General features: G+C 54.4%; 1 protein-coding gene across 2 annotated transcripts; it reads right to left on the bottom strand.

Moving 5' to 3' along the window:
* Positions 1-12972: 12972 nt before the first annotated feature.
* ASS1 (argininosuccinate synthase 1) lies at positions 12973-64346 on the bottom strand. Of its 2 annotated transcripts, XM_082400799.1 has the most exons (15): positions 64154-64346; positions 56998-57107; positions 54999-55067; positions 53131-53319; positions 47026-47082; positions 44934-45008; positions 41566-41636; positions 40960-40990; positions 35761-35851; positions 32799-32883; positions 32203-32267; positions 23583-23714; positions 18552-18708; positions 14486-14551; positions 12973-13258 (listed from the first exon to the last, which is right to left on the bottom strand). In XM_082400799.1, exons 2-15 carry the CDS (start codon positions 57100-57102, stop codon positions 13213-13215), a joined length of 1239 nt encoding a protein of 412 aa, XP_082256925.1. In that variant the 5' UTR covers positions 57103-57107; positions 64154-64346; the 3' UTR covers positions 12973-13212. The 2 variants fall into 2 exon arrangements, with proteins under 2 accessions (XP_082256925.1, XP_082256926.1); XM_082400800.1 differs by lacking the exon at positions 56998-57107 and having other exon boundaries at positions 64154-64268.
* Positions 64347-70071: the final 5725 nt, after the last annotated feature.

Genomic DNA, 70071 nt, shown 5'->3' with positions numbered 1-70071 from the left:
GCCCGTGTTTATCCCAAAGCTTTTCTAGGGCCTCACAATCTCCCACCCACAGCTGTAGGGTGTCGCCCTTGGGCCACTCCCACCCCAGGAAAGGGGAGAGGTGCCTGTACCCCTACCTCTGTCTCATCACCCACCCCGTCCTCTGAGTGGTGCTGAAGGGCTGGGGGCTGCCTCTCCACAGCCATGGCCGGGACATCTGTCTTCATGATTGGGGCCTGGCAGGGGCAGGGCGAGGCCCAGGGGAAGACCAGCAAAGACAAATGGGAGGTGGGAACCGGGCCCGTGCCTGTGTAACACGGACGTAAATAAATGATCACACCAGGCATAAACAGCCGGGCTGGGGGGTTTGGAGTCCACACGGTGATTTCTCAAACCTCAGGCAGGAGTCGGGTCAGCCAGGGTCCCAGATGGGAAGGCATCCTGTATCACAGCCGCTTCATTACCGTCTTAACTGAGTGGCCGGCTGGGTCCCTAGGAGCCCCAGTGGAGGTGACTAACGTTGTGATTAGTCACAGTTGGTGCCTGCGCCCACCCTCAGGGTCAGGGTGTGGGGGAGGGGGAAGGGGGGGCAGAAGCAAGTGTGTGGGGTACTGGTGGACTTGTGATCATTAATAATAATAGAACAACAGTTCTCGTTTCTTGGACAGTTACCAGGGGGCCTGGCCTGGTTTAAGCTCTTTAAGTGCGTTATTTATTCCTCAGGCCAGCCTCAAAAGGTCAGTACTATTATTGGACCCATTTTACAGATGAGGAAACTGAGACTCAGAGAGATGAAGTGATTGGCTCCAAATCCAGGTCCACCTGAGTTCTAACTGGAGTTTGCAGCCACTGTGCTCTCCATTGTTACCGTGGCTCTGCAGGGAGCCCTCAGAGGCCCTGGCAGCTCTGGCCCTCTTCGCCAGGGAGGCTGGTGAACATGGCCAGTGCCGGCTGAGTCTGCACAGTCCTGGTTAAACACACAGGTATTTGGCCCCACCTAGATCCTATGGAGGTGAGATGGGTAAAGAGGAACCATCACAGAACACATTTATCAGGCCTCCCCTTCGGTGGATGCAATCAGCCACCATCTCTCCAGGCCTATGGTTTTCAAGTTTCAGTGAGCATCAGAATCACACAGGTAGCTTGTTAAACAGACAAGAAGGGCCCAACTCAGGAATCTGCCTGTTTATCAAGAAACATCGCACCACCAGTGGCAAAACACAGCTCCACCATTTCAGAAGTCACAAAGGAAATGAGCCCAGAGTGCTGTCTCATTGGCCTCCCTGAGCTTGTCCAGAACGCAGACAAGTGGGCTGGAACCACATTTAAAATTCTGACTTGTCCTCACTGAGCTCTCCAGGCTGTCACCAGCTGGGACTGTGGAGATTCACGGGGAGGATGCTGGAGTGGCTTTCACAGCCTCACAAGCTGTAAAAAGAACATTTGAAAAGAAAGGGAACCTAGAGGTCGTGAAATCTAAGCCCTTTGTTTTACATTTGGGGAAACTAAGGTCCCTAAAGTTAAGGGACCTACCTAAGGCCACACAGCACGTTAGTGGTAGAGTCATTTCAACAATTTTCCACGATGTCAAGCTGCCTGGGGCAACAGGTGTCTGGGGTTCCATCCCTGGAGGGCTAGTACTTACTGCCATGTTCTCTCAGGTGCACATGAAGCCATTAAAATAAAGGGCTTTGTGTTAGCTGGGCTGATGTGTTCCAGCCTGGCAAGGGGCCTGGAATATAGAAATTGCTCAGTTAATATTTTAGAAATATGCACTGAACATCATCCACAGCAGTGGGCAAAACAGACGCAGCCCTTGCTGTTACGGGGCTCACAGCCGGTCAGGCCTCCGTGGCCTGTGAGCCAGGGTAAGGAAGATTAGGCAGTGGCTCCTCTTTTCCAGGGGAGGAGGCTGATTCTCTTCCTTCTCCTCACCCCTCTATGCCAAGACCTCAGTTTCACTGATCCCAGGTCAGACAGGGAACTTAATGTATGAAGCAGGTGGAGTGTGAGACATTAGGGAGAGGTAGGGACTGCGGCCAACAGTGATGGCCTTTGAATCCTAGTGTTTTTCAAGAAGCATCGAGCCAGACAACGGAAAACACTGACATACCTAAAGGCCAAGTACGGCCCATGGCCATGGGTTTGCCATGGCCAGCATGCTGTGTAGTACTGGATCAGGAGTCTGAAGACCAGAATTTATTTCTGGTCCTTGGCTGACTGAGTGACATTGGGTGAATCACCGGCTTCAGTCTCCTCAACCATGCCCAGAAGGACTGGGTCATGGTCACCTCTGAGGCTCTGTGCCAGGAAGCTGCCGGGAAACCAGGACGGACACCAGCATGCAGCGAGGCTGCTGTGGCTTTAAAAGTGCCTGGACAGCCCCAGTGGCAGCAGCTAGCGGTGCGGGCCACCTGCGGAGCCCGCCACAGCTGGGAAGATTAGTCTCTTCCACTAGACAACACCCATTACCATGTTCCAATAGCCATCACTTCCGCTAGGAGAGCTGCAGATGAGATATCGATTGCACTGACCCCAGGTGAGCCCTTTCCCCAGCCTGAGAGGCGTGCAGATCAGCTCTGCACCCGGCCGGAGGCTGCCGGGGCCCTGCCGACTCCTATCCGCAGCCCCCCGCCCCCTATCCTCAGCTCCCCGCCCCCGTGTGCTCAGGATCCAGGGGAAGCTGACAGCAGCCCCGCCAGGTGCGCTGATCTGGGTTGGCCAAGGCCTGGGCTCTGCAGGTTCTTTGCTTTCAAGAGGGAGATGGGGAGGGGGCAGTTCACATGATCAAAGGTGAGAAGGTGGGAAAGGACAGTCAGTGGAGAACCTCGAGAGTGAGGTCTGTCTGGGCCCCTGGGAGAGGGAGAAGCAGGAGGCCAGGCTGCAGGCGGGGGAGGACGGCCTGATGCCACCATTTGGGCGGGCAGTGCAAACTTTGGGACAGGAGGTGACACGACCTCAACTCCACCTTTGCCCCTTGAGAATCCAGCCTCCTCTCCAGGCAGCCTGGCCTGCTGGCAGCTCCTAAGGTCTGTTCCTTCTCCCTCGGTTCAGGCACTGGAGCACGGGAAATGGAAAGGGGATGCCCACGGGCCTGGGTCCTGGAGGTAGGCTCCCTGAGGGCAGAGGCTGTGTCTGCCCCGCCCTGCCCACCCCGCCACACCGCCCCCACCATGGCACGGGGCTGGGCGCATTGGCCACGTGAGAGGTGGAATGTCTTAGTAGAAATCAGCTGAGCGTCAGAGGCGGGTGCAGCCTCCTTCACCCATTCACTCATCTGTGGACTCCTGCAGGGCAGGAACCAATCAGAGCTCAGAGCTCTTCTCCCACAAGCAAGATGCTGTCGCTGGCCCGGGCCATCCATGGGCACTGTGACGGCGGCAGCCCAGATGGCTTGAAGCTTTCTTATTTGCCCAGCACACCCCCGTACATTTTTTAAAAGAAGAAAGGCATTCTCCTTTTCTTTTTTTAACCCTGTGATTTCCACCAGTCTCACCATGGCACCAAGGAGCCTTCTGGGCACTGGAAAGTTTCCGTAGCTTCACCTGGGTGGTGGTTACACAGGTGGATACACAGGGAAAATGTATCAAGCTGTCCACCTCAGACGTATGCACTTTTCTGTGTGTGTACGTGTCTATGCAAGTGTATGCACGTGTACGTGTACACGTGTATGTGTATATGTGTACATGTTTATATGCACGTGTCTGTGTATGTATATTTTACCTCAACAAAAACCAACTCTATCTTCCGCCTTTGAACAGGAATGTTTTTTTATTTTATTTTATTTATTTATTTTTAAATTATTATTATTTTTAAATTTTATTTATTTATTTATGGCTGTGTTTGGTCTTCGTTTCTGTGCGAGGGCTTTCTCTAGTTGCGGCAAGTGGGCCCCGCGGTGCGCGGGCCTCTCACTATCGTGGCCTCTCTTGTTGCGGAGCACAGGCTCCAGATGCGCAGGCTCAGTAGTTGTGGCTCACGGGCCTAATTGCTCCGCGGCATGTGGGATCTTCCCAGACCAGGGCTCGAACCCGTGTCCCCTGCATTGGCAGGCGGATTCTCAACCACTGCGCCACCAGGGAAGCCCTGAACAGGAATGTTTTGCTTCTTCCAGGGAAGCAGGAGGGGCCTGGAAGGTGGGTTTGGCTGGCCGGTGGCCTGGACCCCTCCTCAGCTCCCCAGCCACAGAAGGTGAGGGGGCCTGGGGTCCTTGCTTGACCCACCCTGCTGAAGCCCAGCCTCCCGGCACCTGACTTCTCAGGATTCCCCCAGACATGAGAAACCCCCCATTGCCCAGCCAGGAGCTACAGGCAGGAGTGGGGGGATTTACAAACAGTAAAGAAAATAATAAAATGATAACCAAGAGGGGATGGGAGAATCCCATCATTCATTCAATACAATTTCACTGAGAGCCTCTTACCTGCTAAGCCCTGTGCTGAGTGCCAGGTGATACAGCGGTGGGCACAGCAGACGTGGTCACTGCTCCCAGGGTTGCCTGCAGCCTGCAAGGAAATGGAATCCATCCCAGGAATGTCCGGGGCTGGGCATTGAAGGAAAGCTGGAAGATGTGGTTTTTAACCTCAAAGGCCAAGAAGGTCGCCCTTGTCGGCGCCCAGGCTCACCAGCTCAGAGGCAGCAGCCACCAATAAACAAAGTGCACCCAACTGCCATGTTGTGACTTTATAACAAAAAATTGAGTGGTCACACAGGCCAAGCTCGCACTGACGGCTCCTGCTCCCTGTAAGCGTGCTGCACGGGCTGGCACACCGTGGTTCGGAGCCAGGAGCCCTGAGACCCACAGCTGCTGAATAAAAAAGTGCTCCTGCAGGGTGGGCACTATTGTTATCCTGTTTTTATAGCCAAGGACACTGAGGGCCCTCAGAAATACTGAAGGAGTCACCCCAGGTCCCCAGTTAGCAAGTGGCAGAGGCAAGATTTGAACTCAGGTCTGTGCGGCCTCGCCTGTAAAGTGGGGATTCCTCTCCCCGCTTCCCTCACCATGATGGTTTTCCATGGCATAAAGGAGAAAAAGAAAGGATCTTCTCACGGGCTTCCCTGGTGGCGCAGTGGTTAAGAATCCGCCTGCCAATGCAGGGAACACGGGTTCGAGCCCTGGTCCAGGAAGATCCCACATGCCACGGAGCAACTAAGCCCGTGTGCCACAACTACTGAGCCTGCGCTCTTGAGCCAGTGAGCCACAACTACTGAAGCCCGCGCGCCTAGAGCCTGTGCTCCACAACAAGAGAAGCCACTGCAATGAAAAGCCCTCGCACCACAACGAAGAGTAACCCCCGCTCTCTGCAACTAGAGAACACCAGCGCACAGCAACGGAAGACCCAACGCAGCCAATAAAATAAATAAATAAATAAATAAATAAATAAATAAATAAATAAAATCTTAAAAAAAAAAAAGAAAGAAAGGATCTTCTGAACTGTCCACCCAGGGCACACATGAAGGGCAGCTTTTATTTGTCTTGACCAGATTTTGTAATGCTTCCGTGCCTGTATGTGGAGTGGTGACTGAGACCAGGCTCTGTCTCTGATGTCCCGCTGGGTGCCTCAGTGGGGCCTCCAATATCCCAGGAGGAAGGACCCCTTAAGGTCCCATCCTACAAACGGAGAAACTGAGGCTCAGGGGGAGTGAAGTTCTTGCCCAAGTTCTCACAATGGAGGGGAGTAGCCAGGATTTAGCATGAGTCTAGCCTAAGTCTGGTCCCTGAGCTGGGGATCCATCCCCCCCACTGCCCTGCCACCCTACCTGCTTGCCCACAGTTGCCTTTCGAGGATCCGGTGCTCCACTCTGGCCGAACACCTTCTCTGTACTTCTCAGAGGTTTGCTCCAGCCCAGCGCTTTCCTGGCCCATCCTCTTTTCTATTCCTTTCTTTAACACTGGCCATCTTCCCCCTACCCCTTATCTTTAAAAATTTATTTATTTTTAACAGCTTTATTGAGATGCAATTTATATCTCATACAAGATTCACCCATTTTAAGTATACAATTTAAGCTTGTTAAGAAGCCTATTAACAATGTGGAAAATTAATTGCACTATTATGGTAAAAACGGAGAAAATGAAGCAAATGTGCAGGTACACAATGTAAACAAATTACGTTACCTGCATGAAAACATTTTGCACGTGCAAAATGACTAGCAGGAAGCTCATAAAAATATTAACCAAAACGTTTTGGTTATCATGTTGGATTCAGAAATGAAATTTTTTCCTAATGATTTTCCTTAGTTTCTGTAATTTTCGATATTATTCTACTAGGACACTCTGGCTGAGACCCGGTAAAAAATGGTGTGAGATTCCAACACCCCCATCTATACCCCAATATCTATTTGCATTTCCTGATTGAGTCGAGCTAAGAACATGCCTAGAAAAAGATCTCCAGCGTTGGAAGTGACCTGATTCAGACATACTCAGCCTTCTGTAATGGTCTGGGGGGCAACTCCATAAAAGCCTTATAGCCAGGGGTGGGGAGATCTAGGGTCTCCCAAGGGCAGAATCTACCCTGAGAAGGCAGAATCAGTCCAGACCAGCTAACCCCTGCGATAGGATCTGCTAGCTGGGGGATGAGGTGGTTCTAGTGGCAGCTGGGGGGTATTGACTAAAACTACTGCCAATCCAAACCATTTGGCGACACCTGCATGCTCAGGTGGAGAGCGGCTGTGTACACGAAAAAGTAAGAGTTCTAACATCTCGGTGTCCAAACAACCCTACTCCAGATCCCCTAAAGTGGTGGTTTCCTACCCACTTCTCAGTGGAGCTGGGGTTAATGGTCTTGAGAGCTGGGGCAGCAGCGAGTGGCATGGGGAGGGGCTGAAGTGGAGTGACAGGAGGGGCAGGTCCTGGGCTGTGGCATGAGGACTGGATTGGAATGGTTCCTGAGCACCTACGCACCACTCCTTGGGCTTCTAGAACAGAGAAAGCCCTGAAGTGGGGGGAGGGAGTGTGTGTTCCTCAAGTTCTTTGGATGTGGCTTCTGAGCTAGTAAAGGTTGGATTGATAGTCATTCATTCAAGAAATATTTATTGAGTAAATGTTATGGACCAGACATGGTTTTGGCACTTAAGACACAGCTGTGAACCAGACAGAGCCAGTCTCTTCCCACATGGAGTTTCCTGTCTAGTGGGAGAGATATTCAACAATGCCCAGCACCCAATAAAAAATTATTAGACACACAAAGCAAATCAGTGCATAATGTCAGGTGCTGATATGTGCTATGGAGAAGAGAAAGGCAGGGTAAAGGGTATAGCAAATGCCAGGTTTAGGCTCTATAACAAGTGAGCCTCGTGGCTATCTGGGGGAGGGAGAAGGAGGTTCCAGGCAGAGCTTGGCCTGTTTGAGGAACAGCAAGTAACACAGTGGGCTGGAGCAGAGTGAGAGGGAGAGTGAAGGGAGGTGAGGAAGAGAGGGGGTAGCGAGCCAGATCATGAAGGAATTTGAAGGTCATAGTAAGTGTATCAATTATCTGTTGCAGCAAAATAAATAATGCAAACTTAGTGCAATAGAGCAGAACTTTATTTATTCATTCTCATGTACCTATAGGTTGTCAGTCTGGTGGTTCTTCTGCTGGTCTCATGTGGGATCATTTAAGCAGCTACTGTCATCTTATGGCTTGCCTGTGCCTGGAGGTTCCCATTCACTTCCATGTCAGGGAGTTGGTGCTGGCTACAGTAAGGACTTTGGGTTTTATGCTGAGTGAGACAGAAGCCATGGTGGGTGGGTGTTGGTTCAACAAGGATGAGAAATTATGTGACTTACGTTAATGAAATAGTAAATGTGACCCCAGGCCAGGGTGGCCTATGGGTATTTGGATTGTATTATTGTTAAACTGAAAAAAAAAATCAACTTCCACTTCTGTCCACGAAGCAGTAAGGTGGTCTAGAATTATACTCCCATTGTAAACAATAGAAACTGGACAAAACACAAGGAACAACTATTTTCAGACATTCAACAACAGGCAGCACAGGACTGTGAAAAAAGAAAAACAAGATGAGTCCTACTATTGTCTACCTTCCTGCCTGGAGATGGTTCCCAAAATGCAGAATGGAAAAGGCAAGACAAAAAAGTCCAGTGATCTTACTGAGCTAAGAAGACAGATGGGATTTGGGGAGACCAAGGCAGCTGGAATTGATGGGACTGATGACCAGAGAGGAGGGAGTTACTAAGAGAAAGAACTCCAGTCATCTGCATAGTGTCCAGTTGAGACTTTGGCAGGTGCCACTCTCTTCAAGCAAAATTCCATGAGCATACACAAGAACAATTTTCAAGGAAAGAAAAATTACTAGGAATCTCATACAGGACTGGGAATTGTTTAAGAGTCCTCCAGCTAGAGGAGAGAGACCTCATTGACTACAAGTCATCAAGTAAGAACACCAGAAAGGCTACACCTTAGAAGTAGAGCTAAATTATCCCTAGAATAAAAACTAGAGCTGCTCTAAAAGAGCTTAAAAACAAATCTTTAAAGGATCAAACTAATCTATAAGTAACTAAACTACCTTCTCTAAAGAAGTCCAATACTCTTTAAGGAAATACAAGAAAACCCAACCATGTATTGTTACAATGCCCAGGGTCAAAGTTTTTAAATTATGAGCTATACAAAGAAGTAGGAAAAAATCCCATAGTTAAGAGAAAAATCAGTCAATAGGAGCAGACCAAGCAGTAATGGGGACGATAGAATTAACAGAAAAGGACATTAAAGCAGCCATTATGAATATGTTCCATATGCTCAAGGATGTAAAGGAAAACATAACCATGTAACTGGATATATAAAAATGACTCATATAGTGATGAAAAAAATACCTGAAATGAAAAATACACTTGATGAGATTAATAGCAGATTTGATAGTGTCGAAGGTCAATGAAGTTGAACACATAGCAACAGATACTGTACAAAATGAAGCTCAGGAACTTCTCTGGTGGTCTAGTGGTTAAGAATCTGCCTTCTAATGCAGGGGACTAGGGTTCAATCCCTGGCTGGGGAACTAAGATCCCACATGCCTCCGGGCAACTAAGTCCGAGCACCGCAATTGAGACCCGACACAGCCAAAAATAAATAAATAAATATTAAAAAAAGATACCAGAAAACTATTTAAAAAATGAAGCTCAGAGAGAAAATAGACTAAACAAAGAAGAATGAACTGAGTCTCAGCGACTTATGGAACGATTCAAATGGTCTATGATATGTATAATTAGAGTGCCAGAAAGGAGAGGAGGGTAGACAAACAAATTTGAGGAAAAAACTCCCGCAAATGTTCAAATTTGATAAAAATCCACAGGTTCAAGCTCAATGAATGTCAAGTAGAATAAACATAAGAAAACCATAACAAGGCACATCATAATCAGATTGCTGAAGATCAGCAATAAAGAGAAAGTCTGAAAAGCAGGCAGAAAAAAGACACATTACATATAGAGGAACAACAACAAAAGCTTTTAGTTACTTTGATCAAGAATAAGGGAGATTGATACAGCCACTATGAAGAACAGTATGGAGGTTCCTTAAAAAACTAAAAATAGAACTACCATACAACCCAGCAATCCCACTACTGGGCATATACCCTGAGAAAACCATAATTCAAAAAGAGTCATGTACCACAATGTTCATTGCAGCTCTATTTACAATAGCCAGGACACGGAAGCAACCTAAGTGTCCATCGACAGATGAATGGATAAAGAAGATGTGGCACATATATACAATGGAATATTACTCAGCCATAAAAAGAAACGAAATTGAGTTATTTGTAGCGAGGTGGATGGACCTAGAGTCTGTCATACAGAGTGAGATAAGTCAGAAAGAGAAAAACAAATACCGTATGCTTACACGTATATATGGAATCTAAAAAAAAAAAAAATGGTCATGAAGAACCTAGGGGCAGGACGGGCGGGAATAAAGACGCAGACCTACTAGAGAATGGACTTGAGGACACGGGGAGGGGGAAGGGTAAGCTGGGACAAAGTGAGAGAGTGGCATGGACATATATACACTACCAAATGTAAAACCGATAGCTAGTGGGAAGCAGCTGCATAGCACAGGGAGATCAGCTTGGTGCTTTGTGACCACCTAGAGGGGTGGGACAGGGAGGGTGGGAGGGAGGGAGATGCAAGAGGGAAGAGATATGGGGACATTTGTAGATGTATAGCTGATTCACTTTGTTATAAAGCAGAAACTAACACACCATTGTAAAGCAATTATACTCCAATAAAGATGTTAAAAAAAAAAAAAAAGAATAAGGGAGGACAACCTACTATGTACTAGATGCTATGCTAGATCCCTGAGCTCTACTAATACCTATTAACAGCCTGCTCTTCTATCTGTGACTCTGTTCTACAAGTAAAAATAAGTAGTAACATATGTGATAAATATAAATTCTCAGAATTCCCTGGCAGTCCAGTGGTTAGGACTCTGTGCTCTCACTGCCTAGGGCCTGGGTTCGATCCCTGGTTGGGGAACTAAGATCCCACAAACCACGTGGCATGGCCAAAAAAAAAAATCTCTGCATGTCTCAGCAATCCCTGGGGGGGGAAAAAAGAGAATATGGGAGGACACAAATCACCAAGGTAAGTAATGAAACAGGGACATTGCTATCAATCCTGCAAACAGTTAAGGATAATAAGAAAATATGAAAAGCTTTATGCCAATAAAATTGACAATCTAAATGGAATGGGCAGATTCCTCAAAAGACACAAATTACCCAAAGTTGACCCAAGAGGAAATGAACAACATGAATAACCCAATATAAATAAAAGAAACTGAATTTATACCTTAAAAGCATCCGCCAAGAAAATTCTAGGCCCAGATGGTTTCACTAGTGAATTCTATCAGATACTTACGAAAGAAACATTACCAATCCTACACAGGATAAATATAAAACACATACCTTTCTTATTTTTAATCTTTTAAAAACGATATTTGACTACCTAAAGAAAAAATAGCAACATACTGTGGGTTTTTGTAGAAGCAATATATATGACAACAAAAGCACAAACTGAAATGTTCTAAGATTGTATGGTTGTAAGATTCTTATATTACACATGAGACGGTACAACATTAATGAACGTAGCCCGTTGTAAACTAAAGATATATGGATACTGTAGACCCTAGAGAAACCACTGAAAAGACAAAAAGCATAGCTAATAAACCAACTACTCAGAATACTCAATTAAATCCAACAAAAGGCAGGAAAATAGTTTAAAGTGAAAAACTAAATCTATAAATGGGGAAAGGTTAACAGCCATCAATATAATAGAATATTACATAGTTGTTGAAAGTGTTTAAGAGTTTTTGATGAAGAAAACTGTTTATGATGTAATGTTAATTTAAAAGCAGGGCAAAACACTTGTTTTTAAAATACTTTAGGGACTTCCCTGGCCATCCCGTGGTTAAGGCTCCCCACTTCCACTGCAGGGGGCATGGGTTCGATCCCTGGTGGGGGAATTAAGATCCTGCATGCTACGTGGCACGGCCAAAAAGAAAAAAGAATACTTCATCCTAAATAACTCTGTAAAAATATTTATAAGCATAGAAAAATTTGACTGAGAAGAAATTCACTAAGTATAAGCAGTGTTTATAATTGGGTGGTGAGATGATGGGTGATAGTTATTTCTATAAGATTGTGTTTTGTTTTGTTTTGTTTTTTAATAAGATGCAGCCCAATGATGGTTAAGGACATAAACACACAAGATTTGGGGGGTCAGCCAGGCCAGAGTCTGGTTCTTGGCTCTGTCACTTGCTAGCTGACTGAAAGCTGGCAAAGCAATTCCTCTGCATCTCAGTGGCCTCCTCCACCAAACGGAAATAAAAGCATCTACCTCAGTGTCATTTTGAAGATTCAAAGAGATAATGTGAATAAAGTGTGTAGCAAAGTGTCTGGCACAAAGTTAAGATTCACTGAATAATTTACTTGTAACCTTCACAATAAGAGGAAAACAAGTTTTAAAAACAAAATTTCTTTTGAAAGAAACCCTCATTAACGAAGGCAATGGAGTGGAGGTCAGAACCAGGGAAGGGTCCAGAGCAACCAGCCTCAAGTCTTCCGGGTAACAGTGCTTCTGTCTGCAAATACCACAAACTCTCTCACCAGCTTAATTAAGCTCTAAATGGTAATTGGTTATGAGAACACCAGTGTCTCAGAGAATCCAAGTTAAGAAATGCCGCGAGCTTCCATGAGGCCTACCAGGATGGGAACTGGGATTCTAAACCGGACACACACTCTTCCCATCACTCCCTTTTCCGTCTCTGCTTTTCCAGCCACAGGGCATCCCACCACGCCTAAATTCCCTTGTCCTCGCTTCTGCCCGGTTCCCTGCGCCCCATTGCTGGGACTGAGATTCTGATTGGCCCAGCTCTAGTCAGGTGCCCAGCCGTGGTCCAATCAGATATGACCAAAGGGGCGGAGTCAAGTACAAACATGGCGGCTTTGGGCCGTGGTTTGTGGAGGAAGGATGGAGGGACCCTTGTAAGCCAGGTAGACACTCCCCACCACCACCGCCACCACCACCACCAAATTATGTCTGTGCTTCTGTCCTCTGTGCTCAGGCTGCTCTTCTTACTTGGGTTCTTTCTCCTCCTTGATGGAGGACACTTAAGGCCACCCAGCCACGGTGGGGAAGCCTGGTGTGGTCAGTCGTGGCCACCGTTCCCGGGAGTTCACTGCAGGCTGTGGGCACGACTGCTCCCAAGTTTGTCACCTAAACTCTCCTCGGTTTCCCTGGCACGTGCCACAGGGGCACAGCTGGTAACAAAATGCCAGGCTGCTGGGCTAGGGTCTGACGCGGGGGGGTGCTTCTGGATTCCACGCTTTTTGCTGGAGAGAGGGGTCGATTCTTCCAGATAAACAGGTTCTCTGGCAAAAGGTGGCCTTCGGCAGTGCATAAGTCAGAAAACACAAAGGTTGGTCTAAGAAAAGCATGATTCACCACACCCACACACCCACACACCCACACACCCACACTCTCTTACTCCTCTCTCTGCAGAAATAAACAAAAGACCAATGTATCATTTTTTTTTTAATCATCATTTTACAGCTCCTGACTGCAGCCGGCCCCCCGCCCCTTCCGTTTGCTGACCACTTCTGCAGGCTCCAGGGGACCAGGGAACAAAGCCGGGGCCTGGCACCCGCACTGCACTGCCAGCCCCGGAGGACAAGTCACAACTACAAATTATCACAACAATTAGCGGCCGTACTTGGGAGATGGGCAAAGCGAGGAGGCCCAGCTCCCCATTGTCAGCCGGTTTATTTGGCGGTGACCTTGCTCTGGAGGCGATGATATTCCTTCAGCCTGTAAACCAGATTCAAAACAAAGAAAAATGTAAATTAACAATAACAACATGCACTCAGTTCAATTAATTCAGGCAGAGCTGCGCTGGCGGGGCAGCTGTTTGTTAAGATGTGTGTGGAGTTGTCTTTTTTTCTCCCTCTCTCCCTCTCCTGCCCTGGCCCCTCCTGCCCTCCAATCAGGATAATGTAATTAATTTATCTTAGGGGGAAAACACTGCTTGCCATTGTTTAAGACAAAGCGTTAAACTGGCAATGGGAGAAATGAAGAGGCCATTATGAAAACCCGGTGTGTTCGGAGCCATTTAAAAGGGTTTATAGAGTCATAAAACACAAACAGGGTGAAGGAGGCGGGGAGGTGGAGGTGACTGTCGGGCTGGAATCCATGTCTCTCCCAGTCTTCGGTTCCAGGGACAGGAGGCTGGCTCTCAGAGAAAATGGTTTTGTGCTGGGGGCATGTTATCAGCGAGAGGAGAGAAACTCATGCCTTCTTCCTGACCCCAAGCCCCAGGAGAAGGAAGCTGGGGATTAAGAACCCAGAGCTGGACAGACAGGCCTTCTGGACTCAGCCCCACTGAGCACTTGTTGCTAGGCACTGTGCCCTTCCTGGGTGCCAGGGTCTGGGCAGAGTGCTTGATTTCCACGGACTCAGATCAAACTTTCCCTGCACCTGTGAGGCAGGTATGGTCAACATCCTCTGATTTCCAGAAGTTCAGAAGGGTTCTGAGACCAAACTGCAGAGGCAGGATTCGAACCCAGGTCTGAGTGGCTTCAGATGGTGTGTATCACCCCACTGGGCCATGGAGATCCACGGTTCCAGTTAGACCTGAAGCTCATGTATGTGGATGTGAAGGCAGGAGCAAGCCAGGTGACCTTCTGTGGCTTCTTTCTACCCCTCGGCCATTTCCCTTGCTAACCTGCCCAGGAAAGGGGCTCCTGGTGGCTGGAGAGGGTGGGAGTGAGTGTCAGAGGCAGACAGCAGAACCCAGAAACCCGGAACTCAGGTGCCCAGGACCCTCTGTTGCTCTTGGCTGTCACAAGTGGGCCTTCTGGCCCCGCAGAGGATGGGAGCAGGCTGGGTCCAAAGCAGGCGCTGAGGATGTGGTGGGTGGAGGACAGGAGGGTGGGGCTTGTCTAGGGCAGAGCAGTGGTCAGAGCATTGAGGTCCCAGCAGAGCCTGCTCCCCACACCTGGAGGGTCTGAGGACCCATCAGGGCCCAGAGCTTCTCACCTGAGGGAGTTGATGTTGATGAAACCAGTGGCATCAACTGGCTCGTAATCTCCCTGCACATTCATGCTGCAAAAGAGTAGGAGCTCGTCAGCATCCCCCGGGCCTTGGCCTTGGCATCCAAGGGACCTCAGCCTCACAGACACTCAGGCATTTCCTCAGTGTTGATCCAATACTCCCTGCACTTTGGCTTTTCATGCCATTCCTTCCAATTCAGGGAGCCCTACCCTGGGCTGGGGATCACGCCGGGGCTGGAGAGCAGGGAGCCACATCCCTGCTACGCAAATGGGCAGGTTGGGTCCTGGTGCAGCCAGCGCCAGCCCAGTGAACTCCTCGCACGAACCAGAGCACTGCATCTGTAACCTCAGGACATGCACTGGAGCCGGCTCTGCCCTCGGGCTGTGGAGGGCTTCGACGAGTGCCCAGGAACAGCTGGTGATGTCCAGTGGCCTGAAGGCCTGGGAGGCCAGGAGTTACACACACCAAACAGCCTCAGATATGCGTGACGGCATCCCTCAAGCTGCAGAGAGGCCCCAGCAGTTAAGATCTGTCCGCGAAGTCTTTTTCACCTTGTTTGCCCATTGAGTGAGACCGAGTCTAATCCATCCTCAAACATGGGCACCCACCCCATGCCAGCTGGCTCTGAAAAGTGCCCAGTCAACCCCTGCTATACTCAGTGGAACAGATTTTTTTTTCCCCCATCTGCAGTTTCCATCTTCCAGGTTCGACAGCCTTCATCTTTTGGGTGTTCTCACTTAGCTGCGCTTTGGAACCCTTCCCAACCAGTCAGTCAGGTCCAGCCGCCTGGGTGAACATCCTGTCTCCACCCCTGCCATAGACCTTAGGGCAAATATTCTTGCTCTTTGAGCTTCAGTCTTTCACTTGTGAGATGGGGCTCTCAGCCTTATCACTGGCTCCACGTGAAATGATGTAGCTGCCACCTGGCACCAGGTAAGCACTCAGTTTTACTAACATCATTCAGTCACTCATTCATTTACTCAGGTGTTTATTAAGCACCTACTACCTGCCAGGCACTGTGCCAGGTGCTGAGGAAACAAGAACAAAACAAGAACAGCACCCACGTGGGGGGCAGGTGGTGGTGGGGCGGCGAGTGCAGACATCAGCAATCAATCATCCATCTGCCTTCGACAATTACGACTGTGATATGCTCTTTGAGGACAAGTTCAGGGCGCTGTGGTCTCAGATCTGACTCCACGAGGCCACCCTCTGAGCCCCCTGGGGGAAGGGGGTCCCTCCCGTTTCTCACGGGCCCCTTGTTGCGTCCTGCCCTGAATCAGCCCCTTGTCTTCATGTCTGCAGAACTCCAGCCTCAGGACAAAGCAGTCTCAAGGTTCGATGACAAGGAGGTGGCCTGTCCCCTCAGGAGCCTTCTCCAGAGAGGTGAGATCGGGGAGGAGGAGGGCAGAGGGGTTCTGCCATTTTTCTGAGACCCTGAGGCTGTGCCTCTGACTGGCTCTTTGTGGGCTGTGGGCTTTGTACAGCAAATGGGGTCTCTGCGCCCGCCTGCCCTGCAGCTTGTCGGGACTTGGGCTCTGTGCCTCCCCCTGCCACGCCCTCACCCTGACCTTCAGGGGACCTTGAGGCGGGAACTCCCACGCTCTCAGTGCTCCCTCCTTTCACCTCCACTGGCCCCTCCAGGGCTCAGGTGGCTGAAGCCACCAGGAATCGACTAGCAAGCTCCCGGTGAAGGGAGAAGATGTCAGACATCCGAGGGGCTGAGCTCGGCACCCCTCACCAGGCAGGGGAAAGGCTGGACCCACCTAAAGCATCAGCCTCCTCGAATAGCTTCTACAGACCTTGCTGGGGTGATAAACGAAGCTTCACGTGACCCCGCCCTGAGCCTCCACACCCCCATCCCAAACCATCGCACGGGCTTCGGACACCTGGCCTCGCTCCCGCTGTCTGAGGCGCTCGTCCCCTTTGGAAGGGCCCCTGCGCTCAGCCCAGGGAGAAAGCAGGGCTTGGATCCCCTTCCTGCCCCCCGTGTGCATCCGTCCTTTCACCTCCGTCTCTCACGAGTCGAAACAAACTCTGCCACCCCCTTGCCCCCAAACAGGCCCTTCAGACCACCCCAGCAGCCCCTGCAAAGAGAGGCCCACATCCAGGGACAAACTTGTCCCACGGGACTGCTGAAGTATTCCCAGAGGTGTTTCTCGGGAACCAAAAAACCTCTTTTAAAATCTGTGGTTTTGGGGGGTAGGGGGTACCGGTGGAAAAAGAGTTTACAATGATTTTTTTTTTTTTTTTACCTCCCCTGACAGTCTACAGAAAACCTCTGTGCTTTTATTTTTGTTCATTCGAGTGGCTCTGACCTGCTCTATAATTACGGTACTTTCTACCTACTGTGCCGCGGCATTTCCAGTTCTGCTACCTCTCGCGGTTTCCTCGCTGGTCCCTGTGACGCTGTCACTCAAGGGCTTTCAAGTCAGCGATGTAGAAATCAGAAAGAAAAGGGAAATGGTCGGAGACACAGTGAGAATAAATGCTCCTGCTTTTCTCTCTTTTTTTCCCCTTTCCCTTTTTACTTTATTCATTTAATCTCCCTGAGTGAGACTGTAAGGCTTAATGAAGGGTTGGACAGATTATTAGAGGCTGTTGATTTGGAGGGGGAGGGAAGAAAGAGCCAGAGAGAGAAAGAGAGAAGATAATTTGACATTTACCCCGACTGATCTAAACTGATTCGGTTATATTTATGGCTTCTAAAGTGTTTAGGAAGATTGAAGGGGGGAGAGAAACGCAACACGGCAAAGAGAAGGGAGAGAGGAAAATAATATTGACCGCTAAACAAAACTCGTACTGTAATTCCTGACCGTCTTCCGGGAGGGGTGAGCTGGCCTCAGCCTGAGCCAAGCTGGACCTGGGACTTGTATCAGGTGGGGCTGCCTGTTCCCACCTCTTGTTTGGCCAGGTGGACTCCAGAGGGAACACCTTGCTCCGCGGTCAAGGCCAGTCTATCATTCAGGATGCAAACACAGGTGCAGCTAATAGGCAACTGCTACCTTGGACCTAGCCCGCCAGGTCTCCCCAGCCTCTCCCGCGTCCTTTCAGCGCCCTCAGCCTGGCCCATCGGGAGGCAGCTCCTCAAGGTTCCCTCCTGGCTCCCTCTCATCCAACTCTGCCGCTCCCCTGGGCTGTCTCCTCTTGGCCCCATCAACCAGTGTCCTCAGACCATGTTTCTCCTCAACTCTAGCCCTGTGTGTCCAGTGGCCGACTATAGTTCTCCTGCCTATCTCAGAGAAAACTCATCCTGCAGATGTCCAAATCCAAATGCATGATTTCCCCGCCCCCCATTCCCTCAACTCAGTCATTGCCACCAAAGTGTACCCAGCGGCTCGTGCCAGAAAACCCAGGGTGGTTCTGAACTTTTCCATCTCCCTCCCCATCCAAGCCCTTTCAATCCCACCTCCTAAATATGTGCCAAAGCCATCTGCTGCTCTCTATTCCCAGAACCAGCAGCCTGGTCCAAGCCACCAGCGTGTCCCACAGGGAGCCCTTGTGTCCACCCTTGCCAGGTCCCACCTCCCTCAAATCCAGAGCAGCAAGAGGGGCCTCAAAAACCCACAGGTCTGATGTGTCCTTCCCTTTAAGATCTGGCTCCAGGACCCTCACACGCTGGAGTTCTTGTAGTGCCTGGGATGTTCTGGGTTCTTCCAAGGCTCAGAACCTTCACACAGGACAGTCTCTCTGGAAACTCTCCTGCCCCCTCTCCACCTGGTTCACTCCTTTCTTTTGGAGACCAGCTCAGAAATGACTTCTATGGGGAAACTTCCCCACACCCCCGTTATTATACCCAGGCCAAGTATCCTGTATCTCCCCACAGCCCGGCACCTCCTTCCCTAATCCTGCACTCGGGTGATCCTTTGATTGGGGCCTTTCTCCCCATCTAGCCTGTACATTCCATGAGGGCAGAGGTGGTGCGGATAATCTTCAGGACTGTCTCCCCCATACCCTACACGTGCTTGGGCATATCTTTGCTGAGAAAGCCAGTCGGAGGAGATACTGGACATGAGGGTCTGTGCCCAGCTGGGGGCAGGGGTGGGGCGCCTACCTCACCAGCTCCTCGTTGTAGAGGGACAGTGGGGACTCCCGGCCGAGGATGTACACCTGGCCCTTGAAGACGGACACCCGCACTTTCCCTTCCACGTGCTCCTGGGACTTGGCGATGCAGTGGCGGACAAATTCACACTCGGGGCTGTGCCAGAAACCTGCAGGGAGGAAGAAGCGAGGGTGCTGGGGAGGCCCACCATGTGCCTGCCTCGGGCCAGGACGTGGGGAGGACTGGGGTCCAGGAAAGGCACCCTGCGCCTCACCCCGTCATGGCAGACGTGAGCCTGGGAGGGCAGTCCCGCATCTGCCTTGTTCATTGTGGAGTTCCGGCACGACATGCACTTGTAAATGGCAACAGTGAGGACCAAGCCCGCCTGCCCCTGTCCTGTGACCTTGTAGGGCTCCTGGGGGTAAGGAGGCATCCTCTACTCCCTGCAATGCAGTCACCCCCTAAGGGTCAGGAGGAGGGGATCTAACCTGCTGCTTCACACCACAGACATTCAGTGGTGAAGGGACCCCATCCTTTGCCCACAGGGGGCTCAGCCTTATCAGGGCAGCAGACAGTTGGGCAGGAGACCTCAAGCAAGACTCAGACATATGTTACCGGGGCCGAGCGATGGGGGTGCCCAGCTGGGTGGTGGGTTTGGGGTCAGAAAGACCAGGTGTGTGGGGCCTTCACCTCTCTGTGCCTCTGTTTCCCCATCTGTTGAGTGGGGATGACACAGCCTCGCCCTCCCAGGACTAGCAGGCTTATTGTGCGTGGAGGCCCCGGGCTCAGGGGCTGCTGCGAACGGTGCTGGGAAGAGCCCCACCCCTCAGGATGGGCAGACCCCTTGGAAACAAGTGACCTGTCTTTAAAATACTGCTAATATTTTCACATGCAAAGATTTCTGCAGATGAAGCACAGGCACCATGCTAATTCTTTACCTGGACCAGCTCTTTGAATCCTCCCAGTCGCAGGAGAAAAACCTCTCTTAGCCTCTTTCTTTTCTGCGTGAGGAAGTCAGGCTCAGGGAATTTGAGAGACTCTTCCACGATCACACAGGCTGTAGTGGGGGGCCTGGACCTGACCTCAGTCGGCCCGAGTTCTAACAACTGTGCTTCATATGATCATTTTGAAGCTTTCCCGTCTACAGCTGCGACATCCCCGAGCTGCCTGAGAAATGCGCTGCCCCCATCCCCCGTTACCCATATCTGTCCCCCAGATCCCTCGGGCCAAAGAGGGCCGCGTGCTCAGTCCCCCGTCTGCCCAGGGTCTGGACAGTGGCTCCTCTCAGTTTCTGCCGAGGGCAGGGGGGCCGTGGCCAGGGTTGGGGGAGGGACAGCGAGAGGGGTAGGGTTTCTCTGAAACGGAGCCGGGAAGGTGAGCCCACCTGGGCAGCTGTGAGGCCAGATGGTGCGCGATCTCCTGCCCTGATAAAGGGCTGGGTCAGCCCCGGCTCTGTGGCTATTGTTGGAAGCCCTGGCCTCCAGGGGCACCTGCTGAGGCCCTCCGTGGGAAAGGGGAGCAGGCCTTCTCCACGATGGGTCTGGTGGCTTCCAGACGTGGGGGAGGGACGGGCAGGGAGAGAAGGGGTTGCGTCCTCAGTCTCCGATGTCCTGCCTTTTGAGTTCACCTCTGGTTCCACCTTGACAAGCCACGTGATCTCTTTGTGCCTCAGTTTCCTCATTTGCACAAGGAGGTAATACTAACCATTCTCCGGGGGGGGGGGGGGTTGTGTGGATTCAGTGAGAGTTTTTGCTTTCAAGATTTGAACATGGCCTCTGCCAGCCCTCACTGTATACAGGGAGACAGACACCCAGAGAGGGAAAGAACCTTTCCAAAGCCACACAGCGAGATCCAGAGTGCTCCTGACTCTAGCCCAGAGCCCCGTGGGAGGGGACACTGATGGCCACCCCCCACCATGCCCCAGTGGCTCAGCCATCTTTCTAAGTCAGGATAATTAGACCATTAGGTTCCCAGGCGGGAAGAGAGGTGGGAGATGGAGCCAGAGATACGGGGGCAGAGACCCCTGTGGGAGTGCCTGGCCTGGGCTTTATCTCAGGATCTCTCCCCTCCCGCCATGGGGGCCTTGTGCTCAGATTTCTCTTCCCAGCAGTCCCAATCTGGGGTGGAGGGCAGTGAGTCCTGAGTGCTGCACTGGGGAGAGCCTGCGTGTCCCAGGCTGGGGGATGCACAGTGGGTGGGGCCTGGAGCTGGGCCAAATTCTGTACTAATCAGGCCGACAACCCTCTGTGCATTATACCCATTTTACTGCCGAAGAAACTGAGGTGAGGGGAGAAGTGAGCTATACCCCCTAAATGAGATGGCTCTTGAAGCTGGGGTCCTGCCAGAATGACCCTGTGGGGTGAGGCCAGTGTGCTCCTGGAGGGAGGGGGTCTGTATAAACCTCATACAGGCAGATCAGGAAATTTGGGCATGGCGTGAGAGGAGGGGGAGACAGTGGTCACAGTAGTCAGGGCAGCTAGGAGTGGGACCGAGGCAGAAGGGCTTCCCCGGGCCTCAGTCTCCCTTGGCCCCGAGACCACAGGGGCTCCGAGGAAGCTGAGTGCCATAGCACAGTGGTGGCTCTATAACTGGGGAGCTAGGCAGAATGGAGAGGGGACCTGGGCCCGTGCCCTTTATTTTACAGGAGGGGAAACTGAGGCTCGGGGAGGAGACAGACCTACTCAAGATCATAAAGCCAGCCAGAGGCAAGGCCCCATTCTCCTGCGTCCACGCTCAGAGACCATGCCAGGCACTGTCCTGGAGGCTTTGCAAATATCCATGCATTGAGTCCTCACTGTAAGACAGGCAGAATTATCCCCATTCTTCAGATGAGGAAAGCAAGGCACAGGGAGGTCAAGTAAGTTGCTCAAGCTAATCCCTGCTCTCTAACCTTTATGCATCCCAAATGTGAGAAATCCCCTCAAACAGACCCTCTGAGCTGTTGGGGGGTGGGGACAGGCTGCTGCCAGAGGCCGACCTTCACACCTGTGGGGGGCCTGGACGTCAGGGGCACCTGGGCGAAGTTCATGTTAATAACAACTACCTGGGAGGAGCCTCCACTCTGAGATTTTATTTCCTTTTAAACCTAATCACTGTAACATTTGGGGATTTAGAGGGCTCGGTGGGTGACAGCAAGGACTCAACCCAGGCAGCCTGGTCCAGGGATGCCAGCCCCACACCAAGGGCCAAGCTGTGCTCCTGACACCCAGGGCTGCCCTGTACACACCACTGCGCCCCTTGATCACCCCTTGCTAATGGCCCCAGCCCAGCTTCCTACCCACCTCGGATCTGCTGGAGTGGCCGAGAACTTGGCCTCTGAGCCGGCCTGTCCTGGGCTCCAAGCCACTGCTCAGCAGCTGTGAAACCTTGGGCAAGCGTCTTCATCTCCCCTCTGTGCAGCTAAGATTAGATAATACCCGTCAGTGCCCAGCTCAGGGCTGGGCAGCAAGAGAGGTGGCAGCTGATCTAGTGTGGGGAGGGAGGCTGGCGGCCCGGCCCCCGCTCGGCCTCCACGGATGCCCCCTGGCCAGGTGCTGTCCCCCCCCCATCGCAGCCTGCCGCGTCTTAATGACTCTCCCACTTTGTAACCAAAATCCACCTTTCAGTGTGGAAACCCCGCTGAGCAAGAGAGCCCGCAGGAGACAATGTTATTTAAACACCTGTCTGTACCTGGGAAGGGGGGAACTGGGCTTCAAAGCTCCTGGGAACAATGGGAGGGAAAAATAATGCTAGCCAATAACCACCATGTCCCCTTGAAATCCCGAGATGAGTTTCAGCGATTAGAAGGTTTCAGAGGAAACAAAACCTCCGAGTGGGGGACGAGGGGAAGAGGTGAGGGCGGTGGAGGCTTCTACCAGGCAGTTACTATTACTATGAACTTTCCTGGGGTCCCTCTGACATCCAGGCCCCCATAGACGGCAGCCTGTCCCCCCCAACAGCTCAGAGGGGCTGTCTGATGTGATTTCTCAAATTAGGGAGATGTTAATGTCATAGAATAGAGTCAGCCCTTTCTGGAAAGGGCCAGATAGTAAATATTTTAGGCTCTGCAGGCCACGTGGCCCCTCTAGCAACTACTCTGCTCTGCCAGTGTAGCTCTGAAGTAGCCACAGGCAACATGGACGCGAATGAGCAAGGCGGTGCCCAAAAAACTACTTATGGACTCTGAAATTTGAATTTCCTATAATTTTCACATGCCATGAAATAGTATAATTTTTTAAAAAATTTCCCCAACCATTGAAGAATGTAAAAACTAGTCTTAGCTCATGGGCTGAACAAAAACAGGCAACGGGCTGGATTTGGTCACCCCTGTTATAACGTGTGGGATGGATTTGGAGTCGGGAGGACTGGATTTCTACTCTGTGACAGCAGGTAAGGCACGGAAACTCAGTCTCCTCACCCGTAGAATGGAGCCCAGCCCACACTCCACACATGGGCTGGGCATTCGGCCGTCCCGGTGGCTTCCCAGTGGGGATCTGGCCCAGGCAATGCCCAGGCCTGGGGCCCCGTTCTCGGTCAAGGTAGGCTTTCCCTTGCTTGAGGCAGTTCATGTAGCACCTCCGGGTTCTGCCTGGAAACAGGCTGACCTGGGCTCAAACCCAGCTAGGCCATGTCCAGTTGTGTAACTTTATATAAGCTCCTTTTGCTCGGAGCCTCAGTTTCTGGCCGCAGCTCTCTTAGGAAACTTGGGAAGCCCCCTAGGATGACTTGTGTTCCCACACAGCGCCAGGTACCCAGCACGTGCTGGATAAAACTTGGCAGCCATAGGCATGACACAAGATGCTTGCCTGGCCCTGCGGCCGTCATGCGGGTCGCAGGTGGCGGAGGCAGCGGGACAGCCCGGGGAACCGGTGCATTTCCCTCCACACCGTGTGAACAAGGCAGGTCCCGACGTCCCCTCCTCGCTTCCTCGTCCCCTGCCCTCTCTCCACCCCCTTCACCCTGCATCTTCCGGGCTCTCGAGCAAGTGGCAGCGGGCAAGGCGGGACGGGAGGAGGGTGCCCCTGGGTGAGGGAGGGGAGGGGAGCAGCTGCAGGGTCTACGCACCCGTGTACACCAGCTCGGCGAATTTCAAGCCCAGGCCTTGTTTGATTTTTCGCACTTCCCGATCCATGGTGAAGGCCTCGATGTCTAAATGAGCGTGGTAAAGGATCGTCCCCGCTGGGGTCTCGTAGATACCTAGCCATTTTTCCAGGCAGGGGGAGAAGAAGAAAAAAGAGAGAAACGCATGAAACCCAAACTGTCAGCAAATGACAAAAAGAAAAAAAATAATAATGACTCGTCTGACAGGAGACAAGCCAGTCGGACCCATTCACTCCCAGCTTGCTGCAAAATGCATCCGTCATTATATTCATGCTGGGGCCACGACAGTCCACTCTGCAGCTTGTGGAGAAAATGTCTAGATGCCCCCCTTTGAAGAGGCCCTCAGACGTTGGAAAATGACAGGGTTTCAGAGCTGCTCCCCCCCTCCTTCCCAACTCGTGCCCACCGGCCCGCAGCTGAAAACCTGTAATTAAGCCGAGTCTGGTCGAGCCCAGGGTCCCGGATGTCCCTTCCTGCCTTCCACCAGGGATCCAGGGGAGGGGACGGCTGTGCACACGCATGCACGCGCGTGGACGTGTGCCCACACATGCCACCTTCAGCCGGTCACCTGTGCTGACCCCACTGTACAGCCGGGGAAACTGAGCCCCGGAGGAGAAGGGACTTGGCTGAAGTGGAGCTGGGAACTGAATCTAGGCCCCTGAGCAGCGCTGTCTGCTGCCCTGTGGACCAGCAGGTGATGGGGGCCAAACCCAAAAGGTCACGGGAAGACGGTCTTGCTAGGTCCCCTCCCCATCACCTCAGGCCCAAATCCTCCATTTGCTAAACAATCTGCTTGAACCGCATGGTCTCCAAGTGACAAGGGGCGCCTGGCCCTGGCTGAGTGTAGCCCTGAGAGGAAGGTCTTATAAGTAGCACCACCCCAGATTTGGGGGCACTAAGGTTCCAGGAGGCAGGATGGCCCCCGGGCACATGGCCGGGCTCCCTCTTCCCAGCAGTGCAGCCTCGTGAATGAAGTTCGGGTGAGCACCCTGGATAAACCGGCCCCGTGTCCGCTGTCCTGATGGAGGGGGAATACCGCCCCATCCCCACAAATGCCGCCCCCCAAAGTCCCTTTCTTCCCACCACATAACGTTAACAGCGTTAAAGGGGCAAGTTTTCAGTTCTCCTCAAAATTTACCGCCATCGTCTTTTCACAGAAAGGATTCGTACGCCCAGGTTCATGGCAGCATTATTCACAAGAGCCAAAAGGTGGAAGCAACCAAAATGCCCATCAACAGATGAGTGGATAAACAAAGTGAGATCACTACATACAATGAAATGTTCAGCCTTAAAAAGGAAGGACGTCGGGGCTTCCCTGGTGGCGCAGTGGTTGAGAATCTGCCTGCCAATGCAGGGGACACGGGTTCGAGTCCTGGTCTGGGAAGATCCCACATGCCATGGAGCAACTGGGCCCGTGAGCCACAACTACTGAGCCTGCACGTCTGGAGCCTGTGCTCCGCAACAAGAGAGACCGCGACAGTGAGAGGCCCGCGCACCGCGATGAGGAGTGGCCCCCGCTCGCCGCAACTAGAGAAAGCCCTCGCACAGAAACGAAGACCCAACACAGCCAAAAATAAATAAATTAATTAAAAAAAAAAAAAAAAAAGGAAGGACGTTCTGACACACGCTACACCATGGATGAACCCTGAGGACAGGACGCTCAGTGAAATAAACCAGTCACCAAAAGACAAATACTGTGTGATCCCACTTACGTGAGGTTCCTAGAAGAGTCCAGTTCATAGGAACTAAGTAGGATGCTGGGTGCCAGGGGCTGAGGAGGGGAAATGGGGAGTTAGTGCTTAACAGGGCTTCACTTTGGGAAGATGAAGAAGTTCTGGAGATGGGGGGTGGGGATGGTTACACAGCAACGTGAATGTTGTACTTAAGGCCACTGAACTGTACACTCAAAACAGTTACAATGGTAAGCTTTATGTTTTCTATGTTTTACCACAATTTAGAAAAATGCTTTAAAAACCCCCAAAACCAGAAAGGAGATTGTTTCAACTCTGAAGTCCAAAGGGGACATGGGCAAGGCTGTGTCTGATGTGAGTAGCCAGAAACTTTCGCCTTAGAGAACTTCTCTAGTCTTTAATCTTTAAGTCTGGGAACCACAGGAATGTCAGGGCCCTTGAGGATCACCTGCGTTCTCCTAACTTAGCTGCAAATGCTGAATTCGAACAGTCTTAGGTGGAAGCTCAGCATATATAATCGAAAACAATGTCCCACTGAGGGGGGCAGAGGCCCCTCTGCAAACCCTGGGCTCCACCAAGCAGTCCTTAAAACGCTAATCTGGTCCAACACACCAATTGCACAGATGGGAAGACAAAGGCCCGGGGGAGGGACATGACTTACCCAGGGGGAATGGAACCTGCATCTAGGTTTTCCATCTCTGCTCCAGGTTGCCTCTTAGGGCCTTTGCCAAGTGATCCAGTGCTCACCAGGCATGAAAAGGACACCCAAGTCTGAGGTGCTGTGGCCGAGGAAGACCCTGGGCTGTTCCCAAGGCTCCGAGGTGTTCCCTAGTGGAAAAGAGCCTCTTGGCAGGGGCGGGGGTGAGTCTCTCATCTGCAAACCCCTGATATCCTGGTCTCGGGGGACATGCACATCAAAGAGACCAGGAGCTGATGTGATTACAATGTGCCTGTCCTGTTTCACTTGTGTGGCCGCAGCTCTTGGGCCACCTCTGCTGTCCTGAATCAGTTGTGGGAGTAAATGCCTCCCCAGTAGGAAAACACCCACATCCCCAAGTTTATGCACCAGGCCCAAGCCCTCGATTCTCTGGGGAGTTCCTCAGGCCCTCACTAGGCCTCGTCGTTACCCTTATAAACATGGTTCAGACGGGCTCCGTCATCCACTTCTGCAAAATGGCTCAGAGACACAACCCAGAAAGGGCTTAGAAAGGTTGATGGGGTTGGAGTCAGATGGGTGGCCAAGAAAATGACAGCATGAGAGGGGGGGGTGCGGGGACACAAAAAAACCTATGAAAAGCAGACAAGAATTCAGCGCAGGATTTGGGGCTGCTCCTTGTGGGGACAGTATGGTGCCACAAACAAGTGGCTCCCAATGGCCCCAGGTCACTGAGAAAGGCCTGATGGTTCAGCAGTCTGTTTCCAAAGATAGAGATGTGCAGAACTTTTGGAAATATCTGCCTCCCCAAAATGGCAGAAATGACCGCAATGTGAAAGGAGCAAGTTTTCAATTATCCCATAAACTTTATCACCAAGAGCCACCAAAAGCAAGACAAGAACAAAGCCCTATTTGTCTTCTCATCCTAGTATATACTAAGAACTCAATAAATGTTGGACTAGAAATGGGCCTTCTGATTCCTCATTATTACTTTTGCCGCATTTTGGAAAAACTCAGAAACTTCCAAAGCCTTCCTTATGCTGGCACACACACACACAACGGCAGGCCAATAGCAGGGGCCCTCCTCATTTTCAGCTCCTGGAGAACCTAGCTGTCTCCCTGCTCTCCTGTCCTCATCTGGCCAGCTGTGGGCAGGGTGCAAGCTGTATTGTAGGACCGGAGCTGTAGACCAGAAGTCCCTCGCAACTTACACTTTTACGGAGAGTGCACAGCTATGTGACCTTGGCCCACCTCATTCCCCTCTGAGGCCCCGGCCACCTGTCTGGAAAAGGAGAAGGTGGCAAGTGTCTGCTGCTTTTCCTTCTAACTTCCGCCGAGACCTGCCTGAAGGTGAGCACGCAGACACGGTCCCCCAGTGTGTACTGGTGGGTGTGTCTCTGGAACACTGTAGCCATTTCCCAGCATCACTTCCCCGCAGTCCAGAGAGGGAACAGCACCGGTGGTTTGCAGGGCGAGAGGACACCCATGCTTTCCATCGAGGAAGAGCTATGCTTGCCCTAGGGCCCCCCGCTATCGCCCCACCTTAGAGGCTCCCCAGGAAAAGAGCAGAGAGCGCCTGGCGGGCAGAGTCACCCATTCTTGAGCCCTTAGAACCAGCCTCATAGCGGTCAACCCTCCAAGGCTGCCGCAGGAAGAGTCATAGGCAAGAAGAAAAGCCGCAGCCGTGAAACACACCAGCACAGTTAATATTCCTGTTCCTTTTCTTAGAAGGTGTTAAAGTTAATTGTGACTGATCAAAAAGCTTGTTTTCAGGTTGCTGCTGTCATGTGTGTGTGTGTGTGTGTGTGTGTGTGTGTGTGTGTGTGTGTGTGTATCTTAAAGATCTTCCCTCTCCTCTCCATGGGAGTAGGGGGTACAGATGATTTCTGTGTATTTCTTCTGGAAAAAAAAAATGACTTTAAAAAAACCAGTGACAGAAACCTGATGCTAAAAGACGATGGCTTTGGGGCTTCTGACAGTCGGCATACAAACCACTGCGCAAAAAGAAGGAGGAAATGACAGGTGAGTCTCGGTGTCGCTGTGGAAGAGACAGCAGACATCTTCGGAGTGACATGCGCAGCGGATTCAAGTGTCTATTTTCATCTCTCCGTGTTTACAGGAAAAAGACAGAGGTGTCAGCGGTTCTCCGTGGAGCAGCTTCAATCACACCATAATTACTGCCAAGGAGCGGGTGGGGAAGAAGGGCGAAGAGCTGGGGGGTGGCCGAGGTTGGGGGAGAGTGGACCAAAGAGGAAGAGGAGGGGACCAAAACAGCTGCCGCCGCTTAAATCCTTCTCATCTGTTCCTGAGGCTGCCAGGTTAGCCCAGATTGAGCAATTTGGCAGAATGGAGTGGGACCCGCCAACTCGGCTGGGGGGCGGGGGTGGGGCTGGGGGCTAGGGCACCTGGACCAGAGCCTCTGATCCTTTGGGAAAGCAGTATCCAGAGGGAGGGATTTGGAAAGGCCAGGGGCAGGGAGCTTGGCTGGAGCCCAAGGGCTCCCCTCTTGGGTACCAGGGCCAAGGATAGAGGCGGTTGCCATGGTGAGGAGGAGGCAAGTCCTGGTGGGGCTCTAGCTATCCTCTATGCTCCTGGTACCCCGCAGGCCCCATCCTGGGAATCAGGGCAGGCCTCTGAGTCTGGCCATTCCAGGCTTCTGGGAATGCAAACACCTTTGCTTCACAGGTCTCCCTCCACTCTGGAACATTCCATCTGAGTGGAGCCTCTGGGAGGCCTGGACAGGTGGGTGGCAACCCTTGTTCCTTCTTAGCCAGAAAGTGGAGGAGTAAGGAGGAAGTGAGGGAGGACGGGAGAGTGGGAGAGAGATGGGAAGGGTGGAGGAAAGGAGGGAGTGGAAAGGAGGAGTGGAGGGAAGAAGAGAAAGCAGGCAGAGAGGAGGGGGCGGAGGGAGTCGGCAGAAGGAAGCAGTGGCAGCAGGCAGAGGTGAGCCCCACAGGGCAGGGCTGGGAGGAGAGGAACCAGCCGGAGAGGAGGTGAGGGAAGGACCAGTGCTGGCTCCTTCCCTGCTTCCCTCCTGCCTTCCTTGCCCCCCTTCTCCTCCCCACTGATTACATTTACTTCACTTAATTAGCCCCCCTCCAGAGTTAAAAAGATAATGTGATAATGACGATGTGAGCAGCCACAATACAGCAAAAGCTACTCCATCTGCAGCTTCCCCAGCCCCCGGCCCGCTGACCCCATGGCCCGCTGACCCCGTGGCGCCGAGTGCTGCCGACACGGCCACCCCACACCCAGGGCACTAGCACTGCCCAACTTCCTACCCATCCACCGCCACCCACCCCCACCCCAAAAAACCCCAAGCCCTTAACGAATTTCAATTGCGAGCTTTGTAAAATCAATACAAATGACATTTTCCCCTTGTATACCAAGGTACAAACAATAGCATTTTCCTGCTGTGCCCTCAATATAATTGACAATTAACAGCTTCTCCCCTGACATAGACCTGTGGGTGAATCCACATCGTCCTCATTTATTGCCCCCACCCCCTGCCTTTCTTTCTCACAGTGAATTATTGGGAGTGGAGAAATAAAAAACAAGACCTCCCCCTAAAATTATGAAGCAAGTTTCTTTTCTCACCCCCCCCAACCCAAGTCAGAAAATAGGCAAGTTAGAACTTCCAGAGGGAGATGGTGAGATCACCTAGTGTGCCCACCTTTGTTGGTGAGAGTAGTAGAGAGGGAAGGCAACTTGCCTAAGGTCACACAGCAAGTTCTTGGGACTTAGAACCCTGGTTGTCTTCCCCAAAGACTGTACCACTCTCAGGCTAAATTCTATGCTTTTAGGGACAGCCCCCCACAGGTACACACACAGTACCTGGGCAGAGTGAGGGCTGTGTTCCAGGAATCTTTTCCTCAGGTGGGTGGTCAGAAGCCAAGGGAGTTGGAACTGAGTGCTAATCTCATGACTCCCACCTTCAGTGGTGATGACGCCCCCAGTTCTGGGGAAAAGGTAGGAAGTCTACCATCCAGGCACAGCTCCTGCTATGGGTCAACAGGTCTCTGATCTGCACCACAACCCATTTCACAGATGAAGAAGTTGAGGCTCAGAGAGGCTATGTTGCTTTCCCAACGGTGGGGAGTCAAGTGTGGGGAGCCAAGATGGGGAGTCAAGAGGCAGGATGGGGAGTCAAGTGTGGTAAACAGGGCCTGGCCCCTGACACCAGCCCTTCAGTGTGCCTCCCCAAGGTCTCCAGGGGGTCAGTCAGCCTCAGACCCAACCCACCACCCAGCTGGCCACTTGGGGCTCCTCCTACCTTCTCTACCTTTCCCGCCAGAAGGCTCCCACTCCACTCTATTCCACATTCTACCAGTTGAAGCCTATTCTCCTGCCACCTCTTTCAGGATGTCTTCCCAGATTAGCCCAGTTCGCGCCTTTATGACTACCTCCTTCCGTTCAAGTTCACTTGCGTGCCATTTCACAGAGTGACCTCAGGCCAGTACTTATCTTTCCATTGTCAGCAGCACTGATCTACATCCACAATCAATTAGTGATGCCTGCCTTGGGCATGGGAGGGACGTGACAGTAGATGCAGAGTGGGCATCTCTGAGCCACTCAGACGGTACCCAGAGGGCATAGGCTGCCTTTGCCCTTTCAGCATCCCTGTGGAGCTGCTGCCATTTATGAAGTTCCTCCACTGGGCCACTTCCTGCTATTACACATGGGCTAGAACCCGGATCTAGCAGAGTTCAAGCTCTCAGCCCTCCACTCCATGCCTCTCTGTGTCTGGACATCAGTCCTGGTCCTGGTGCCTGTGAATTTGAGCCTTGGTTTCCCTGCCTGTAAGATGAGGGTGCTGGTCTCTGGCTCCCCAAGGTCCCCCCGGGATCTGCCTTGGATAGTTTGCGTTGTGCTGGCTCCCAAGGGCAGACTGAGACAAAGGGACAAAGGGACATTAATCAGATGTTAATATAGGTAAGATACAAAGGTAAGTGAGGATAAAAGGGAGCAGCTAATTAGTAATATTGTTCTCCATAGTAATATTGTTCTCCACAAGGCCTTCCCGAGAGAGTTTCAATTAGGTTGTTTCTCACAGAGTGTATGTGTGTCGAAGAGGAAAAAACACACGAAAGAGGCAAAGCCACTTTCCTTCCTTCCTCCCCTTTTGAGATAAATTCAAACAGGTCAGAGCCAGAATGATCCAACTCCCATCCCCATGCCTACCGCATTACACCTGGGGAAACTGAGGCCCAGAGATAACAAGTCCAAGGTCATCTAGCAAGGCACGGCGAACCTGGCATGAAAGCCCCAGCATCCTGCCTCTGGACCAGTGCCCTTTCTAACCGCTGAAATCCAGCCATCGGCTCTCTTTGGATTTTAGAATCTTAGTAAAAACACCCTGAAAGACAAAGGGCAATGGCTATACCCTGGCCTGGTTTTATTTGGCTGTGTCATCCTTTTAAATTGACCCTAAGCAAAGCGAGTTAAACACCTGCCCACACAAGAGGCCTCAACCCCACCCCCGGTGCTTAAAGACTCGAGTGCCCAACCCAGGGACTCTGACTGCTTGAAAGCTTGCCCCCCCATCCTGAAGTCCGGAAGCACACAGCGTTGCTTTACCACCGGGGAACAGGAGATCCCCTCATATGGACGGGGGGAGGGTGTGGCCCAGACAACACGATGAGTGACTGATAGGGAACCATGGGGCTCTGCTTACTAAGAGAAGACAGAGCCCCTGCTTGGGGACCAGCCTATCCTCCCTCCAGGCCCAGCCCGAGGTGGATATGGGCCGGGCAGCTTAGCCAAGGTGGCAGCCGCTCAGCACCAAGGCAGAGCCCCGCCCCCATGCCATGCCAGACCCTGGAACAGGCCCTCAGGCCCTGGCTGGCTCACAGCGCCCACCCCTGGCGGGATTCCCACCCCACCAGGCCAGCTGGCCTTGTCAACGCAGCCTTAATGACCACGAAATCAGCCCTGCATGGTTTGCCTCTAAGCCTGGCCGACCCGCCCCAGGGCCACAGGAGAGCCTGACCTCCAGGCCTGGCCCGCGTCTCCTCTGTCCTCTGAGCCTCTCCCTGCTCCTGGGGCAGCTCTTCTCGTGATGCCTTCAGACATCAGTGGCCAAGGGCCCCTCATCCCCCCTTCACAGGAGGGAAACAGTCTGGCGGGGTGAAAGGACTCGCCCAAAGTCAGCCTGGGAGGAGCAACACCCGCATGTGACTGGGGCGTTAGGGGCCGCTAGGAGCCGAGGCATGCCCCTGAGGGTGGCGAGCAGACTTACCCCGGGACTTCATCCCGATGAAGCGGTTCTCCACGATGTCGATGCGGCCCACGCCATGCTTGCCCCTGGGGGGAGAACCGGTCACTCGGGGTCACAGGCAGGGCGTCAGGCACCGTCTCGGGATCCAAGACTCAGAGGACATCTGAGCCAGGCCCCCTGGTCCAACCACCCATTGGACAGTTTGGGAAACTGAGGCCCAAGGAGGGAAGGGCTATCCTAGGACACACAGCGAGTTCAACGTGCAACTTCCTTTATCTCTGTCCTGGGCCTCACATGGCACCCAGCCCTATCCACTGCTCATCTTTCCTTCTACCCTGGTCTCAGATCCAGTAGAGAGCTTGGAAGTTCCGGACCATCCCTAGGGGGCAGTAGACCCCTGGGGTTGTTACCTTCCAAGGCTGAGGGCCACCAGGACTCTCCCACGGAACCAGAGGACCCCATGGCTATGGGGCTGTGCCGAGGCTGACTGCAGGACACTGGCCTGTCCTCCCTGGCCCCTCAGCCTCAGGCTGGGACCATCAGCCCCAGTGGTCCGGGCTGGTGCTTGCCCAAGATGGTGGTTTCCCAGGAGGCCGGGCAGGCCTGCGGGCACTCACGCGACTTCATTCAGGTACAGGAAGAGCTCCAAGGCCGTGCTGTGGGTGGTGCCATCCCTGACGTTGGTCACCTTCACAGGGACCCCTAGGGCGGGAGGAGAGGGCAGTGGGCCCGTGGCTGGAGCTCAGCGGACGAGCCTGTGCCTGCAACCCCGCCCCTTCCCTCCGCCCGAAACGCCTTAAATGGATGTGACAGATATGGACTCCAAATGACTCCTTGAAAAGCCCTGTGCAGGTTGAGGCCTGCTGGGGAGAGAGAAGGGGCGAGAAAGCCCCCCAGAATGAAAGGGAAAATGCAATAAAAACCTCTCCCCCACCCTTCCCATTCTCTTTGCCCCTTTTGCATTTAGGGGCTGTGAAATTGGAACCAGGCCCTGAACTAATTGAATTTCACGCTCCACCATTGTCTTAGGAGGGAGTACCGGGACTACCTTCTGTCCCACCAGTTACGGGGCGGGGGGAGCGCCTGGCTGAGGTGCGGCTGAGCTCACACACACACACACACACACACACACACGCACACACACGCACACACACACACGGCCCCCGGCCACGTCTGTCAGGCGGACCCCCGAGCCCCAACCCTGTACCCCAGACCCGCACACAGCCATCTGATTGATGGGGGTGAAATGATGCCCGCACCAGCAGGCGAGGTGCTGGAGGCGTCTGCATTCTGAGAAGTTGGGTCTGGGGTGGCAGGAGGGCAGGAGGGAGGCAGCCGCTCGGGGAGGGAAGGGCCAAGTCGGGGCGGGGGGTGGTGGCTGGAGGGGGGCAGTGTGTGGGTTCGGGGTTGACTTTGAATAGCAAGGGGCACTTTCTCGAGCGGTGTGAAATGAGCAATAAATGTATTAGAGGACTAACAAGAGAGCTGTAACAGTGACAAAGAAAAGCTGTTCAAAGTTGGCGGCTAATCCCCCACCCATCTGCCCAGCTCATTACCATGTAGTCAGCCATCGGGTGCCAATCAGGCCTCAATAGCGGCTTTCGAGTCTTTATTAAGCCAGGCGCCGCTTGGAGGGGCTTCGCTCAGGGGCTGTCAGCCTCGCCATTCTTAACCCCCATTTCCAGGGGTTTTATAACTTGGTTGTAAATTGCTATTAAATGTAAGTCTGCCCAATAATGAACCTTAAGCCCCTCTCGCCACCCCCCGCCTCTCCCCTCTCCCTTTCTCTCCCTCCCGGTCCTATTATGGCCCTCGCGGGGCCTTGGATGGGGCCTGCCCCAGAGAGGAACTGACATTGTTGGTGCTGCTGCCAGAGAAAGCCTCTTAGCCTTTAAAATAGTTAATAATTAGATTAAAACTTCAAATAAATTAACTAGAGAGTGAATGGGAAGTAGCCGAGGAGGGTTCCTCCCGTCTACTTTTTTTTTTTTTTTTTTTCCAGACAGTCCGCAAATCATTAAAATGGATCACGTTTCTTCTCGGGCTCAGCCCTCAGAGCTGCCCTATTCCTGGAGGAAAGGGGGTCAGAGCCTGTGTTCAGGACCCTCTGCTGCCTCCTGCTCACCTCCCACGCTCACCGCCCTCCCAGTTTTCCGGGGGACCTGGGGTGGGGTGTGCTGCCTGGGTTCATCTCACCATCTTCTCAGAGATGATGCCCAAAGAGGCCCCACGCCAGCACAGCCCTGGGTCAGAGAGAGTGGGCCTAAGATGGACTTAGTGCTCCAGCTACCTTTAGGGGCCTTAGACTAAGGGCCTTTTGGTCCCAGGGGGCATGAAATTCAAGGGTTTGAACTGATAGCGGCGGGGCGGGGTTGGGGGGGAGCGATGAAAATGCCCATTGACTTGGCCAGGCTCTTGGGAAAGGCCGGGAGGAGGCAGATTATTAAAGTATCAACAAGCTTTTTTCCCAGCGCCTCACTCCATACCCCGTGCTCGGCACCTGTGAGCATCCATTTCTGTGGCCCATTTTATAGGCGAGTGAGCCTGAGGCCCAGAAAGGTGAAGCTGGTTGTCAAGGTCACACTGGCAGAGGAGAGCAGGGCATCTATCTGGGCCCCTGCTTGCCCCTCCCCATCCTCCGTCTCCGAGGTGCCTTGGGAAAGGCCTCTCTGCAGAGCCCCCTCCCTCGGCTCCCTCCCTGCAGCTGCCTTGTGCACAGAAGGGCCAGCCTCCCTGCCTGGGCTTGGGATGCCCTCACGCCCCCTCTTGGTTCCTCCATCTCTGCCTCTCCGATTTCTGCAGCCTCCTGGAAAAGTCCTCTCCTTGGACACTCTGAGCCCTCACCTTGAACCTGGTCCTGCTCCTTCCATTACCCAGCATGCCTTGCTTTCCCTGCATCTTTCAGGGCAAGGGGGTTGTCCCTGGTGCCAGGCTCGAGGCTGGGCACTCAGTTCAGGCCAGCAAACACTTCTGGATGGTAGCAGACAAGATGAGGAGATCAGGACACAAGCAAGAGTGGCAGCAGCTTTGAACCCAGGATGGGGGGTAGGGAGACGCATCAAGCAGCTAACTTAGGACTAGCTATGGGGTCAGGGGGGCCCCCGAGGCTGGCTCTGTAAGACTCATACTGGCTGAGCACCTCTGTGGTGCAGGGCCCTGCGCTGGATACACCTCGTCCAGATCTTATTCTACACCATGAAAACACGAGGCAGTGGATACTCTTTTATCCCCAGTTTACAGATGAGGAAACTGAGGCCAGGAAAGTGGAGTGACTTCCCCAAAGGGCCAAAGCAGTTGGCAAGTGGTTGCTCAGGGACTAGAACGCTCCCTCCAGACCTGGTGCCCACGAACTGATGGACATCAGCAGAGGGTGATTTCATCCCAAGCCTGGAGGCTTCCACAGATCACACCATCTGGGGAGGGGGCAGTTGGGAACATCTGAAGCCCCAGCCTGGACCCTGGCTTCCAGGAACACAGGAGGGATGCAGAGGGCTCGTGCCCAGGCTCCCAGGCAAGGAGGGGAAAAGAGCCAGGGCCCCAAGAGTCCACGCCTTGGAGTCCCGACAGGCGAGCACCTACCTTTCTTGAACTCGATCTCAAGGATGTCTGGGCTGTTGGGGGCTTTGGCCGGGTCCTGGGTCTTTGTGTAGAGGCCTGGAGGCGCTTGGTTCTGACAAAAGACAGAAAGAGGTTGGAGGGCGGTGTGCCAGAGCCAAACCGTGCCATGCCAGTCGCTGGACACCCTGCATGCCGCCTCCTGCGCCCCTCTCCAGAACCAGGGCGCTGCTGGCACTTGCCATCGGCTGGCCAGTCCAGCAGGCCTCCCAGCCCCCCACCCGGAGCCAGCCCCGCTTGCCAGGGGCCTGGGAAACAAAGGGCTCAAGAAATCAGACAATTTTTCCCCTCAACTTGATCTCATCTTTTTCTTTGACGCCCCCGCAGCTGGAGGTAGAATATAGCAGGAGGAGCCAGTCAGGCAGGAAAAGCGTGACTTTGGGGGAGCGAGGCGCTAGGCGGGCTTCCCGGGAGCGGGAGCGGGCTCAGGCGCACACACGCTCTCCCCGGCACGGCACCGGCACCGGGAATTGGGGTTTATTCTGCACTGACCGCAAAGCTAATGACTGCGCGTGACCCCAGCAGGTGCTCTGGCGAGCAGAGCCGTCCCCGGGGTCCCCGAGGTTAATACTCACAGGGAGAAAAGAGAAGAGCAAAGCAAAAACCCATTTGAAAACACATCAACCTTTATGTATATTTTTTTCTTGGGCGTGTTGGAAAATGGGCCTCTCCCTCGTCTTGATGCAGCGCGGAGGGGCCGCTGGTTGCCTGGAACTCTCCAGGTCCCTCCTGCCTCCCACTCCCGAGGCCCCCGCCCCGCCCCCGCCCCCCCCCAGGCTGTGGCTTGGACACTTGCCACAGTGGGGTCCCTTTGGGCCTGACTGCTCAAGTCCGTCCCCGGGGGGGCATGCCAGGGCCCAGCGCTGTTATCCACCTGCTGACATCCTGGGAAGTGCAGTCCCTTAAATCTTGCCTTTCAAAACCTTGCAAACATTCCCATGCCACTTTGCATCTGCAGCTTCCTGTGTTCTCTGCAGCCCCCCGTTTGGTAAGAAGGTCAAGTACTGTTACCCCACCTATGGAGGAAGAACTAGAGGCAGAGGGGGACTGTAGGTGCAACCCTGTATGCTGTGCGGAGGTGGGGGCCACATGGCCCAGGGCAGGAAGCCCACGAGGCCCTCAACAATGATGTGTTGGATTTCAGAGTGGTGGAAAATACCCCCAAAGCCGGGATTCAAAACCTCAGGCTGTGGGGCCTTGGGCAAGTTGCTTCATCAGTTTGAGCCTCGGTTTTCTCATCTGTAAAATGGGGGGAAACGATACCTGCCTTTGACTGCCTTACAATTTAAATATACAGACAATTTTTATATTTTTTTACTGGACATGAAAATCACCCAAGAAGATGCCAGAGAGGGCCTGGTACAAGCTGTAACCTGCCCTGCAGGCGACAGGACTGATGGAACAGCCTCCTGGTGATGCCACCCTCCGAGAAAAGCTGCTCCAGGAGAGGTGGGGCCACCAGGAGTGTCTCAGATCCCTCATCTGTGGTCACTTTGCTTGTTGGCTCTATGTCAGGGTGACCAACCATGCTGGTTCCCATACCCTGAGAAACCCCCCAGTCCTGGGCAAACAGGGACAGTTGATCCTTCTAGCTTTACTTCTGAGCTCAGATGGGGCCGCTGATGAAGCCCTCACGCCTCCAAAGGGCTGTGTGGCTTGAGGCCAGCTGCATACCTTCATCTGTTTCCATTTGTGGGGCAGGAACAAGAACCCAGAACGGACCTCCAAGACAGACCCAAGGAGGAGGAGGGTCCTTAAGGACCTCCAGCCTGATGCCTCCATGGACCAGTTGGAAAACTAAAGCCAAAGAAGCTGCTTGTCCAAATCATACCACCCCACCCCATCGGCATGGGAGTCAGCCCCGAGGACCCTAGAATCCCTATCCTGTGCTCTTTCCATCACCCCATGCTGTTTCCCAGCCGCTCTCCTGAGAAACAGCACCAGGGATGTGGCCAAACAGTACCAGGGATGTGGCCAAACAGCACCAGGGATGTGGCCAGAGACAGCTCGGGCATCAGGCTGGTTTCAGAGAAATGCCCAGCTCCCCAGGCCCTACTGGGTCCTGCCGACTGCCACATTTGTTGGGAACAGACAGGCCCGAGGGCCATCCTTGCCCATAAGGCAAAGTGAACCAGGGCTTGGGACCTCTGGGTGACTAACAGGACTCCAGAGCTCCTTTCCCACCTGCCCGGGGCCACTCACTGGCTGTCCAGCCCAGCCTGAACTCAAAGCAGGTACTAGCGCTGAGAGTCCCGGCGCCTCCACCTGAGGCCGCCTCCCTCCCACCTCCACCTGTTCTGCCCCTGCTGGCCCATCAGTTCCCAAACACTTAACGGAGCCACAAACAGGATGAGAATGTCTGCACTGGAAGGAGAGAGGAGGTGGGAAGCCCTCGAGGGACCAGCATCCCAGCTCTCTGCAGTGGGAAGTAGGAGGCTTCTGACACCCTGACAGCACCGATTAAATAAAATAACTAAATAGAAATAAAGTGACATTTGCTTTGCATTCCAAGGTGGCTCACGCCTGCCTTCTTTTTACTCTCCCTCCTAAAAGCCCAGTTCAAATGACAAATAGTTTGTTGCTGAGTATCAATAACATCTATTTATCCATCCCAGCGGGAGGGCTCACTTCCAATGTCATCTTGTGGGGGGGTGTTGGGGGAGGGAAGAGAGTGAAGAAAAAAAAGAGAGAGAGAGAGTTGGGGGGGTGATGGGGAGAGAGCGAAAGAAAGCATGAAACAGGGCCGAGAAGGAGAAATTGAAAGCAAATGGCCCATGAACTAAACCATGATGTACAGGCATGATCGATGCTGCAAATGGTTTATTCATCCATCAGATATGGCGGGCCGGCAACTGAATGCACTCTTTCACTGTGGGCCGTATGAAGTTAAAGCAAGTAAATTTCTATCTTTCTTCGCATTAGCTGCCTCATTGCCCTTCAATCAGCCCTCACAGAGGCAGAAAATGGCTCCGCCATCTGCCTTCAAACCCTCCCCTCGGCAGGTCTCGGGCTCTTTTTGGAGAGGGGGAGGGGGCACCGGTTCCCTGAAGCTCCGTCTCCCCAGCGCCTCCCAAGGGGCCCGGGGCTGCCCGGCACACAGCGTTCCTCCACCGTGGAGAGTAGTGCCCCCGGGCCCCTAGCGGCTGCCCCCTCGTTCCGGGGATCTACTGGTGGCAATGGGAGGACAACAGGCTCCCCTGGCCCGCACCCTGCAGCGGAGCTGCCTGGGAAAGCAGGGCCCGGGTGGCCAGACCCTGGGTCCCTCGGCCTGGCCCTACACTTCTCAGCGGGAATGTTGTCTCCCCCTCGACTCACACGCAGCCCAGCCTTTCCTGCCTGATGAGAGGGGTCCTGAGAGAACCTTGGCTCCTTCCTCCCCAAATAATCTTAGCCGGCCTGAGGAGGGAGGGCAGGACCCCTGCCTCCATGTGCTAGGAACAGGCCAAGTGCTTTCGATGCCCCAGGAGAGAGGTGTTGTGATTTCCCACTGTTTGCATAAAGAGTCAGAGGTTCAGAGAGGTTGGGTAACTTGCCCAAGGTTGCACAGCAATAGAAGCAGAGTCAGGATTCAGACCCAGGTTTCAGATCTCTGCGAGCCAAGCACTAACTTTCCCACCTTGACAGGGTGGTAGAATCCTGAAAAATGCACTCTTTAACACTTACTTACCCATCCACTGCCCTCATTAGAAAGGAGGCCTGAGAGGGGAGGGGACCTTCACTGCCCAGCACTGCCTGAGGGGCGATTTCCCCTCTGGCCTTGGCTCTGCTCCCCCAGTCCTGAGGTGAGAGCGCCACAGGCCGCTACAGAAGGGGTGGGATGGTTGCCCAGGGGGCCTGGAGCCTGGTGGACACCCCCTCGAAGCCGCGCTGCTGCGCTCAGCCCCCTCCGCCTCCCTGGGCGCTGGCTGACTGGCTGATTAGGGCTGGCTGGCCTGAGTGCTGTGGGGTGGGCAGAGCATGAGCTGGAAAAGCCTGGGCCGGCAAGCAGCAGCCCCGTGGGGCCATCAGCCCCCAGGGGGCGAAGGCACAGACTCTCCTGAGTGACACAGCTGGGCTGAGCTGGGTGGGGAAGGGAGGTGCGGGTCGCTGGGGAACCACAGAGGCCGGAGGGCCACTCCTGCGACGGGGCGACACGGGCACCGGGCCTGCTCCCTTGCTGGGCAGCTGGTGCCCCGGGGCGAGTCACTTCTCTGGGCCTCAAGTTTCCTCACCCACGCAACCAGGAGGCTCAGAGGCAGGAGCCGAGGAAAGCGAGCCGGGAAAATGCGAATGCCAGGCCTGGCTCCAGAAATGGTCACTGGTACGTGTTATATTATTGCCAACTCCGACCAAGAGGCCTGGTGCCTGCGGGGAACCACCCCGGGGCTGGGCAGGGCTCCAGCTCACCCCACGCCCCCCCGGAACCACCCGGGGCCTCCTCCACTCCAGCTGGTCTTCCTGGACCCCCCAGGCCCGGCCCCCCAGCACACTTCTCCCCTAACATCAGACGAGCACCGCACCCCCAAAGCAGCCGCCCGCCCAGCGTGGTGGGGGCGCTGAGCCAGGCAATGGAGACACAGTCCCTCAGGGACAAAGAGACTTTTCTCTTCCCAGGGTAGATCTCGCCCCATCTCCCACGGGGGGCGGGGGGAGATACAAAGGAAAACCCCCCCCAGGGAGAGAAATCCTAAACTTCAAACACAGCTGAGGCCCAGCCTGGGAGGCTGGGGACAGGGGCATCAGGGCGGCCTGACGCAGGCGGGCACAGGCCCAGATGAATGGGTCCTAAGGCTCTGATCTGTGCCACCTCCCCCGATGGCAGCAGCGCGGCCTGAGAGGGCACAGGCTGGGCCCTCCCACAAGTGTCTCATCTGCCTAATTGCTTCTTTATTGTCTCACAGTCACACTCTGGCTCTGTGCTGCCCTGAAATATTTCCTTCTCCTATTCATCCCGACAGCAATTAGAAAAAGAGCACCAGAGAGGGGGGTGGATCTTAAAACGCAGCGTGGAGTGGCCAGGCGGCGGGGCGCCCGGTGGGGAGGGTCGGGGAACACAGGCAGGACTCGGCCCCAGCCCCACGCCCGGCCCCCCGTGAAATTTCAAATTAGGCTACAAACACACCAGACAGTGTCGGCACGGAGCAGCCACTGCTAGACAGCCGGCTTGGGGAAATGGGGACTTACCTTGGGGTTCTCCAGGATTCCAGCCTCGTAGCTGTAGGGGAGAAGAAAGATGGGGGTCAGTGGAGGGGGGCAGAGGGACACAGCCTTGACACCCCTACCCCCAACGTTAAGTCCGGTCTGTCCTTTTATCTCTGCCAAAGCAACTGCTGCCAAGCCCGCCTGGAACATTCTGGGCCCACCACAGCTGGCCATGGGAGCTGCAGGCTACAAGCAAGGGCCTGGGACACTTCCCTCAGTCTTCAGGGCGCCAGATCCAGGGGGCCTTCTCAGAGGGCTGTTCCCAGATGCTGTTCCCTCTGCTTTCGATGCCCTTCCCTGAGCCCCGGCCGGTCCCTCCTCATCCTTAAGGTTTTAACCTCAAATGCCACTTGCTCAGAGAAGCCCTCCCTGACACCCCAGCCGAGGCCAGGTGCCCTTTATCTACGGCTGGCACTCAGCAGAACTGCAGCAAGAGCTGGGAATGAGGTGGCCTGTCCTCCTCGAGGCCCCCGGGCTCCGTAAGGGCAGGGACCATGTGTCGCGTGGGCCACCACTACGTCCTGGCCCGACGCAGACAGGCGTGCACTGACGCTGAGCAGAGCAGCGGGCAGGTGGGCGGCGTCTTACCTGATGTGCATCAGGTTCTCGTCCATGCTCCACGGGTTCTTGGGGGTGACTGGGACGGGAATTCCATGTTGCTGCAGGGAAGAGGCAACACCGCGTTGGCGTGAGGCAGCTTGAAGTAGACACAAGGGTCAGGCCCAGCTGCCTTGGTTTTCTTTCAAGGTCAAAGACATCCCCAAACTCTGGCTCCCATGCAGGCAAGGCCCTGGACGCACCCCTGGTTTCCTTCCCCTCCCCCAGGCTGCTCAGGGAGGGAGCGAGGGCCCCATTTCCAGACATGCCCAGGCAGGAACTATAAGACCCTGTGTCTGAGATGCTGTGGAGTGGACGCTGGCCTTGGAGGTTTCTTCCAGAAGATTCCGAGTCTATACTTCAAGTGCCCCCCGAAGCACTTAAGGGTGTGCCAGCCAGTGTGCCGAGGGTCTCCCAGCACCACCGGCTGACCCCCACCGTGGCCCTGTGAGCCGGGAGCTGGGATGGACCCAACTTCCAAGATGGATCTCCACCAAGGCATCTGCACCCACAGGGGTGCTTACCGTTCACCCAAGGAAGCGAGAGGCGCCCATGAGAGCTGCTCGTTCAGGACGCTTGTTTACGGGGCGTGGCCGGGCGCTTCCCGGGGGCCCCTTCTCCCCACTGCCCAGCAGGCACCACACACATCACTCTGCAGCCCTGGAAAGGAATAGCCCCCATCCTCCCTGTTGGTTCTGATTATGCTTTGCTTCCCAGATGATTCATGCCTCGGTTCAAGGAGAAAAGTTTTCCCTCCGGAGACCCTGGGCCTGAAAGGCTGTTGGTGACACTTGGAAGGCCTTTTGGATTAAAGATGTGGCTGGCTTCCTGAGCTGCCCCGTGCTGCCCTGGCTGACACCTGGTTGGATCCAGCACGTGCATTACATCCTGCTTCCCCTCCCTGGCTTACCGGGCACAAAAGCTGAGTGGTCCAGCCCGGCCCCCTTTAAGTCAGTAAGACTGTCCGCTCCGCCTCCCAGGCACCTCGCCGCCTGGGTGGGTCCCCCAACCTGGCCAGCCCAGGGTCCCACAGCCTCCACCAGCATCGCCCTGTCTCTCTTAATGGCTCTCTCCGCCCAGGCTCAGCTCATGCCCACGACTAAGATTCTAGAGGCTTCCCTCCAGGGAGCCGCTGTTTCCTTCATCAGCACCTTAAAATTTCAAAATAAATTAGGTTATCCCCTCTTGATGTTTGTCAAGCTTTACCCAGAGGCTTGTTTTAAAAGAAACAGCCCACACCCACCCTAAAATTTGCATACTCTTCAATGTAAACCACATGGGCAAACGGAACACCCCATTTAGAGGCTGATCAATGTCAGGGGGCTCCTTGTCCCCCATGAAGCTGCCCAGAGTCAAATCCACACGCTTGCCCTGTGCCGTCTCCAGGTAGAGTGGCCAGGTGTGGGGACCAGGGGATGGGCTGAAATCCCCTCAGAGAGGACTCCCCGGGCTGGGGGCTGAGAAAACCAGCAGGCGAATTCCCTGGAGCCTTTCTTCTGGGGGGTGGTTTGGAAACACTCCTGCCTTTCCTCTTTCCCACTGGGGCTCCATCCGAGCGAGGAGAGGAGAACGGGAGGTAAGGGGCGGAGGAGGAAGAACAGGATGGGCAGCCCTTCCTTGGCAGGGAGATATATACAAATGCCAAACGTAGTCCCTCAACCAAAGAGATTTGTTTCCCCTCCCCTCTCCATCCTGAGCTCCCCGCCAACACACACACACTGGAAATTCTGGATGCAGTTGAGAACAGAAAACAAAACCATCTTCAGCATGTACACAGGAGACTGCCCTGCTTTCCAGCCCCCGACCTTGCACCCTGGCTTTAAAAGAATTATGGTGACAGGGATAAGGATGGGGTGATTCTGAGTGTTTTTCCCTGTTTTTCCTTGGATGATGGATTTGCAGGGAGGTGGAAAGTGATGCAAATGCATGTTTTTGATGAGTCTCCTAACAGCACCTTGTGGCCTTGGCGACTTACGCATCTTGAAAGCAGGGCTTTTCAAAGCCCCATTGATTTTCGTCTCAGCCGAAGCAGCTGCCTGGCTCTGAATTTTGGACAGAGTCTGCTTGCTGCTCAGTCATTCTGGTCACTCCCCGGGTGCAGGGACACTGCCTCCATCCTAGAATGTGGTCAGATTGCCGAGAGCTCAATTCTGACCCCAGCCTCCGAGGGAGGGTCGGTGGCCGGGGACACAGACTCATTTCTCTGGGGCAAACTTTCCTGTTTAAAAGGTTATTTGAGACAGAAGCTGAGCCAAGGGCCTTCTCCCCAAAATCTGGGAAGGAGGGACAACAATACTCCTGAAATTCATCTTTTCTGGAAAAACCAGGAGTCGCTTTTGTTTGGGAGCTTCACGGAAATGAAGGGCAGCGTATGGGTCAGCCCTCTCTTGAACCACAACCGCAGGCGTAAGAATGTAGATGGGCAGGGGTCTCAATTCATTGCTCTTAAAGATAAAACGTGCTTCGTGTTCTATATCCTCAAGGAGACCAAGGAGGGGAAAAAAGCCTCTAACCTTGTTCTCTTAATAGCTCTGCTATTTGAAAATTTGTTTGGCAACATATGGGCTTGCTCTTGTAAACTCCCCTTTTAATAATAAAACAACAGATGGTAGAGGAGATCTTTCCTCCGAGCTCTCCAGGTCTTAATGGGATGCTGGCGGTAGGGGCAGGGCTGCGTCACCGCCGTGTCCCCTACCACGCGGCCCCTTGGCCGCGGCAAGAGCTCACAGGCAGCCCTGGTGACTGCTGTTTAAAACCCCGAGCAATTTTCTGGTGTATGCACGGGGTTGCTTTCCCCTGTCTGACTGATTGAGGCTGTTTGTCAAGGGCTGCCATCGAGTCGCTAAAAAGAAAGGTACCCTGGAGAGTGGCTAAGGATCTTGATGCAAAACTTCTAATATGTTTTACTGCAACTTGTACTTCAAAAGGGCTGGTGCGACAAAAGTCTTTGTCTGCCTCTGCCCCTCGGAGCACCTACCTGTCCCTGGGAAAGCACTGGGGACAATTAGGTAACGGAGGGGCACAGAACAGCCGCGCCCAGCCCCCCGTCCGCCCGTCCCCTGAGTGACACACACCGCAGAGGTGGCAGCTGGAACAGGAAGCAGAGGGGGCCCGTCGCCCTCCTGCTTGGCGGACTGGGGGCTCCCTTGGGAGTTGCCCCTGGCAGTGACCACACCTCTGCGGAGCCGGCCCAGGGAACAGGTGTTACGGGGCGGAGGGTAGTAGCCAGGGCAGAGGTTCAGTCTCCAGGCGTGGGTATCAGTCCCAGCCTCGTGCCTCTGGCCCAGACAACCCCCTTGGAGGGCTGTGCCTGGAGGGCACTGGGCCAGGGTCGGGGTGATGGTGGGGTCTGGCCATACCTTCGCGTACTCCATCAGATCGTTGCGGCCCTGGAACCGGTTGTAGAACTCGGGCATCCTCCAAGGAGCAATGACCTGGACACGGGGCAAGGCGTCAGGCCCGGGCAGCCTCCCCTGGCTTTAAGCTGCAGAGCTGGCCGCTCTGGTAAAGGGCCTGAGGCTCCACTGGGCACCTGGGTGCGGGCTCTATGTAGCACACGGGGTGTGGGCAGGGGGACCCCGTTGGGCAGGGGAATGACACGGCCTGCCGCCCTAGAGGGTGGCTTTGGAGAGGCCCGAGCTCTGTGGCAGAATGGCCGTGCGTCCCCAGGCGGGTCCCTGCCCCTCTGGGCTTCAGCCTCTCCAACTGAGACTTGAGGGTTTGAACTAGATAGGCCTCAAGTCTCTTGATGGCACCCCTGTCCAGAGGGCCAGGACACTGCACCCCTGGTGACTAAGGAGGGGTTCACATTGCTGCAGCTGCCCAGCCTGGCCCTGCTGTGGGGCAGTGAGGGCCATACGACATGCAACGTCCCCTGACCCACTCCTCTTGCTTCCCTCCCTTCCCCCTCCCCCGGGGCTGCTCTGGCTGGGGAAAGGAGGGAAGTTGGAGCCTGACTGAAGGGACCAAATTCATCCCACCAGCCTGGGGGGTCGGGGACAAGTCCCCAACAAAAGCTACCGCTCAGCTGTGGAACCAGCCAGGGCCCTGCCTCTGCCGACAGCAGCCTAATTGGGGTGGAGGTGTGATCTAGACGGAGAAGCCGGTGTGACTTCTGGGCTGGGAAGCTGATGAGAGTGGCGTGAGTGGGGTCCCCCAGGCCTGGAATGAGCAATGCCTGGGCGCGGAGCACCCTCTGGCCTCATCCTAGTTCCCGGAGACCAGCCTGGGGCCCTGTCCCCAGCCCCACCCCACCCCTGGCCTTGGCCTCTGCAGACAAAGACCCAGAAACCGGACACCCTGGCCCCCCAAGCTGCTGGGGGAACAGAGAATGGGGGTCGGGGGAGGGCCTCACGCCCACCCGCCTACAGCATCAACAGGCAGCTACTTTCTGGGGGCTTCTCTGCCGCCTGGTGTTTGGGGTCAAAACAGATCATTAGAGTTCATTACCGCTCACCTCCAGGCCACTCTCACCCCTCAAGCAGCTGCTGGCTGGTTAAAGGGACAGAGAAAGATGTTCCACTTAAAAGAAAAAAAAATGAAATCCCTTAGGGACCCTTGTGGGCTTGGGAGAGGCACGTTTTCTGTAGCTTTAGCCCGAAGTGGCCTCAAAGGAGCTGGACCCACGCCTGCCTGTGCCGTCCAAGATGGCACCCGGGTGCCACGTGTGACCACCAAGGCCCGAATCGTACCCGGTCCCAGCTAAGTGTAGAGCACACAGTGGGTCTCAAAGGGTTAGTACCAAAAGAACGTAAAACATCTCAATAATTTTTTTACATCGATAACATGTTGAATGGTACCATTTTGGATACATAGGGTTCAATAAACCATAGTAAAATGATGTCACCTGTTGCTTTTTATCTTGGTTTTTTTTTTTTTTTTTTTTTTTTTTCACGTAGCCACTAGAAAAACTGAAATCACCCGTGGGCCTTGTGTTCGTGGCATTTAGGGTGTTTCTATGGCTCGGCCTTGTGCACTGGATGTCCAGAGGCCTGACCCTGCTGATTCCACCCCAGGAAAGAATCCAAGACCCCGGGGGTCAGGGCTCAGGCAGCCGGGAGGAGGAGGGCCTTAGCTGGGTGGCCCCCACTGGGGCCGAGAGGGCTGTGAGCAGCCCAGATATTGGCCAACCGTGTCTCAGAATGGTTCCAATCTGCAGCCGGGAAGCCAGACCCGGCATTGCGAGGACCCTGGCGGACGGGCCGCCTCATCTTTCCGTCCAGTGCCTGACCCACCCAGGCACCTGGGCGGTGTCTCGGGAAGGACAAATGGTCAGGGACAGAGTGCTGTCCCCCTGCAGTTGGCGTGAGTGAAGGGAGCTCTCCGTGGGAAAGAAGGGCGCCACCCACCACAAGGTCCCTGTCTGGAGAACCTCCCAGAACCCCGTGCCCCACACCCCCAGGGGCCTCAGCCCCCAGCGCCCACCCTCTAGGGGGAGGAGCAACGTCTTACCTTAATCTGGGGGGCCAGCGAGTAGCAGGTGAGCTCAAACCGGATCTGGTCGTTCCCCTGAAACGTGGAACGGGATGGTCAGGAGCCACAGGACAGGGACCAGTTGCGGGGGTGGGGGGGGGCAATGTCGCGTGACCTTCAACGATGCACCCGAGGGCCACTCAGGGCGGACCCCCGGGGTGGTTCCCTTCTCCGCATGTGCTCACTCCCAACCTCACAGCCTTCTGAGGTGGATCCTACGAGCCTGTTTGAAAGATGAAGACTGGAGAGGGCTTTCTGCTCTGGACTTGAACCCAGGACTCCCCGAGTACACAGCTGAGCTGTGCGGGCACTCAGGTGTGCAGGACGTGTGTCTATGCGTCCACAAGATGCCCACGTGCCCGTTGTGTGCTGAGCTGTGATGGTCGTGACCTTGTGCGCACTGGCGTGTGAGGGGGCGTGTGCACAGATCATCACGTGTGTCTGCACTTCAGGGGGTGCACACGCATGCAGGCCCGGAGGCCTGGCCCCGCTGAGACTCCAGGCAGCCCCCGAGCTGCCCACACGTCAGCCTCTTCCTGAGGGCCTCCCAACTGCCCCACTCCCATAGTTCCACAGTGCTTTGTCCAGAAAACCGGGAATCCTGTCTCCTCTGGGAGCCTCAGTTTCCCTGTCTAGACAGTGGCTGGCTAGGGGAGGGGTGGATCCAGGTGACCACCAAGGGCTCCTCAGCGCCTCTGCACAGAGAGGGAAACAGGCCCAGAGGTAGCAGGGACAAGTCCAAGGGCACGGAGCCTGGCCCAAGCCTCAGGCACTGGGCCCCCACGGCCCCCACCAGCCTTGGGCAGGCGGCCCTGCCTCCCTGTGCCTGCGTCCTGTCCTCAGAGACAATGGCTGCCAGCCGCCCGCCCGCTTCCCATCAGCTCGGCAGCCTGGAGGGAGGCTTAAGCGCTGTGGAAATAACAGAGGGACCTCTCGCCTACTGTGAAAACTGCACAGGCGCAGCGAGGCAGCGGCGGGAATAACATGTTATTTTCCAGAGTCTTGTCAGGCAACGCGGAAATACAGGTTTCAGCCCCTCTGCTCGGAGCCAGAAGCTAAGGGGCCAAGGCCGCTCCTCTCTTGGTATCTCCCGGGGCCACAAGCTGTGCCGGACCAGCCACCCCACTCACCCTCCATCCCATCCCTTCAGTGAGTGCCTACCATGCGCTGGTTGTCACACGGGAGAGCCACCTGGCACCAGTGGGATTTTTAACCCTGTTTTACAGATGAGGCAATTCAGGCTCAGAGAGGTGGAGTCACTTGCCCAGGGACACACAGCCAGCAGGCACCACTCCCATCCTAATAGCTCACAGTCAGGTTACGGGTCTGAGCTCCACGCATAACTCATTGAACCCTTACGGCAGCCCCTGAGGTGGGTTCTATTATTATCCCCATCTCACGGATGGGGAAACTGAGGCACAGGCGGTAATACTTGCCCAAGGGCCAGTGACCAGCACAGTTCCTGGAGCAATGGTGTCTACAATAAAAAGCAGACTTATTTTAGATTCGTAAAGCATATGGTCTACTGTTGCATATCCTGGTGATTTTTTTCTCCAGGGCTTCAAGTTTCCCCCAGCACAATGGCAGCTTGTGCCTCCTTGGACGGGCATACCGGGCTGGGGTCTGCCATCAGGATCGCCATGGGGACACCCATCTGTTCCCAAGCCAGAGACCCTCGCAGAAGCCAAACAGGCTCCCCAGGTTGAAACTCTGTCCCAGACAAGAGCCAAGGCCTGTCCGGTCCTTCCCTCCCTGACCCCAGGAGCCCCAGCCCCAGGGTGGCCCTGTCAGGTTCCCCGGGGGCCGGGGAGGAGGTGTAGCAGGTCCCGCACACCCCGTGTGTGTCCACGTGCTGATATACATGTGTAAGTGCGGGTGCCGCACCCTCAGGGACTCTCCCATCTGCTCCTGGCCTCGCCATACAGATGGCGCCATTTACAAAACCCCTGCTGCCCACACCCCTTCCCGAGTCTCAGGCTCCTATTTCCAGGCCCCTCTTCCAAAACAGGGGGGAGGAAGGGGGCCCTCGAAGGGCCATCCCAGCTTCTGTGCAGCTCTCTGGTGGGGAGGATTCAGGGTCTCCGAGGGGTGTGAAGGGGTGGACCCCAGCTCTCTCTGCACCAGGTGCCGCCTGGGCTGGGCCCTGGGTGAGAAGCTGCCTCTGGCCTCCAGACCTTTGCACAAGCTGTTCCTGCGGCCCGGGATGCCCTTCCTCCTTGGCGTCACTGGCTAACTCTTGCTCCCCTGGATGTCTCAGGATCACTGTTACCCCCTGCTGGGTCAGGGCTCCCAAGTCCCCTGTATGGGTGTCCCAGTGTGTGGAGGACAGCCAGGGATGGGTAGGTATTCAGTGGGGGGTTCAGTGAGCCAGTGCATGAAGGCGACATCGGCGGGGCTGGAACAAGGGCCTGGAGGCCCTGGGTCTCTCCATCGCCCGACTCGGGAGCCAGAAGCTGGGAGAGGCCGGGGGCTCAGGACGGTGCATGCTAGAATCTCCCCATCTGGGGAAGCCCCCCTGCAGTCTGCTTACACCCAGCTCTTTCTCTTCACTGTGAACCCCTTGCAGAAAGTTCGGTCAACTGTCCTGCCCAGATCTGCCTCTGGGTGCCAGCCTCCTGCAGGCCACACTCACTCACTCTGGACACCCATCTCCTGACGTGTGAAGTCACTGATGCGCCCCCCCCAGCCCCCCTCCCCCCTGAGCCAAGCAGACCACCAGCCCCTGCAGGTAGCTGGTCCCTCCCTCCCCACCACCCCCTGCCTCAAGCCTGGCATCCCTCTGGGCCCCACTCCAGGCCCTCCTGCCCCTCCTCACTCACACCCCCCTCTTCTAGGAAACTGTCTGCAGAGGCTGTTGGGGGCTTCCCCAGGTCCTATTAAATAAGGGGAAACTGAGGCACAGGAGTGCGCCTTGCCCATCAACCCCCAGAAATGATGGGATATTTTGGGGTGGGGGGGCACCGGGCCCCACCATCCCCTGTGGCCTTCCCGCTGCTGGTCTCGGAGGCCCCCCAGTGCTGTTTCAAGTCTGACTGTCCCTATTGTGGACACTGAGCATGAACTGCAGGGACGTCCCCGAATCTCAAAAGGCTACAGAACCGCCGCAGAGGGTGTTCTTCTCAGAACCGAAGCCCCGAAGAACCAGAGTGGGAAACAGGACCCTGGGTGGCCAGGACCTCCTCCAGCCGCTTCCCTGCAGGGTCAGCCTCGGGAGGCCTCAAACCCAAACCTCTGGTGCCCTCTTGTGGCTAAATGGAGCAGCGCACACAGCCACTGGCAGCTATTCCCAGCTGCATGTGAGCTAGTCTAGTGCAGGGTCGGGGGGGTGGGGGGTCTCTCCCTGGACCCCAAGAGCCTCCCAGGCCAGGGGCAGACGCACCACACACACATTCACTCCACTAGCCCTGAAAGCCACCCTTCCTCAGTCCTGATGGTACTTCTGGAGGGACCTTCTCCAGGCAGGAGCCCTTCCATAATCCTCACTTCCTGGCCTCAGCTTGAATACCTCCTGGAACAGGGATCTCACTGCCCAGCTCATTTCATCACAGACAGGTGAGATGTCTCAGAGGTTCATTCTGCACTGATGTTTGTTCTCCAAGCCCCAGTACAGGTCTGATGATCGTGCGATCAGGGCACTTCCCTCTCATTGAGTGTTTACGACGTGCCAGGTCTAGGCTGAGCTCTTTATTGGAATGATCCTACTCACTGCTCCCAACTGCCCCATGAGCGGGTTCTATTTTATTCCCATTTTACAGATAAGGAAACTGAGACTCATGGGGTGAAGTCACACAGTGTGAAGCAGGGGAGCCAGGATCTGAACCCAGCTGTACTGGCCCCAAAGTCCCAAGTCCTGAACCTCTGGGTTCCTCTGTACTCTCTCCTACCGCCGAGTGGAAGGCAGCACGCAGGTCTCTGCCCAAACGGCCCGGTCCACCCACCGCTCCGCCTATGATTCCCACCACCCCGCTCAAAATGTGCTCACCAGCCGCAAAGCACAGGGAGATCAGCTCGGTGCTTTGTGACCACCTAGAGGGGTGGGATGGGGAGGGTGGGAGGCGGGGAGATGCAAGAGGGAAGAGATGTGGGAGCGTGTGTATATGTATGGCTGATTCACTTTGTTGTAGAGCAGAGGCTAGCACACCATTATGGGGCAATTGTGCTCCAGTGAAGATGTTTAAAAAAAAAAAAAAAAAATGTGCTCACGACTAGGGTGTTAGTGAAAACTAGGGCCACGCTCACCAGTCCGCTTCTTTTACAGGAGCCCATGGTTTCAGTCCAGAACAATCCCCTACATACCATGGGGGTCGGGGAGGGTCACTGGCCACCCCCGTCCAGCCTGGGGGTTTGACGCCAAACCCCGCAGCGTGGCCCCGGCCCAGCCCTGGCCCTGCTGCTTCTCCCAAGGCTACAGCTCCCACTACGTGTTCAGGACCCTCGTCTCCAGGCTTTTGCTCAGGCTGTTCCCTCCGCCTGGCACTCTCTTCCTGTGCCCATTCCTCCTCCCTCAGGGCCGTGCTCTGCGGGACGGCCTTCCCTCGGCCCCTGCCTGCTGCCCCATGGCTCCCCCTCGGCTCCCCTGGCACCGACCCCACGGCCACCCTCTCCTGCATCCATTCTCTCCCTCGCTAGGACACAGGCCCCCTGAGGGCAGGAAAAAGGGCCCGCAAAGTTCAACACTGTTCCGGTGTCCAGCACACACTCAGCCCTGTACAGACGCCAGTACAAGCTGGCTGACCGAGCACCAAGCAAATGAGTGAGCTTCCAAAGACACCACTACCACCTGGTGGGGCGACTGTCTGCAAGGCCACCCCCAAATCACACCTCCTCCGTCACAGTCTGAGCTGTGAGTGTCCCTACGTCACCCTGAGCCAGGGCCCGCTCCCCCACTCCCGACTGCCTCGACCAGCCTTGCGGGGGGGCGAGCCTGGGTCAGGTCAGGACACGCGTGCTGAGAGGTAGGCCCCCTTCCCACCCATCTGGAGCAAGCCGTTGGCGGCGTGTCCGCTAACTGCGAGCTCATGACTCCAGAGTAACACTGCCTACAGTCGCCTACATCGTTAGGAATCTTGTTTCTTGAGCCCTGCCACCTGCGGGACAGGGGCTGAGGGCTTTCCTGCCTTCTACCCCCAGGGTCGTCCTTCAGTCTGCACTCCTGCACACAAGGGCCAGAAGTAGCGGGTGGGTTGAACTGTGTCTCCCACAAAAGATAAGTTGAAGCTCTAACCCCCCCAGTACTTCAGAATGTGACCTTATTTGGAGATAGAACCTTTACGGAAGTAAACAAGTTAAGATGAGGTCATTAGGGCAGGCCCTAATCCAGTATGACCGGTGTCCTGATAAAAAGGAGAAATTTGGACACAGAACGAGACACGTGCAGAGGGCAGGCGATGTGAAGATGCCCCGAGGAGACGGCCACGTGAAGATGGAGGCCTGGAGTGATGCACCCACAAGCCAAGGACACCTGAGCTACCCGAAGCCAGGGGAGAGCCCGGAAGCGGCCCTTCCCTAGCGCCTTCAGGGGGAGCATGGCAGCCAACACCTTGATTTTGGACTTCCGAAACCTCCAGAACGGTGAGAGAATCCATTCCTGGTGTTTACGCCGCCCAGTCTGTGGTGCTGTTGCCCCGGGAAACTAAGACAAGGCCTCATCCCCATTTTGCAAGTGAAGAAGCTGAGCTCAGGAAGGGCAAGGGCCTCGCCCAAGGCCACACAGCTGGGATTCAAGCCCGTTGCTACCTCGTGGTCTCTGACCCTGCCTACTGCATTGCACGGAGACTCCCACGGTGACCTTGGTCCCTGCGCCTCAGCAGCAAGTTTGCAAAATGGGGTGACACTGCTCAAACCGCATGTGGAACAGGCACACGGGACTCACACACTCGGGGTACAGGGCAGAGCCGTCCCTAACTCGCTACTAAAAACATTCCTCTTATTCAGACTGGACGGGCCAGTCCGTCCACTGCATACCTGACTGTGCTGGGGGAGAACCTGCAACTGCTTGAGGACCGTCCATTGCCTGGCTGCCTGTGTGCCCCTCGCAGGCCCCCTGCCTCCTTCTCCGTCCCCAGCCGTCCATCCTGGCCTCACCTTTCCTGTGGCGCCGTGTGACACGTACTTGGCTCCCTCCTGCTGGGCGATCTCCACCTGTTTGCGGGCAATGCAGGGCCTGGCGAGAGAGGTACCCAGGAGGTAGCGGTCCTCATACAGTGCGCTGGACTGGATGGCGGGCCAGACGAACTCCTCCACAAACTCCTTGCTGACGTCCTCGATGAACACCTATGGGGAGAGGAGCCCATGAGAGGGAGCCTCGGCAGGGACGGGATGCAGTCAGAAAGCAGAGTCCCAGGGGCCTCAAGTGGCCTGCATCTAAGGCAGACGCTGTTAATGGATCCCAGGGCAAGCTGTACCTCCACTTTTCCTTCTGCATCTGCAGTAGACATCATAAATCAATCCAGCATACAGTGCAGTTACTGTCCCTCCTGCACTCATGGCAGACATTACTAATCGATCCTGATATACCATCCAGGTGAAACTGGATGTGGTCCTTAAATCCCTCCCAACATAGCATTCTGGGCCTGAGATGAAACAAGATCTAAATCTAAGATCTAAATCTAGATGTAATCCACAAAAGCCAGGGATTATTTTGTCCCGCAGGTGGCAGCTGGCAATATCTGGAGGTATTTTTGGTTGTCATAACTGATGGGTTGTGGGGGTCATTCTGGCCTCTAGTGGGTAAAGGCCAGTGATGCTGCGAAACATCCTACAATACACAGGACAGCCAGCCACATGTCAACAGTGTCGAGGTTGAGAAACCCTGATCTAGAGGAATTATTCTCAAAATGTAGACCCCCTAGAGTTCCCCAGACCCTTTCAAGGAGACTGAAAACATTTTTTATGATATTCAGTTGATATTTGCCTTTTTCACTCTGTTGACATTCACATTGAATATGCAAAAGTGATGATGGGGGAAGGGGCTGGCACTTAGCACAAATTAGGGCAGAGGCACCACACTCCTCAGAGACATGGTGTTCCTCACACCTTGCTCTCACAGTGCAGATTTCTCTTAAGAGTGGTCTTGAAAATGCAGTAAAAAATGATTAACTTTTGTTATATCTCGACTTGAGTACAAAATGTGAAACATACGCGAAGCATATCTGCTGCATTCACAAGTGAATTATTAGCTCAACTAGCTCCTTTTCTCATAGAACATTGTTCTTGAACAAAGGACCGACAGACAAGTCAGGGTCAATGCAGACTTGGGTTTTTGGCCAACATTTTCATAAGAATGAAGTGACCCTATCGCTTCAAGGAAAACTGAGAATTTGTTGCCAATGATAAAACTCAAGCTTTCCAGTAAAAGTTAGAATTATGGAAAACTTGTATCTGACACCGTGAACTTGGCAGCTTCCTAATACTTCTGATGTGAGTTTTATTGCATTTTATGGTGCTTCGCAGATATTGCGTTTCTTTTGTACTGTTAGCCTATGTGAGCAGGGACCAGGCTGGCCACGTTCACCTTACGGGCCTGCTCACCACATGATTAGATGCACAATCAATGCACTGATTCTGTTGAATGGATGGAAGGATGGGTGGATGGACAGAGAGCTAGGAGGGATGGACAGTTAGATGGATGAGGGATGGATGAGTGAGTGGATGTGTGAATGGACAGTGAGATAAAAGAGGGATGGGCAGGTGGATGGATGGATGAGGAAGAGACAGATGGATGGGGAGGTGGGCTGGGGAGGTGACTGGGTAGAAGAGTGGCTGGGGGAGACCAGAAGATGATGCCCTTTGCACACCAAAAGCAGAAGGAATTGACCTTATACTCCTGGAAGCAAGAGGACCCGTTGGAAGGCGTGGAGGAGACAAGGAGCTTTGGGACAGGACCCCCCCACAGCTGCCTCCACCAGGTCAAATCCCATTTCCAGCCCCAAACCCTGCCTCCCGCTTGGTACCTTTTTAGCCCCAAGCTTCAGCGCCTTCTTCCTGGCTTCCTCAAAGTCTTCCTTCTGGCCGACGTTGGCCTGAGGAGCAGCAGAGAGGACCCATCAACCCAGGGGAAGAAAGAAGAGCTGAGAAGAATGTCCCCCCCGGCCCCTCCCCTCCCCTGGGGTGAGCCCTGGGCAAGTGCGTTTCACACACAACCGCCCTCAGGTGGTGGTAGTTTCGACTGGATCGCTGAGGTCAAAGTAAGAAGGAGAAAGGGCTCGAACCAGGGTCTGGAGAAGCTGTAACACTCTCCAGAGCTAATACTTGGTTGAAGGACGGGCCGAGCCTGGCCCTGTGCACCCAGGCTGCTAGGTTGCAACATTTGCTGTCACTGCCTTGAAGGTCTAAGGCTTCCCTTGAACCCGTCTAACTCTTCCCCCAATTCCCCCAAAGTCAGTACAAAGGTTGGATAGTCAGCAGCTGCCCGACTCAGCTCACTTCCCCAGCCAAGTGCGGCAACTTGACTGTCCCAGGGCGCCTGAGCCAGCTCGAGGCTGAGGCCTGGGCTCTGGGCACCCAGCTGTCCCCCTGCTGGAGCCCAGCCTCCGGTTCCGACAGCCCCATCTAGACACGGGCATTTTTTTCTGCTGGCTGCACTCTGGCCTCCTGCCTAGACGTTGGCCCTGGCTTCTGCTCAACAGACTCTGGAATCTTCCCAGAGTCCAGCTGCAGGTGCTTTTCTGAGGTCACTCAGCTTTTAAATCTGCCTGGGGGGAGCCCGGGATCTGGACGGCCCACCGCTGCTGCTGATGACAGCGTGCACACACCCCAGGCTCTCTGCATCCGCTCAGAGCCCTGGCTCTCTCTCAGCAGGCAACTGTGAGCCAGGCACTTCCCCTCCCCCACCTGAGGGACACGGGGTCAGCACTGTTACAGACGGTAGATTGACTTCAACTGCAAACAAACGGTTCTTGACAACAGCTGAACTTTTCCTGTCCAGAGTGCCATCCTCACTTCCTCTGCAAAGAGAACCTTCTCTCCTGGGACCTCTTTCCACAGGGATGGGTGACAGCACATCACGTCACCTGCTCACTGTAGGGACGAGCCCTCTGAGACACAGCCATACTGACAAATGCATGGTGGGCAGGGACTCAGGCCAGTCAATGAGAGTCCCCCCTGGCCCTTCTGTCAGAGCCTCTGCAGGAAGCTCTCCTTTCTCTGGGAAAACTTGGGTGTGATGATGTGAGCCTTGCCTGCCCTGTGGAGAGGCCAAGAATGAAGCCAAGCAGAGATGGAGGCAGATCTGGATAAGCACCTGGATCCAGCCTTGCCTGAAGCCATTATACCCCTGGCCTTCTCAGTTACATGAAGAACTGTATTATTTTGGTTTTCTTTGTTTATTTTTGGTTTTATTTGGCTTAAGCTGGGTTTCTAGAATTTGCACAGTCATATGGAGAAAGATTCAGAGGTTATGTCCAGGTTTATCAGAAGTTGAGCTGGTTTAATTAGGGATGTCTGCTATGGACCCTGGATGGGGGATGGCATCGTACATAACCTATGGCCCGTGACCTATTTGCTATCCCAGAAGTAGGTGATCTCCAGGGGCTCGTCTAGTTTAGCCAGTGTAGGATCCTACACTCTTTGCTGAATTATTGAGGGCTTTGGGAAAGGGGAAGATTGTATGCCTTCTCGTGGCCTTCAGCAGATCCAAGCCCTTGGTCCCTCTCCAGGCAGGCTGGCCCAGCAGCTCTGCCAGGCGCACTCCTGTGCCCCCCGTCCAGTTACTCGCATGGAGACTTGGCCTCCTCTGTGACCTGGGGGGGCATCTCAGACCTGGGGGACTTCCAAGGTGTTCACTCGACAGATGAAGAGAAAGAGGCAGTAAGTGAGAAGCATTTTCCTACAGTTCAAGACAGGCTTAGAGAGGGGGAGCTGGGCTTGGATGAGCGACAGTGGGCAGGTGGGCAGGTTGCATGGACAGCAAGGCCGGCAGTAGAAAGACACACATGCCAGGCGCCCCCTCACCAGGTAGGCAATGACGTCATAGCCCTGCTCCTTCAGCCACACGAGGATGCAGGAGGTGTCCAGGCCCCCGCTGTAGGCCAGAACCACGGAGCCTTTGCCGGACATCTCGTCTGGAGGGAGGAGACGAGGAAGAATGTGAGTGACCCAGAGCCAGCCCTGCCCCCTCCCCATCTGCCAGCCCCTCCCGACAGCTCCCTTCTGGCCTGTCGCCCAGCCCCGACCTCGGCCTTGGGCAGTCTTATCCCCTGGACAGGCCGCCACCGTGAGGTGTGAAACAGGATGTTCGTCTGTCATCAGGACCAGCTGAGCTGCTCCTTCCTGCAGCCTCACGCCTTCCACCCCCGACACCCTCTCAGGGGACCCACACACACCACGCTGGGGCCTGGCAGGTGGAGGCATGTCTTAGAGCCAGTTCCCCACCAGCTAGAGAAGACGACAGGGTCAAGGTCAAGACGCGAAGGGTGCACAGCATCAGGAGACTTGGGAGAGGCCGTGGCCCTGAGGCTCGGGCAGCCCACACATCTCCAGTCAGAACTGCTCCTTGCTAGGCTGGGCCAGTGCGAGTGAGGCATGGCCCTGGGGGCCTCGTATAGATCACCCTGCACCCCGACTATGACCGCATGAGGTAGGAGCTGTCATGCATGTCGGGGCAGCAGAGACTGGGGCTCAGAGAGGTCAGTGGCCAGCTCGAGGTCACAGAGCACGTGCCTGTGTCTGTCTGGCTCCAGAACCTGGGTTCTTCCCAGCATGCAGAGCTGCCTGCCAGCTCTACAGGTAATAGGATGCCTCCCTGGACCTCTCCCCCCTGGGCCCCAGTGAACCTTCACACAATGGGACTTTAGGCTCTTTTTAAAAGCAAGTACCTCTGAGAGGGGAAACACAAGAGACCCCAAACACCTCAATGAACTCAGCTCCAAAATGATTAGTTGGGAGGAGCTCAGAGACCAACTTCCCTATGTGCAGAGGGGGAAACTGAGGCCCGGAGGAGGAAGGTAGCCAGGACGTACAGATGGTAGATCCGTCCTTCTGCAGCAGGACAGATGTGTCCCACGCTATCCCTCCCTCTCTTCAGCTACACTGACGCTTCCAGAAGGCACCAGGGCCTCCTCACTCCTTGCCTTTGCAGCCACTGTTCCTTCTGCCCAGAAGGCTCTCCCTGAACCCTCGGGCTGCACCAGGCCCTGCCTCCCCCCCACTCTCCACATGGCCCTGAGAGTAGATGCTGTTATGTGCCCTCTTTGCTGAAGAGGAGACCGAGGGTCAGAGAGGCGAGGTCACTTGCTTGAGGTCCTATGGTCAGCAGGTGGCGGGGCCAGATTTGGATCCAGTCCATCTCTCTCCAGCCTCCATGGACATGGCCCCAGCCTCCTGCATTTCCTGGGTGTGTGCTTGTGTCTGGCAGGAGCATTTGCACTGGAGACTGACCGAAGTCAGGGTCCTTAATAGAATCTATGGGGAAAGGCTGTGGGCATCACTGCACAGATCCACGTGGGCCTCATCCAGAAGGGCCTCTCCCCAAGGACGCAGGCTCCTGTATACTGAAGGCTTCTCGTGTGCCTGGAGGTTTAGAGGCAAAGTGGTCACCCAGCCCAACTGAGGGACAAGAACACATCCTATGTGCTGTCCCCGGCATCTCACCAGGACACCTGCCAGCCAATCCCAGGGCTCACATGTCTTTACTGCCCTTTGGACTTGGAAGGGGAAACACCTCATGGAACAGTGAGTTTGGGGGCGGTTCTGAGGGACGGATGTCCACAATTCCCCCCTTCAGTGGGCATTCGGCCACCTGCCAGGCTGTCCCAGGCCAGCCAGGGCCAGCAGACATGCCCATGGCAACCGCAGCCAGGCAACAGGCCATCCAGGATGGAGGGGAGGAGGTGGGAGGGAGGCAGGAAGCACTCAAGGTAGGAAGTGCCTGGGGCTGAAGGTGTGGGTTGCGGCTTCCAGAATCTGTCTTGATGGCTCAGAGAACCACCCTGCAAATGCAAGGGCCACTCGGCTGCCTGGCACAGCAGCTGGGTGACACCAGAGGCCGTGAACCCAGCCTACCCAGCCCCTGGACTCCCGTTTGGGCAGCCTCGCTGGGTGGGAAGACTCAGGAGCCCCAGAGCCCCGTCCAGCACCCTGCTGCAGTGTGCGCGCTCCCAGCCGTGTGTTCCTGTGCGAAGGGGCTGGTGGTGTGGTCAGGTGGGGGGTGTAATGTTGCATATTTGTGAAGCTCTATTGAGATATAATTGACATGCAATAAACTGCATATATCTAAAGCGTACAATTTAGTAAGTTTCGACATGTGTCTACAGCCAGGAAATCATCACCACAATCAAGATAATGAAGGTATCCATTATAAGCTGAGTCCTCCATTTGTGTTATCCCCAGTTTAGAGACAGGGAAACTGAGGCTCAGGTTAAGGAACTTGCTCAAGGCCTTGCTTGGCTGGTGAGTGGCAGAGCCAGGATTCAAACCCAGATCAGCTAGACTCATAAGTACAAGGCTTCCCCTCTCTGGGAGGTGCAAGGAAGAGGATCCCTGGGACAAGGTGTGGTCTGGGAAGCCACAGGTGGCTCAGATACCCTGGAGTGACAGGGAGAGATGATGCGGGCCCAAGAGTCACCCCTGCTGTGCCACCTCCCAAAGGCCCTGGAGCCAGAGGATGGGCACCGGAGTGGGGGAGGGGCAGCTCCATGGAAACAGACCTCCGGGGCCTGCCCTGTTCTGCCTCAGTGATCCCCCTGAGCCTGATGCATGGCCCATCACAGCACTGTCACAATGTATTCTAACTGCCCCCGCTGCCCACTGTGAGCTCTGTGGGGACAGGACCATCTCTCAGCGCCTGGCACATGGCAGGCACTCAGAGCAAGGCTGCTGATTCTGCGGCCTGAGGAAGGAACTGACTTGGAGGTCAGTTCCTCACCTATAGAAAGAGAGGGTTACAATCCCCTCCAAGTCTGGAATCCCATGCACGTTCCCATCCGTAAACTTGTGAGCCCCTCCTGCTTGCCAGGCCATGTGCACACACGGCTACAGAGGGCCTCAGCCTCTGGGTCTGAGACACGTGATGCAATGGGTGCACCCAGGAGAATGTGCCTGAGCGCAGGGGTGTGTGTGTGTGCGTTTGTGTGTGTGTGTGTGTGTGTGTGCGCGCGTGCACATGTGTGCCTGCATTTCTTGGGGAGAATGTACCTGAGACTGCATGCATTCACCTGTGTCTGCACACACACACACACACACACACACACGTGTGTGTGTGTGTGTGTGTGTGTGTGTGTGTGTGTGTGTGTGTGTGTGGGTGGGTGGCGTTTGAGTCTGCATGTGCACGTCCAGAGATTAGCTGGGCAGGTGGGCTGAGACAATGATATAATCTGACACTGGCATTGCTCCGCCCTTCCTGGCGAAGTTCCCTCCTCCCTCAGCCAGTGAGGTCCTGGCAGACTATGTGGGGCAGAAACTAAAGGAAGCTGAGGCCTCAATCTGGGGGAGAGGGAGGGACAATGGAAGAGACTAGGGGCAGAGTACAGTGGCTGGGTCCTCCAGACCTGGGTTCAAGCAGCTTAAGCTGCTCACCTGCAAAACGGGAGCAAGAAAAGCCCATCCCTCCACAGGGCGACCGTGGGTTCCGTGAGATTCCAGGAGGAGCCCAGAGCTGGGTACCACACCTGTGCCCACCAAACTCTCCTTACCACTGGGTCCTGGCTGGCCTTGGGCAAGCCCCTCACTCTCTATGCCTCAATATCGCTGTCTGCACAAGAACCTGAAAGCCTGAAAGCCCTTCTGGTTCTGACACCCCAGGACACTGGGCTTCCTGCCTGAGGACTCGGCCTCCCCCAGCCCAGGGGGGCTGGACTCCTGGGTCTCTGGGGCTCCTGAGTCTCGGCCTCCCCCAGCCCCAGCCTGGCCGCCACCCCACCCTCCATGAAGGGCGCAGGGCAGGTGCCCCAGCTCCCAGGCACATGACCACTGCCAAGAACATTCATGCCCCCAGCTCCTGGGGCCAGCCCAGACATCCTGCTCCAGAAGAGGGACACCTGGGAAGGGAAGAAGAGGGCCTCATGCCAAGATGCCTGCCAGCTTGGCCTTAGTTGGCAAGGCAGGGGGCATTCTCCAGTGCCTCCGCCAGAGCCATCCCGCCAGCTCCCAGTGAACGTGCCAGGCCAGCCTGGGCAGTTGCTCAGCACTAAGAAAATTCATGCGGCTCTAAAACGTCAAAGCTAGAAGGATGACAAGAGCAGGTGCTATGTTTAGTGCCACACGTGCATCATTTCAAGGCGGGGACTATTATTGCCACCTATTTACAGATGGTGAACCCGAGGCTCAGAAAAGTTAGCGACTTGCCCAGGTCTCAAGCAAGCGGATGGCAGTGCTGGGATAGAAACCCAGGCTGACTGCAGACCACCTGTTCTTTACTGCTCTCTGCCCTACACTCTCTGGTCTCTGGGAGACCACAGACTGTCTCCCCCTCCCATTACTTGTCTGCCAGAAGACAAAATCCTCAACGAACCATCACCAGTCAGTATTCTATTTCTCTGTGCTGCAGCAACACGAATGTTCCCCTGGAACCCCTCCCCTCCCATTCTAACTCAGTCAAGCTGAGTTCATTATAGTTTCTAAAAAGCCTAGCTCCACCAAAGCCATAGAATTCTCCCTGACTTAGGGGTTTGCTCATTTTAGGACTGCAACTCTTATCCTTTTGCTGCCCTCATTGGTGTCTGATAGAGCTAGGCTGCAATTCCACACTTTGACCAGGAGGTCAAAGTGTCAGGATTCAGCCTGAACATTTGTTTGCCTGACACACTCAGCTCATTTCATCTGCATACTTGGCGAGACACAGAGGAAGGATTTCTGCGTCTGATGAGAAAGCTGAGGGCAGTAGGGGTGCTCTAGGCTACATACTGAGCTGGCTCTCCGCTGCAAATTCCTGGGGCCTGAGATTCAAATCAGGAATGCCAGGCTCTCTTGGGGACACCAGCACTCCAGCAAACTTCCTCTGCCCAGGGTAGGGGGGGGTCCTTTGGGAGTGCCTTGGCTTAGGAAGATTGGGTCTCCAGTTTCGACGAGAATGTCCCAAGGTAGGAGGTAGGAAGACTAAGTGGACCTCACCACGCCCCAGTGACAGGCACTTAAACCCTTTCCAGAGCATTTGGTTATGGAAGAAAGCACGAGTTCATTCATTTGTTTACTACATTGAAATGCCTGTGGATGCCTGGCCTATCCCAAGTCTGGGGAGGGCGTCTGCCCCACAGGAAGGAGCCAAGGCCCGGTGGATCAACTTTGCCTGAAATCAGAGCCTTAGACCTTGAATTCCGGAGGTTATCTCTCTCCACATGGATGCCCACAGGCAAGGCGCTGGCTTCAGAGGCTGTGCGCTCAGCTTTCGGATGAAGGCATCTGGCTGTCTTGGCTTGCCTCCCAGGACCCACGGGACTAAGACGAGATGGGGCATGGGAAAGTGCTTGCACAGCAGGTGAGTCTGGGCCTGGCCCCCCGAAAGTCAGGCTCCTGGGCCCTGGGCCAGGGAAACGGTTACCATCAGAGCCAACTGACCACACAAGCCCAGGGGAGGCAGGCAGCTGATGGGGGCACCTGTGGGTACTCAGGGGGGCTCAGACTGTGCTGAGTGGGGGCCTCCCTCCACCCCATCCTGTGCCTGGCCTGGGGTCTAGGCGCTAAGCCGGAAGCATTCACCACTCGTTCACGAGCACTCAGCAGAGCCAGAGTTACTTCTCAGCATAACGCACAGGTGGCTCCACCGGGACCGGACCCCCTGCCCTGGCTCTGAGCCGGGGATGGGCGGGGGGGAGGGAGTGTAGAATGGAGACTCCTCCAGCTCCTATCCAGTTCCCACGCCCTTTGTGGCTGTTTCTGCCTCTACTGTCTCCCTCCCCCGCCAGAACCTAAGTCAGGAGGGCAGGGACCCCGTCTCCTGTTCCGAACGCCCAGCACGGTAGCACCCGGTGAGTCACTCCCCAGACACAGGGAGTGAACGGACCCAGGCACCCTTCTCAACAGTATACATCCCCTTACTGTTTCCTGAGCCCTGAGCCTGTGCCAGCCATGATGAATGGAGAAACTGAGGCTTAGGACTCTGGGAGGCTGGCCTGAAGGCTCACCCAGTTGTGGACTTGCGCCTGCCTTCCGGGCTGGGGTCTGCCCTCTTCTGTCACCAGCCTGGGCGTGGCGGGGAGGGATCAAAGCCCAGGGCCGATTTGATCCATCCCTGGGGAAAGGAGAGGTTTGCTCCTGCCCGGGATGTGCAGTCAGACCGCACTGCTCTCGGGAGGAGACGCCCCACTTCGCAGAGAGGAGCACTGAGGCGGCCGGGTCACGGGACCTCCTCAGGAAGAGCCCTGGCGGGATGGGAGAGGAGCTTCCTGCATTTCACAGAGACTCTCCTTCCCTGGAGGGCGAGGCCGCCCCAGCGGCCAAAGGCAACAGGCATCAGGACGGCTGACATTTCCTGACGAGCGGTCCCTCCCCCAGGCCAGTGCCAGCCGGAAACCGGGCACCGCGGCCAGGCGAGGCCCCCGCCCCACCGGCCAGAGAACGCAGAGCCCTTCCAGAAGGCAGAGCCGCGCGACTGACGCCCCCTGCAGGGGAGGGAGCCCAGCCACACCCAAGGCACCGGGGTGGGCCGCCCGGAGCCCGGAGCGACCCGCCCGGGGGAAACTGAGGCTGGGGCTGTGGGAGGGGCCGAGATGCCCAAGCCCCGGGGGCGCGCGAGGCGCAGCGGTGAGGCTGGACCTCTGGTTGCGAGCAGAGGAAAAGAGGCGGAGACAGAGGCCAGGGCCAGAGAGGGGCCGAGAGAATCGGGAATCCTCCCACCCTCCGGGTTCCCAAGGTCTCCATCTGTGGGGCTCGCGGCATAAGGGAAATTGGATCGGAGAAGGAAAATCCAGAAAGGACCTCGGCCTGCAAAGGCGACAAGTAACCCGACCTATCCCTCAGACCACCGGCCTCGCACCCCGGCCCCTCTCCGCGGCCCAAGGGAGCCAGGAATCCGGCCGCCAAGCGTTTGAGCAACAGGAGGCCGGGCGTCGGCCCCCTGCCCGCCCGTCCAGGTCCGAGCCCGGGGCGCGCTGTGCCCTCCGCCTCCTCGGCTCGTTCGCGGTGGGGTCCGGGCAGAGGGCGACCTAGGCCGGGGAGTGGGAAGGGGACGCCTTACCGGGAGGCAGGCGGCGGCGGCAGGCGGCGGAGCAGGGCTGGTGGCGGCGCGCATCCCGGGTTATAAGCACGGGGCAGAGGGCAGGGCCGGGGCCCGGGGACAAGTCGGAGGAAGAGAGCAGCAGACCCCGCCCCCGGGCCCGGCCCCCCTCGCGGAGCGGCTCGGCGTTCGCGGCCACCGGCGGGGGCGTCGGGGCCAGGCCTTTCCCTCCCTCCTCGCCCCTCCCCTTTCCCTCCTTCCCTCCTGCCCACCCAGCTGCCGACACACCCTCCCGGCCGGTCCCCCGCCCTGGCCGCAGGGTCTGGCGGCTCCCCTGGGCGCGGTAGTGGCTGGAATCCTCGCGACTGACAGGGTGACAAGCCCTCCTGCCAGACTTGCCGCCTGGCCCGTGGGGAACGCTCAAGCGCTTCGCCGTGGGAGTGGAATAAAAGTCCCTCAGGCTCGTGAGTTTCATGCCCATTTTTGTCTTGTGGTGGCCTTTCTACAGACCTCAAAGCCCCTCCCTTCCCCCCTCTCTAGTCCCCGTGAGCCGGAGCCCATTGTATTGGTGAGAAAACTGAGGTGGAGGTGGCCCTAGAAGGTCGGGGTTTCATCCCTCAGTCCAGGGCTGGTTCCTGGCTGTCTCCCCAGAGCCTGGCACCTGACCAAACTCCCGAGGGCACCCAGTAAATAGTGAATAGAAGACTGGCCCACTGCTAACCCATTGAACAGCAGGGAAAATTGAGGTTTACAAAATAAACGGGGAGTTGTGTCCCCAGTCTGGCCTCCAGAAGTTTCTGTGTCAGGAGTTTTCCAGCCTGGTTTATAGGCCCCAAAGCACCAATCACTGCAACCACAACCCAGTAAAACAGCTGGTCCCAACCTGTCCAAGGCAATGCCTTGGTTAGGACTGACCCCCAGAGGGAAGCTTCCCAAATCCTCCCAGCCCTGAACCCGCCCTGGAGGTGGGAGCCCTGAGGCAGTCCTGCCAGGTTAGCCATCCAGCCATCATGGAAAAGACGTAGGGGTGTAGGTCACGGTAAGGAGGCAGCCCTGTCCCAGGCCCCTTCCTGCAACCAAGAAGCAGCCAGAGAAAGGGAGCCTCTGCAGAGAGGGGTGAAGGCTGCTGGTCTAGTCACTCTTAGTCCTTCTGCCGCCCTGTCCCCTGTCCCACTGCCCCACACTCCCGTCCAGTCACTCAAGCACCTCGGCCAGATGAGTAGCTGTGAGTCCTTCAGGAGGGAGAAAGCATCAAACCAACTTAAAAGCAAAGCCACAGCTTCCTGTGAGCCCCCCAACCTCTGGCACCCAAGCCCCAGAAGTGGCTGTGATGGCAAGGGGGCCCCTGTGAGCCCAGTGGAGCTGGGTGACTGTGGTGACTTGAGTCACTTTCCCGCAGGAGGTTGGGATGATGGCTGAACCCCCTTAGCCCCCTCACTGGGCCACCTCGGGGCCTCGCAGAGCCGCCCCTGGCCTTCCACACTAGCCGCGGGCGAGTGAAGTGCAGCCACAAAACAACACGCCCTCAAGGGTCCCTGACCAGGGATCGAGCCCATGCCCCCTGCAGTGGAAGCCCGGAGTCCTAACCACTGGACCACCAGGGAATCCCCTCTGCCTTGTCTTTAAGTCTCCATCCCCTGACTTTGTGCTCTGTCCTCGTTTCTTCCTCTAAGATGTCACTGCCCTTCGAGAAAGTTGGAGAAGGCATGGATGGAGAGGGGCCACCTCCTTGGACTTATTGCAGAGGAAGTGGAGAGGGAAACTGGGGCAGGAAGACCTAATGTTCTCCCAAGCTCCCCAAAGTCATGGTGGCCCCAGAGAGAATCCCCGTTACCCAGACCTTAGGAAGAGGGTAGGGTGAGGGCTGAGCCCCTCCAGTCTAGGATGGATGGGTGGGGGGCATGGGGTGGAAGAAGAGGTAAGGTCAGCGTTCCCTAGGATGTCTGGTTGGATCTGGGCCATAACCACAACCCTCACGGTTATCACTAAACATTCTTTTATGCTTCCGTTCATTTGATTTTCACGACTACCCTATATGAAGTCGCTATTATTGTCATCCCCATTTTACAGACAGGAACCTGCAGCTCAGAGAGAGGGTGTATCTTCCCCAAGGCCATACAGCATGTAAGTGGCAGAGTAGGACTAGAACCCAGGGTCTGGAGCTCTGGCCCAAACCCTCTGCTCTAGCTCAGGCTTAAATTGAATTGGTGGAGGAGCCAGAGCCTCAGTCCCAGGGCCACAGGCTGTGGGGACCTTTACTCCCTGCTGCAGAAATGGCTCCAGCCCAGAGGACTGTCCCTTCCCGATGCATAGGCACTGGGTACGTGAGGAGCAGTGAGGTCACAGCTCTCCTGAGAGGAAAACAGGCCCAACTGCCAGCAGGGGCCCTGCCCACTGGGCACCAGGGTGGATAGTTGCCCAGGGGCACAGATCAAGGTGACAGGAGACTGAACTTGGATGGTTCATTTTTTTCCCATATCGGTTCCCCATTGTTCTAGCAACATTAGTTGGAGACTTTTCTCTCCCCATTGAGCTGTGTTGGCACCTTTGTTGAAAATTAATTGACCATGTAAGTGTTGGTCGATTTCTGGATTCCCTCTTCTGTTCTACTATTTATTTATCCTAATGCCAATACCACACCATCTTGATTGCTATAGCTTTACGGTAAGGCTCAAAGTCAGATGGTATAGATCTTCCAACTTTGTTCTGTTTCAAAACTATTTTAGCTATTCCAGGTCCTTTGCATTTCCACACAAATAGTAGAAACAGCTTGTCTGTTTATATAAAAAGCCTGCTGGGATTTTGATTGGGGATTGCAATAAATCTATATATCAGCTAGGGGAGAGTGGACATCTTAACAATATTGAGTTTTTCAATCCATGATCATGGTATATCTCTCCATTTATTTATATCTTCATAAATTTCCCAACATTAAAAAATACCAAAACTTAAAACTGTTTATTCAAAAGTATTAATTGCTGTTTATATGAGCAATGAGAAAGAAACTCAGGTCAGTCTACATCTTGAGATGGTCTTCATTTGTGGTGAATTCAATTTGTGCTTTAGATCAGAAGTGTATCTCTGAGATAATGTTGAAATATAGCAAGTGTCACAAAACAGCTCCTTATTTGACATGAAATCTCAGGTGAGACTCTTTTAAGGATATAGACCAGCAGGACCCAGAGCTACAAGAGCTAGAGTTTCAAAGGTCCCTGCTGAGGGCTTCCCTGGTGGCACAGTGCTTAAGAATCTGCCTGCCAATGCAGGGGACATGGGTTCGATCCCTGGTCTGAGAAGATCCCACATGCCGCAGAGCAACTAAGCCCGTGCTCCACAACTACTGAGCCTGCGCTCTAGAGCCCGCGAGTCACAACTACTGAGCCCGAGTGCCACAACTGCAACAAGAGAAGCCACCCAGTGAGAAGCCTGTGCACCGCAACGAAGAGTAGCCCCGCTCGCCGCAACTACAGAAAAGCCTGCGCGCAGCAACAGAGACCCAACGCAGCCAAAAATAAAAATAAATAAATTTATTTTTTAAAAAACCAAAAGGTCCCTGCTGAGCATCTTTTCATGTGTTTGTTGGCCATCTGTATGTCTTCTTGAGGAAAATGTCTATTTAGGTCTTCCACCCCTTTTTTTGATTAGGTTGTTTGTTTTTTTGATACTGAGCTGCATGAGCTGTTTGTATATTTTGGAAATCAGTCCCTTGTCAGTTGCTTCATTTGTAAATATTTTCTCCTCTTCTGAGGGTTGTCTTTTCCTTTTGTTTATGGTTTCCTTTGCTGTGCAAAAGCTTTTAAGTTTAATTAGGTCCCATTTGTTTATTTTTGTTTTTATTTTCATTACTGTAGTGGTGGATCAAAAAAGATCTTGCTGTGATTTATGTCAAAGAGTGTTCTGCCTCTATTTTCCTCTAAGAGTTTTATAGTATCCGGCCTTACATTTAGGTCTTTAATCCATTTTGAGTTTATTTTTGTGTATGGTGTCAGGGAGTGTTCTAACTTCATTCTTTTACATGTGGCTATCCAGTTTTCCCAGCACCACTTATTGAAGAGACTGTCTTTTCTCCATTGTATATTCTTGCCTCCTTGGTCATAGATTAGCTGGCCATAGGTGCGTGGGTTTATCTCTGGACTTTCTATCCTGTTCCATTGATCTACATTTCTGTAAATCAAAACTACAATGAAGTATCACCTCACACCGGTCAGAATGGCCATCGTCAAAAAACCTACAAACAATAAATGCTGGAGAGGGTGTGGAGAAAAGGGAACCCTCCTACACTGTTGTCGGGAATGTAAATTGGTACAGCCACTATGGAGAACATTATGGAGGGTCCTTAAAAAAAACTAAAAACAGAGCTACCATATGACCCAGCAATTCCACTCCTAGGCATATATCTGGAGAAAACCGGAATTCGAAAGTATGCATGCACCCCGATGTTCATTGCAGCACTATTTACAATAGCCAGGACACGGAAGCAACCTAAATGTCTATTGAAGAGGAATAGATAAAGATGTGGTACATATATACAATGGAATATTACTCAACCATAAAAAGGAATGAAATAATGGCATTTGTAGAGACATGGATGGATCTAGAGATTGTCATTCAGAGTGAAGTAAGTCAGAAAGAGAAAAACAAATATCACATAATACCGTTTATATGTGGAATCTAGAAAAATGGTACAGATGAACTTATTTGCAAAGCAGAAATAGAGTCACAGATGTAGAGAAAGAAACTTATGGTTACCAAGGGGGGAAGGAGAGGTGGGATGAATTGGGAGATTGGGATTGACATATATACACTACTATGTATAAAATAGATAACTAATGAAAACCTACCGAATAGCACGGGGAACTCTACTTAATGCTCTGTGGTGACCTAAATGGGAAGGAAATCTAAGAAAGAGTGGATGTATGTATATGTATAGCTGATTCACTTTGCTGCACAGCAGAAACTAACACAACATTGTAAAGCAACTATACTCCAATAAAAATTAATTAAAAAAAAAAAAAGGTCCCTGCTGGTGATCAGGGGTTGTAAATGGACTAGGCGAGAGTAGACGTGCTCTATTTGGGAAAGAATGTGTGGCTATTATGGGAAAGGGCTGGGATCTGTGGCATCAGTGTGAACAGGTCACCTCTTGTGCTAGAAGAGATAGGGCTTCTTGGGGTCACAGGTATGGCTGCTCCAGAGCCCAGCTTTGAGATGGATATTTTATTGGACACCTTGGATGACTTGCCAGGTGGAAGCCTATTCTCAGGCAAATGCCCAAGTCTTTTATTTAGAGAAGACGAAGACCTGGCATGTGGGGCATCTCTGATGGGTGGTACAAATGTCCTCATTTTCAATAGGAGTGCCGAAAGATCCATCTTGACTCAGATGTCTAAGCAATGTTTTATAGTTTTCAGTGTACAGGTCTTGCTTATCTTTCATCAAATTTATTTCTAAGTATTTTAAGTTTTTTGATACTATTGTAAACAATATTTTAAATTTTATTTTCCAATCACTTGTTGCTAATATATAGAAATACAACTGATTTTTGTTTACTGGCCTTGTCTTCTGCACTTGCTAAATTTGCTGATTAATTCTAGTAGATTTTTGTAAATACCTTAGGGTTTTCTATATAGACAATAACGTTGACTGTGAATAGAGACAGTTTTACTCTTTCCCTGTATTATCTTTGTGCCTTTTTTCTTGCCTTATTCCAATGGTGAGGACCCCAGTACAATGTTGACTAGAATTGGTGAGAGTGGATATCCTTGGTTTGTTCATGATGTTAGAGGATCATTCATTCAGTCTTTCACCATTAAGTATGATGTTAGTTGTAGGTTTTTATTAGATGTTTTTCACAGGTGAAGAAGTTCACTTTTATGTTTTTGTCATGAGTAGGGGCTGAATTTTGTCAAATGTTTTTTTCTGCATCTATTGAGATGATA

Source organism: Balaenoptera borealis, assembly GCF_965194805.1.
Source record: "Balaenoptera borealis genome assembly, chromosome: 8".
Taxonomy (NCBI): domain Eukaryota; kingdom Metazoa; phylum Chordata; class Mammalia; order Artiodactyla; family Balaenopteridae; genus Balaenoptera; species Balaenoptera borealis.
This window is presented reverse-complemented; position numbering and strand designations above follow the sequence as displayed.

Excerpts from the sequence above, each read along its gene's own strand:
- ASS1 (XM_082400799.1), bottom strand. The coding sequence starts at position 57,102 with ATGTCCGGCAAAGGCTCCGTGGTTCTGGCCTACAGCGGGGGCCTGGAC. Across the intron at positions 55,068-56,997 it reads ATGACGTCATTGCCTACCTG|GCCAACGTCGGCCAGAAGGA; the intron begins GTGAGGGGGCGC and ends GCTGCTCCTCAG. Across the intron at positions 23,715-32,202 it reads CATCGGGATGAAGTCCCGGG|GTATCTACGAGACCCCAGCG; the intron begins GTAAGTCTGCTC and ends AAAAATGGCTAG.